The sequence below is a fragment of the Lithobates pipiens genome, unplaced genomic scaffold (assembly GCF_037356315.1).
Source record: "Lithobates pipiens isolate NorthernLeopardFrog02 unplaced genomic scaffold, aLitPip1_a1.2 Scaffold_13, whole genome shotgun sequence".
Taxonomy (NCBI): Eukaryota; Metazoa; Chordata; class Amphibia; order Anura; family Ranidae; genus Lithobates; species Lithobates pipiens.
Genome location: NW_027507718.1, coordinates 253,223,191 through 253,284,138, shown reverse-complemented (window position 1 = coordinate 253,284,138; position 60,948 = coordinate 253,223,191). Strand labels below are relative to the sequence as shown.

Sequence of the window (60,948 nt, the reverse complement as noted above, 5' to 3'; positions counted from 1 at the left end):
TTAGGAAAATAATATACACAAAAATATTCCAGAGTTTGGGATAGATGGCTGGAGGATGGTGAAACGTGCACCTGATGGGTTTTACTTCCTCCGTTTCCCTGCAAAGGTAAAGCATAATGGGCTACTATGCATGGCATAGTAGTCCATTATGTGTCACTTACCTGACACAGGAGCCAGCGATGTCACCGATGTCCCCTCTTCCACGAAGCGTCCATCTTCCTTCCGGGTATCGCGGCTCCGGCCAATCACTGACATCAATGACGTCACTCCCGCGCATGCGCGCCGCAGTCTATGGCGCAAGTCTTTTGTGCCTGTCTTTTGCAAATATCTCCTAAACCGTGTAGGTTTAGGAGATATTTCTTGCACCTAAAAGGTAAGCCTTAATCTAGGCTTACCTGTAGATCAAAGTGGTCTGTAAGGGCTTACAACCACTTTAATGTGCATAATCGGTAATGTAACATTAATATGTTGAATGTATGTGTGGTTAACTTGTTGGCATCTCAATAACCCTTTCATGACTAAGCCTATTTTTGGAATTTGGTGTTTACAAGTTAAAATCCATATTTTCTACTAGAAAATTACTTGGAACCCCCAAACATTATATATATTTTTTTAACAGAGACTCTAGAGAATAAAACGGCGATTGTTGCAATATTTTATGTCACACGGTATTTGCGCAGCGGTGTTTTAAATGCAACTTTTTGGGAAAAGGGACACTTTCATGAATTAAAAAAAAACAAAACAGTAAAATTATCCCATTTTTTTTGCATAATGTGAAAGATAATGTTACGCCGAGTAAATAGATACCAAACATGTCACACTTTATAATTGCGCGCACTTGTGGATTGACGACAAAGTACGGTACCTAAAAATCTCAATAGGCGACGCTTTAAACATTTTTTACGGTTACCAGTTTAGCGTTACAGAGGAGGTCTAGTGCTAGAATTATTGCTCTCGCTCTGACGATGGCGGCGATACCTCACATGTGTGATTTGAACACCGTTTACATACGCGGGCGCGACTTCCGTATGCGTTTTCTTTGCTTTGCGAGCTCGCGGGGACGGCGGGCGCTTTAAAAATTTTTTTTTTATTTTTTTATTTATTTTATTTATTTTAAAATGACTAAATTAAAAAAAAAAAAAAAAAAAATTTTGATCACTTTTATTGCTGTCACAAGGAATGTAAACATCCCTTGTGACAGTAATAGGCGGTGACAGGTACTCTTTATGGAGGGATCGGGGGTCTAAAAGACCCCCCACCCCTCCTTTACACTTCAGTGTATTCAGATCGCCGAAAACGGCGATTCTGAATACCGGATATTTTTTTAAAACCGGCGCCATTGGCAGCCGAGTAAACGGGAAGTGACGTCATGACGTCGCTTCCGTGTTTACTATGAGGAGACTGGAACGAAGCCGATTACGGCTTCGTTCCAGTTCCTCCCCAGCGGCCGGAGGCAGTGCAAGTTGAATCGGTGCTCCCGATCGAACGGGAGCACCGGTAACAGCGGCGGGAGGCGGCGGGAGGGGGGGACGTCCCCTCCCGCTCCTCCGGCATAACAGCCGAGCGGCTTTTAGCCGCATCGGTTGTTATGGCTGGAAAGCCAATCGCCTGCTGAAGAAAACGGTACCGGGATGATGCCTGCAGGTGCGGGCATCATCCCGGTATACCCCCCGGAAGCCGAGTACGCAGATCTGCGTACGCTCGGCGGGAAGGGGTTAAAGTTGATTTTTCTAATTAAAAAAAAAAAAGAAATAAGAAGCACTAGACCTGGACTCTCTCATGGGCCACACTACTTAAGCTGAAGATCAATTTTGGCTTTAAATGGGCCTCCTCTCCTATTGGATACTACTGCCCAATCGTTTGTTGAGACGTTTTCCCTTAACAAAGTCCCACTTATCTTCTCATTTCAACCTGGATAGTGAAGAATTTCTCCTGGGTGAGGAGATACGATGTTATTAAATAGAAAATCCTGCCCCTCATACTTTACTTTCTTCATATAATTTTGATTCACATTCCTGTATCCTATTTCAAATCCATCCTATCACTTTTGAACAAATTCATTAGGTCCCCTAAGCTGGTATGCCTATGAATCACACTATGCTTTAAAGATCAGGTATCTATTGAACAAAACACCCCCCCCCGCAATCCTCTAGACGTTGTCCCATGGTATCTAACACTACCCACTCCTGACTTGAATAAGCACCTTATTATTGCCATCTGGCAGATTTACTAATTAGTATCCAAGTCCTTTGGTCTTGTCCAGTTTCCTTCCCTTTTCCCCACCCTGCAAGAGCCTAATTTCCCAGCCTCCAAGTCAAATCAATCCTCCCACTTCATTATTGGAACAAATGTTCATGACATTTTCTCATTCATCCTGAGCTCAGGGTCAGTTATCACAATACCCCGAGTTCTCCTCTCTTGGACCTTTACAAATCTTGCAGGTTGTCCACTTTAACAATCTTTACTAATAGCAACATTGTTTTCACACACTCTGACCCAGCTTTAGAGCGAATGCCAGGTCAGTAGAGCATGCACTCTTTTTTTTTTTTTTCCAAGAAAGTTTATTGAGAGTCACACAATACAATCAAGGCATGTATGTATAGTACAGGATAACATTGACAAGGTAAAATAGCATAAGAAAAATGAAAATAGAACATAAAGCTCAAGGTACAGCAATTGATGAATCAAAAATTAATAAAGGAATTACATACTGAGAAGGAACAGTCAAAAATAAGTAATCCAGTATTTGGAACAAATGAGGTACACAACAAGATTTGAACTAGAATCATATAATAGTTTTGGATCCTGACGGATCACCTGTGCTGTCATCCACCCCAAATGGGATCACACTGTGGATGATAGAGAAGGGAAAACTTCTAGGTGCAATATGGGAGGAGATCCGCCAGGGGGCCAATAATGAAATCACAATACCCATGGTATAGGTAAAATATTGATACTCAGGTAAAGGTAAAGTAAGGGAAAGGGGGGGGTCGGTAATAGAATTCCCATAGGTGTGGTGGGGAGGAGGGTGGTGAGGCCTCATAAAAAAGGGGGTAGGAGGGGGATTGTAAATTGTAAGGTAACGTAAGGTGACAAGTGTATGGGAAAATGTAGTCGGCTATGATCTCCCCGGGGAGGAAGCGGAGTAGGGGCGTCAAAACAAAATTCGCAACTAATATCCCAGGAAAGATAGTGCATACGTTGTTTAAACCATTGATCAACCATGTCAAGTAGGAGTGATCGAGGTGGTATGGGGAGATGAGGCTCGGAAATGAATCCAGCACGCCCATTTATGTGAAAATTGTTCATGCCTGTCAGATGCTTGGTGAATCAATCTTTCCATTTCCTCAATTTTATCCATTTGTTGGAGCCATTCCTCAATAGAAGGGGGGTTCAGAGATCTCCAATGACGTGGAATGCATTGGGTGGCTGCATTAATCAGGTGTGAGACTATCGAAGATTTATATATTTTATGTGAAATTGATGTGTGGTGTAACAAATATTGTGCCGGGGAGAAATCAGGATGGTATGTAGTAATGTTAATTATTGTGTCATGAATCTCTTTCCAGAAAGGCTGCAGCGTGGGGCATTCCCACCATATGTGTAGGAAATCGCCCACTGGAGCATTACAACGCCAGCAGGAAGTGGGGACATCTGGGAAAAATTTGTGGACTTTGTCAGGGGTGCAGTACCACCTTGAGTAAATTTTATATAGATTTTCTTGGGCCGATGTGTTGATAGAACGTTTGTGTATGTGTTCAAAAATCAATGACCATTGTTGCGCGGTCAAGGTATACTTTAAATCTGATTCCCAGTGTTTTAAAATGGGTTTTTGTGGGGTGAGGTCTGAGCTTAACAGTTTTACAACCGTTGAGATCACATGTTTTTGTGGTTCTGAGCTGGAACATAAGGATTCAAATGGAGTAAGGACTGTGTACCACCGTGAGATTGGTTGTGTCGATGTAAGGAAATGTCGGATCTGAAGAAATTTGAAAAAAGGAAGATGTAGCTCAGGGAATTTTGCGGCCATAGCGGGGTATGACAACATTTTCCCCTTGTCAAAAAATTGGCAGGCTCTGTAGACATTTCTTTGAAGGATGTCCCCAGATCTAGGAACAGTAAGATCCGGGGGAAAGTCTGGGTTCGAGGAAAGCGGAGTTAGTGGGCCATGAGGTATAGTAATGTGAAGAGATTTATATGTTCGATGGAGAGCGCGAATGGTGGGACCTATTAAAGGGTGTTGTGTGCAAGCTAAAGGTATGGCTTGAGTGGAGATCCAAGGTAGATGGGATATAGGGAATGGGGCATAGACGTTTTCTAAAGGTATTCATGCTTTATCTTTTTGGTGTATATGCCAATCAATTATTCTGGCCAGGAGGGTCGCATTGTAGTAAGTATGAAGATCAGGTAGTCCCAGGCCTCCACTGAGCTTTGGGAGAATGAGTTTAGCCCAACTCAATCGGGAGGGCGGTAGGACCATAAAAATTTTCTACACATGGCTTTATACAAGTGAAAAAAAGACTTGGGTAGAGCTATAGGTATTGCCTGTAGCAGATACAGCAGTTTGGGGAGGACATTCATTTTCAGAATGGCTATTCTGCCAAACCAGGAGAAAGGACCTCCATGCCATTTTTGTAAATCGTGTTGTAATCGAAGAAGTGTAGGGGCAAAATTAAGTTCATATAGCCTGGACAGATCAGTAGGGATTTTAATGCCAAGATAAGTTAACGCCTCATTTTCCCAGCTAAATGGGAAATTGAGACGGCATTTTTTAACTGTACTTTCAGGTAAAGAGACATTCAAAGCCTTCGATTTGTCAAAGTTTATTTTCAAGTTTGAGATTGTGGAGAATGCATCGAGGTCTTTCAGCAGGTTTGGAAGAGTAGTAATTGGATCCGAAAGGTACAACATGATGTCGTCGGCGTAAGCGGCGATTTTATATTGATTGTTTTTGATGTTAATGCCTTGGACGGTCGGATTATCTCGGAGCATGCGAAGTAATGGTTCTAAGGTTAAGATAAAGATGATCGGTGAAAGTGGGCATCCCTGACGTGTACCATTAGTGATGGAGAAGGCGTTCGATAGGCGACCATTGACTCGTATGCACGTGGTAGGGGTGGAGTATAAGATTGATATCATCTGAATCAATCTCGATGGTAGCCCGATATGTTGGAGGACAGATAACATGTAGTCCCATGCCACCCTATCGAACGCCTTCTCCGCATCCAATGATAGAAAGAAGCCTTTGCTCTGGGATGTGGTCAACCAGTGATGTATATTCAGGGTCTTGGTGGTGTTGTCCCGGGCTTCTCTGCCGGGGACAAAACCGACCTGATCAGTTGAAATCATGTGGGGAAGTAAGGGTGTAAGGCGGTTTGCGAGAATTTTGGCATAGATCTTAATGTCCACATTGAGTAAAGAGATAGGTCGGTAATTCGGGATTAGCGTATCATCCTTGCCAGGTTTAGGGATCAATGTGATGTGTGCTTGTAGAAGGTCAGTAGTGGACTGAGTGTGGGAGGTGAGGTTATTAAAAGCATTTAAGAAGTGAGGAATTAACAGCTCTGAAAATGTTTTATAGTATGCCGCGGATAAGCCGTCTGGGCCTGGGCTTTTACCAGGTTTTAGTTGTTGGAGGGCGAGAAGCACTTCTTGGACAAGGGGGAATCCAACACCTGTTGATCTAAAGATTCAATATGGGGTGGGGAGAATTTAGACAAAAACGCCCGTATACATTCTGATCTATTTTCCACCGTCTCAGTCGGAGAGGGCGGTGGAAGATTATACAATGAGTGAAAGTATTTTGCAAATTGTTCTGCAATGGCCTCCGTCGCTATTATAGAGTCTCCTTTAGGCGTTACGATTCTATGTATGGTATGTCTCGCCTTTTTAGTCTGTAATGCTCTCGCTAGGAATTTACCCGCCTTGTTACCAAACTCATAGAAGATTTTGTTGGATAAAGCGAATTTACGACAAAGAGTTTTTTGGAGTTCTTCTAAGAGAAGTTCCCGGGTCGCAATAAGTTCATTCAGGTGAGTTTCAGCTAGAGTGCGTTTATGTAAGCGTTCAAGAGATTGGATGCGCATATACAACGAATCTAGAGTTGCTTTCTTGCATTTGTTTCGTTTGGCCGCGAGGGAGATAAGTACTCCACGTACGACGCATTTGTGTGCTGCCCAAACCGAAGCATGTGGCGTCTCGGGGTTGGAGTTCTCCTCAAAGTAATGTGAGAGACAGTCTCCAATTACTTTCTGATTTTCTGTGTCAAGAAGTAGAGAGTCGTCAAGTCGCCATATGACAGATCTGGGACTACCTTGTGCGAACGTAAGGGTAACCGTGATGGGATTGTGGTCAGAGAGCAATAAGGGCTCAATCGTGGCTTTAGTTACATAGTGAATGTCCGCTTGCGAAAGGAAGAAGTGGTCAATTCTGGAATATTTTGAATGTGGGGGAGAGAAGAAAGTGAAGTCTTTTGTGTTCGGATGAAGAGTGCGCCAGGTGTCGTGAAGGGTCAGGGTTTGTAGTTGTGTTTTGATATCCCTTAGTGCCTGATATTTTAGACAAGACGTATCAAGGGATGGCGTCAAGGGAACATTGAAATCTCCTCCTAACAAGAGGATGCCTGATTGAAATGTGGTAAGAAGGGCCATAGTTTCCCTGAAAAAGGTCACCTGTTTAGAATTGGGGGCATATATGTTGGCTATCGTAATTGGAAGGTTATGTGTCCGTCCTTTAATAAATAAATATCTTCCCTGAGGATCTTTTAGAACATCGGTAATAGTAATGGGGCAAGATTTCGAGATTAATATAGAGACTCCTTTAGATTTAGTGTGTTCATTTGTCGCATGGCATACTGTAGGAAAGTGTTTATTATAGAGTTTGGGGATAGCATCCGAACGAAAGTGGGTTTCTTGTAAAAGGGCTATGTGGGTTTTTGCTCTGTGCAGGGTATAAAGAAGCTTGGACCTTTTTTCGGGAATGTTCAAGCCTCTAATATTCAAAGAGTAAAAGTTAATGGAAGGTGGTGGGTGGACTTGTAGGGGGGGGATCTCCAGTAATGGGGGATGAATCCGACCCATTAAAGGGGGGTGGTGGAGAGGCCATGGTAGGGGGAGGGAAAATAGAAGCCTAGTGACCGGGTGGGGGGGAGGGGCCAGGTAAGCAGCTGGAGGGGGGCAACCTGATTATAAAACCAAATTAGATGAGAGGGGAAGGACGTGTGAGTCACTGGTTGAGTGACAGAGAAAAAATATTCAGATATAGTGTCGGGCGACCGGAGAGAGTACACACCTAAATAATGTATACCCACTCACAGCCACCACTACGTGGGGGTTGGCTGTTGCCAAGTCCAATGAAAGACTAGGTTGGAAGGGAGTCAAGTTATGGAACTCCGCCACTCAGGACTAGGAAGACATTGTAATCTGTCGAGGATAGATCATGTATTCTTATGGGAGATTGTTAACCTCTGGGCAGCAAATTACCATAAGCATAGGTAAAATATAAGTAATAATGAGTTAGAGAGAGGAGAGTCAAAGGCTGAGAATATATTATGCAATTATAGAATATAAATTCGACACGTACATAATATGCATGTGTATGGAAAAATTGGTTGAAAAACAGAGTAACTGCAAATCTTTGAACCTTAAAAAGAGCACATTCGTCAGTAAAGCATTTAATATACGAACCCTGTGTAGCAGACAAATCCATTAAGTGCAACCGTCAGTGCGACGTGCAGCACCATAGACCACACATCTCTGGGGAGCCGAAAGATCAAAAAGGAAAAACATTCGTAAGTAAAATAACATAAAAAACATAGCTTTTATCGTTAGAGACCGGTAGATATCAACAGTAAACTGTTTTGGTGCGAGAGAGCCAGGGGTAGATTCCCCGTAAGTCGAAGATCAAAAGACGGGCCATAGCTGTCGTAGGTCTCTCGTAGGACAGTATGACTGAGGTAAGGCAGTTCTACGCGTCATTATGGACACAGAGCTGTCCGTATTTGAGCATGGAGGAGAGTGGAGACAGTCATGAACAATGAAAGCAATTCGTAGCATACGGGTACTCACTGCTCCAGTACAAGTTATGTCCGTGTGCTTCATCCTTTGGAGCTAGAATCAGCAGGCAGCATGCAGATAGAACGAAACCATTCTGCACATAAATCCTGTCAATTGCCGGAGTCAGTCGCTGGATGTGATTGGAGACATCTGACCAAGGTTGAAACATCCAGGAGGTTACGCAGGAAGAGACACTTGACATCCTAGTGTACTATGCCCCAGGTGTGTGCTGGGTAATGTAGTTTCAGCACTGGTATTCGAATCTGATAGTGTAGAATGGACACCGGTAAATGAACAAATTGGGTCCAATGCGAAAATATGTATACAATGATTAAAGTAAACGTGAAGCATCTAACAGTAACATATTAGCTTCTGAACTTCGTCAAGTGTAATGAACATAACTCCCACAGTCATGGGACAAAGAGGGTAACGGAGCAGAAAAGAAGCAGTGACTCTGCAGTAAAGAGCATTGCAGCAGCTCACATTTAGGTAGTAGTTGACAGCTCCTTAATAATCTCTCCTCGCTCTATGCGATCTGGGGGAAGCAGAAGGGCTGTATGCTCTTTGAGGATTCTCAGAGTGTCTGTTCATCCTGGTATGCGATGGAGATCTGCGCCTCCGATAGCCCGCTTCCTGAGCTTCCATCATTTCAGGTTGGGACTTATCCGATCTGCTTAGTAGAGGACGAAAATTTGAATACCAGTTAGGGACTTCTATCAGTGGGATCCCCAAGGTCATGCAGTATGTGGGTAAGTCTTCCGGGACTCTAAGATGGGCCGTACATCCAAGATTTGAGGCTGTCAGGCAAAAAGGAAATTTCCATTTGTAAACTATGTTCCGTTCTCTCAGCACCTCCAGGAGTGGTTTAAGGTCCCTGCGGTGTTGCAGGGTATTGCCTGAGAGATCTTGAAAAATTTGTATGGGGGTATTGTCATGAAGTATGCGTTGCTTTGCACGAGCACCCCTCAATATATCTTCTTTCAGTTGGCAGTTTATGAGGCAGCATATAATGTCACGAGGGGGATCATTGTCCCTACCTTTAGGTCTCAAGGCTCTGTGGATTCTTTCCATTTCAATAGTTGATTGCGGGGGACGGTCTAGTACATTGTTAAAGATAGAGGTGACTGCAATGGGGATTTGATCTCCCTCAATGGCTTCAGGGGGACCTCTAATACGAAGGTTATGTCGCCTCCCCCTATTGTCCAAATCCTCCAAATGTCTCTGCATGTCTCTCATTTGTATGGTGTGTCCATCAATTTTCCTAGTGGATTTACGGAGGATCAGTTTGTGTTGATCAGAGCGGTTTTCCACATGAAGTACACAATCAGATAGAGCTCTAATATCTACCCGAAGTTCAGCAATGGCTGCTGATAGGGTGTCTTTTATGTCTGAAGCAATCAGTTTCAGGTCTTGCATACTAATGTGTGAGGATGGATTTATTTTGTTGGTTGTCAGGACCGGCAATATGAGAATCCCGGAGTCCAGTGTCCGTCAAGACAATAGCCTCGCGCTGAGGAGAATGTGTAGACACTGAATGTGAGGCGTTGTGGCGGGACGGCGCCATGTTTCCCCTCTGTGTTCGGAACATCTCCGGTATTTGTTGGCTCAATCCGCTCGAGTTCCTGTGCGGAGAACGGGACCGAGATGCGGAGGAGTGTCTAGAAGCTGTTCCCATTGTTTGTAGATGTATAGCGGGTGAGAGGTACCTCTGTAAGCTTAGGTATTCGTCCTGAGGTAGCGGAGCTAGTCAGTTAGACGTCGGCCATCGAGCTCAGCCAAGCCACGCCCCCTTCGAGCATGCACTCTTTTACAGAGATTTCACAAACCCCATTTTGCTTTCTGGAAGAATGAGAGAAGGACCTCCCATATTACCCTCTCACCCGCAAACCAAATGAAAAGATTTACACTGTCTTTAAAAGCTTCCAAAATTAACATATACTAGGAACCAGCCTACAAAACTGTTGCCGGCTGGTGCTGCACCCTGACAACTCTCCGCATCTATCCCACAATTCCCGAGCAATGCAGGCAAAGGCCGAGAGACAGGTTACATATTTTCTGGTCCTGTGCGGCCTTACAAGAGGCATAGTGGTAGGTTCAAGACATTTACAGACCTGAAGCTACTGAAAGCATCGGCGTTCTCTTTTATTAGAATTCAGTACCCATAACAGATTACACGAACTCTGCGATCAGACATTTAACAACTGTGCCAGCTCATGTATCCCAGCTTTGTGAAAATCCTCCTAATCTTCGACTTTACAGCAATGGATTTTGTGGGTAGAGGACATCGGGCTCACAGAAAGCCTGACTAGCTCATTGAAAAAGACACAAAATATTGTCATGCTTGTGTGACATGGAGATCCCCACCCCATCCCTGGCATATTCCCCATCCCTTACCCTGTTCTTCAATCATTTTCTTACCTTCTATTCAGATGTTATTCCTCTACCACTACCCTGTCTGGTTAGCTACTGGACACTTAACTCAAGCACACTTAAATATAAAGCATCAACCACTTGCATCTGAATATAGTGACGCACTTCAGACCTATTACTTTGGAAGGCATTGAGACCTCTGCTAGATAGGTGACCTCCAAAAATTTCCTGTTCTTGAGTTCTCTTATTTCCACCACTTTACCCATACAGTGACAATTTTCACTGCTTGAATGGACTAAATACTGGCTGTGATGATAAATGTGCCTTATACAGTTCTCTTGAATTTGTTGTTTTTTTTAATTTTTTTTATAATATGATAAAAACCTTATAAAATGCATAAAACAGTGGATTTACATTAAAAAAGGAAAAACTGTGTTAAGCTCCATGGCTAACCAAACATTGATACATAGTAGTATCAATCCCATGACTCGTGAGGACGATTCATCCAGACAATGGTAAAGACATACAGACATAACCAGAACACAGTAGCATTAAGAGCTATTCTTTTTATTTATTTCCAATAAGCATACTTATATATGCTATACATGGCTTGGCTTGTATTGGGGGCTCTTAGATATATTTCTGTACACTTTCATTGTAATGAAAAAAAAAAAAAAAACATGTAGGCATTCCTAAGTCTCCATGAGCTAAAAAGGCCATTAGAATAAAAAAACACAACAGGAAGAAGAAAATACGGAGATGCAACCACACATGTGCCTACCGCAAGTATTTCAGGGGCAAAACAAGATGGAGTGGACTGCAGTTTAGTATGGGAATAATTTTCAATAGCACAAAGCTATAAATCCCACGGCAAACTAAGCATGACTGGAACTAGAAATATATTTTAGTTGTGTTTTGTACAAGCACTACATCATATGTACACAGCAAAGTTCAAAGACGTGTGGAGAGTGCAATAAACTGTCCAAGAAAATTGAAGCATGAAGAAAGATTGTGTAACAGTAGCAAGCATGTTACTGAGCCATCTGTGCCTCCATGGCCTGTGCTGTCCATTCTGGTGCAGTCTGACTGATCTTCTCCAGGAGGTTGTTGACTTGGAAGCACAAAGACTGAATCTGTTTATCCCACGTAGGCAATGCTTCCCGAGCTAAAGAAAACAGTTTGAAAATGTCTTTTACAAAGTAGTCTCACTTTAACATAATATATAATTTACACTAAAACATACTCAAACCTTCTTCAATGGCCTCTTATTTGATCAAACACACAAGTACACTTGTCACTGTATATGTCATATGCCCCCTTCAGTTGCTAAAGCACCACTAGTTCATCCCTGCATTCTCAACAGAGTACAATGCACTGTTGGGAATACCGAAATTTGTAACAGTACAATGTTGGTGTTTTAAGACTGAAACTGCAATATGTGGACAATTTATTATAAGTGTAAAAAAACAACAAAAAAACTGTCATTTAACTTACAGTATATATGTTCTCAAAGCTTCCTTTAAAGTGTTACACAACCTAGGACCCTGCATTCACAATATCTGGTCTCCCCACTGTACACAGAACATGTAAATGCAATTATTTTAGCAATTATAAACTGCTAAATATCTTTTCTCATCAGCAGTATATAGCAGTCTTGTGACTTCTATTAGTGTCTGGTTAAAGCTTGTAGGAGTTTTCATTCTATTCTGTCGTTTGAGGCTGCATGACACCTGACCCCCTGTCTGGACAGTGCCGATTTTGCTCTGTGCTGATCACATACACCCTCCCCAAAAAAAAAAAAAAAAAAAAAAAAAAAACTTACTAGCAATACACAAACTGAGCATGTGCAAAGTGGGCGCCAAAGCTCTGTGCTATCAGGAGATGGATTGGGGACAGTGGAAGAAAAGGGAGGATCAGAAGACACAGGATCAAACAAGCCTTTTTACACAACGCAGATGATTATCCCCTTAAGTTCCACATTGAGCGTGACAGGCATGCTTTACTGTATATTCACACACACACACACACACACACACACAAATTAACACTTTAACAGCAGCCAGGAGGGCCTATAAATCTGAACACATCGATTGTGCTACAGATCGCAACGAGAACAATAATTCTAGGGCCATGATTCACAGTTGATGTTAAACTGATGACCTGTAGGGGTTTTTAAAGCACCATCTATGTAAGATTTTGGGTACCAAAGTTTGTCCGTTTAGTTCAGTTTATAGGTGCACACAGTTTTAATGCTTTAAATGTTGGGTATCCATTTACTTGGCACAGCCTAATTTTTTTTTTATATCTTAGCAACAAATTGGGTAATATATTGCATATTGTGTTCATTAAAATTTAAATTTTTACTGAAAACCTGATATCTAATAAACCTAATATTAACCTAATAACGATAATATTGTGTGACAAAAATTGGAGCTACCACCATTTTATTCTCCAGGATCTCTGCTTTCAGAAAATATGTTTAACTGTTAACTAACCTCAAGCCTAAAATGTTTTAAAGTTTGTAAGAAGCGCAGAAATGTATCTGTGGCTATAAACATTCAGTTATTTACATATTCCTAAGTATTAAATACACAAGTTCACAGCCGAAGCATTGAAGTCTTTTTAACAGCCCAACCCCCTTTCCAGAGCACCCACTCAGTGTTAACTTTAGAAATCGGCTGCCGGGTCAGTGCTGGGAGAGACTTCAGTGCTTCTACTGATATTTGAAGATGAACATCTCCATGATGCCTGCAGCTGTAGAGGTCCATGATATGAAAGAAATTTGTAGACTTAGAGTAATCTTTTTTTTCTTTTTTTTTTTTTGCAAAATTGGCAAGTATAACCCCGCAAAAACTCCTGGGGCAACAGTAGTGCTAAAAAGCTGATGTGAGACCGGGTGTCTGAAGAGGATCTTTTTTTGGGCTCCCCTATTGAAGCAACCATCACAAGTGCTTAAAGTGACCCTCCTAATAAAATTAGAACAGCAATAGCTGGTGAAAGAAGTGTTATACTTACCAGTCCAGTGGACAATGAGCTGAAACTTTGGTCTGTGTGCAGTTACTATATCACACTCTGGCCACACAAGTTATCCTGCTGCTGACCATCACTACTGCATTCTGCAGTGAGGTATAGGACAATGAGGGGAAACTCACAGGCCAGAAGAGGACATTAGACAAACCAGAGGTGTCATAGTACTGATGCTGGGCGATTTTCACATAGGCAAAGTTCATCCAGGTAAGTATAAACCATCTTTCGCAGGCCAATGCCGGTCTATCTTTTTTTCATCCTCTAACACAGTTACTCTAACAGCGGGTATCAGCATTGGAAAAAGCCCAAATGCTCAAAGCCATGTAGCATAGGATCCCAGACTAGGATGATGAAGATGGAATGGGATATATATTAACCAATGGCAAAACAGACATCAGCTGAAAGCATTTGCTGATCTCTCTCATTAGCAAAGATATACAAGCCCAAGCGCACCAAAGCCATACTAAAATCTGAACACTGGCAGACATGCCTCCCCCTTAATGCACTTAAGCCCGGCAACGGTTATAGAATAAAGAAATATGCACTTTTTTTTTAAACCGTAGTAAGGGACGGCCAATTATTTAACTCACTTTCAAAATGGACAATGCCATCAATCTGGTCGATGAAACCATTCATACGGCCCTCTGTAATCATCTGAGAAGCTATTTTCTCAGCCTGTACATGAAAGAAAAGAGAGAAATAGATTTACACATCATATCATGGACTGTTACATCCAGAAGAAAAAAAATCCTGACACAAAAGAAACAGCCAAAAGGAAGAATCGGTACCTTGGCAGCGGGGATTTCCAGCAAAGCTCCAAGTTCCTCAAAAGTGATATTGTTGTAAAGTTTGCTTGCTGACAGTAGGTTGTGCTCTATTACAGCTCTGTCCAAAATACTGGAACCTAAAAGGATATATTGCATTTATTTTAGAATAAAATTTATCTCATCAGTCCTTAGTTGTGGTGACTCCATTAGTTTCCTTCTTTCAGGCCTTATTTTTCCCCTCATATGTGCTGTCCTAGAGCAGCGTTTCTCAACTCCAGTCCTCAAGGCGCCCCCCCCCCAACAGATGATTTGATCAGTTCCACTGCCTTAGTAAATACCACAGCCGTGCAGGGGCCCCTGTAGGAATCACCTGGGATGCGTTTAAGGCCACCCTTAGGGGGTCAGTAGCCGGGGTTATTAAACAACTTAGATCGGATAGGCAGTGGAAACTCCTGGAGGCAGAAAGGAAGGTGACAGATGCAGAGGTGGAATACATAGCAAACCCCAATTCCGATACATATAGAGGTTGAAGGGAAGGGGTGCGCCACTTAGATCTTGTCTTAGTAGAAAAGACCCGGAAAAAACTTTTATATCAGGCGCAGCGCATATTTGAATTTGGTAAGAAGAATAGTAGCCTGTTCGCATACCTGGCCCACTCGCAGCAAACCCCCGCCTCTATCCCACGTATATATGACAAGTATGGGACCTTATGTACCACAAAAACAGAAGTAGCGCATGCGTTTGTGCAATTTTATTCTGAATTATATTCTTCTAGGGTGGACTATGGGGAGGAGGAAGTGCGTGACTACCTGGCCCCCATCCCGCTCTTAGAATTGGGGGCGGAGGCGGTACAGGACCTGGAGCTTCCCATTACTATCGAGGAGACACTCGCTGCAATTCGTGCCCTCAGCCCGAACAAGACGCCAGACGGCTTTCCGGCTGAGTGGTACGCAACGTATGCGGACAGCCTGGCCCCCAGATTGTTGCAAATGTTTATAGCTGCTTTGGAACAGGGGGAGCTTCCCGAATCCCTGAGGGAGGCGCTTATTGTACTGATACCAAAACCACACAAGGACCATGAGCTATGTGAGTCCTATAGACCCATATCATTGATTAATGTTGATGCCAAAATATTAGCAAAAATCTTGGCCCTGAGACTTAATAGGGTGATAGCGTCTGTTATTCATCCGGATCAAACGGGCTTTATACCCGGGAGATCGACGGCGATTAACCTTAGGCGTCTGTTTACCATTCTTCAGTCGGAGGGCCAGGATCCGGACACACGAGTAGTGGTGTCCTTAGACACGCATAAAGCTTTTGATTCCATAGAATGGTCCTATTTGCTAGCGGTCCTTGGGCGGTTGGGCTTTGGCCCGAGATTTGTGGCGTGGGTGAAATTGTTGTACACTAGACCGAGGGCGAGGCTCAAAGTGAATAATACTATTACAGACCCATTTGAGATTACAAGGGGCACTCGGCAGGGGTGTCTGTTGTCGCCCCTGTTGTTTGCCCTAGCTATTGAGCCACTGGCGGCGAGCTTGAGGCCGAACTCAGGAATCCAGGGTTGCACAATAAATGACAGAGAAGAAAAAACCTCCCTCTATGCTGACGATATGCTTCTCTATTTGGCAGACGCAGGGGACTCACTGAGGAATGCACTGGACCAGATTTCTAGGTTTGGTGCATACTCAGGATTTAGAGTAAACTGGAATAAGTCCGTGCTTCTCCCGTTATCCCCCGGATATGATCCTGCTTTGCCACCGGAGGTACCCTTGAAAAAGGTCTCCCAGTTCCGTTATTTGGGGGTTGAGTAGTTACACTAAAAACAATATCTCACCTCTGATCCTAAGACTGAAAGAAAATCTGCAGACATGGCGTACCCTGCCCCTTAACCTTCTGGGTAAAATAAATATATATAAGATGATATACCTTCCCCGTTTTTTGTATCTGTTGTGGCATGCACCGATCTACATCCCTAAAAAAGTGTTTCAAGGTATCAATAAAATCCTGGTATCCTTTTTGTGGGGAGCCAAACCGGCTAGAGTGTCCTTGGACACGTTGCATTTGCCGATTCGCTTGGGAGGCCTAGCTTTGCCAGATTTACAGGGTTATTATCTAGCCTCCCAATTGACACATGTGCACTGGTGGGGCTTCCCGGCACTGGATATTGCCTCAGTGGCCACCCAGGCGGCCCAGGTCCACTCTTATGAGGCACTAATTAATGTGATATATAGGAACGGTCCCTATCCTACACATGGAGCTGGTATCCTGAAGCTATCCCATAAAATATTCCATATCTGTAATGCTAAAATGAAGGGATCTAGCCTAGCTGATTCGCCCAATGCCCCCCTGTGGCATAACCCCCAGCTGGTGGAGATCTTTAAAATACTGGAATGGAAGGAGGCCTCCCCACCTTCCTTACAATATTGGATTGATATTGTCAATGGCTCACTGCCGATGTATAAACTAACGTATACAGCCAGGGGAAGCACTAAAGTTTGACAAAATTTGGGCAGGCTGGATTCAATGTGCTCCGTGTGATGGAATAACGGATTAGGGTAAGGAGGGAAGAGGGATAGACAGTTGGTAAAGTAAGGGGTCTAGGTACTGCTCAAGATCCTGCACAGGATGGTGATTCTCTTCTCTAAAAACATATTGGTGTAGAATTTGAAGGGAGTATGCTGGTGCCTACGTAGAGCAGTAGGATGGAAATGTTGTTATTATTTGAATATTGTAACTAAGCAACACTGGTCTCTGGAGGCCAGAGTCGATCTCTGAATGTACAATTTGAACATGTTGTATAAAGATGTGGAATGTTACTTTTGTTTATTTGTTATAAAGGAAAAAAAGAATAAAATGTAACCTTTAAAAAAAAAAAAAAAAATACCACAGCCGTTTCATCTGAGGGAAATCCTGAAAACATGACCTGTTGGGGCGCCTTGAGGACTGGAGTTGAGAAACACTGTCCTAGAGTAACAAAATTCTTGTTCAAATTCAAAGTTCATGAACACAGCCAAGAACTGCAAAGGCACCAGAATTGACATGACTGTGTCTTAGTCCATAAGATGTATTCTGTCCTTGGATGATGTCTGAACTATGAAGGTGCTGTTCTCAGAGAGAAAAGCAGATGCAGGCATTGTCATCTCCAAAGAAATAAATAACTGAATGCATGTTAAAGTTACAGGTAACATGAAAAAAAATATCTGGTGCAAGGCCCCCTTCAAGTAGATAAAGAAGATCACACTAATGAGGGGGGTACTTTTAAAAAAATATTTAAAAGACTAAGTTTCCCCTATAACACAACTTTGTTATATTGGCCTACCATCTCCAGTAGTTGCTTTCTGATGAGGCATGAGCATAGCAGCAAACTCCTGCAACTGATTTCCTCTGATGATTCTGTCTAGGTACATCTTTTCCAGAATACCATAGGCTGAAAGCTGCTGGCACCGTTCATCCTTAAATAATGTAGCCAACATACGGGAACGTTGTTGTCCTACATATAACAAACCAAAAGGACAGTAAGCTCAGTCCGCAAGTATTATACACTACAAATACTCATATTATACAATTCTAGTGAATATGTATACTTTAAAATGATAGATTTGAATGGTATTACATAGGGACCACATGTAGCATACCTGCAGAAGCCAGGATGGTGCAGTGAAGTGCATGTTTAAGTGCTTCCATTCTCTCAGATTCATGTACTATGGTTTTGTAAGAAAGCTCATTGTACCTCTGAGCAGCTTCAATGAACTTCCGTCTGTAGTCTAAAACACGCGCATAGCAAACCTGGAAAGGACAGATTCAATATTCATCTTTAGACTTACAGGGCAACTTTTGTGGGAAAAAAAATAATATAGCATATAAAACTGTAACAAAGTTCAGATTGTAATTGAATGTTATTAACCACTTGCCACCTGTATAACTTACTTATATGGCAGCAAAGTGGCAGTGCTGCGCTGGGTCACCTACCTAGTACGTGATCCGAAACTTCCGAGTCTGGGGGTGCGCATGTGTGCTGCTGGCAACCCGCTCCCACTGTGATTATACACAGTGGGAGCTGATCTGCGGGTACCATGGACTCATAGTCCGCTGGCACCTGCCGACCTAACACAGAGGCAGAACGGCGATCTATGTAAACAAGGCCGATGACCGTTCTGTCAGTAGGGACTGCATGGATTATACGTTCCTGCAAAGCAGGGACATGGATCCATGCCTTCTTTTAGTAAAAGCACCTCTCACAGTACACAAAACACACTAGCTAGGTACAGTTACTATATGATCACCCCTGATGTTTTTAGCACTGATCACTGTACTAGTGTCACTGGTCCCCAAAAAGTGTCAGTTAGTGTCCGACTGTCTGCCGTAATATCACAGCTCCTCTATAAGTTGTTGATCACCATCATTGCAAACTAATCAATATAAGTTTATTGGGATATTTTTTTTTTTTTTTTAACAAAAAATATGTAGCAGAATACATATTCGCCTAAATTGATGAAGAAATTAGATTTTTTTTCAATTTTTTTTATTGGATGCGTTTTATAGCAGAAAGTAAAAAATAGTTATTTGTTTTCAAAAATTGTCTATCTTTTTTGTTTACAGTGCAAAAAATAAAAACTGCAGAGGTGATCAAATACCACCAAAAGAAAGCTCTGTTTGGGTACAGCATCGCGCAATTGTCAGTTAACCACTTAAATACAGGACATTTTCACCCCCTTCCTGCCCAGAACAATTTTCAGCTTTCAGCGCTGTTACACTTTGAATCACAATTGCGCAGTCATGCAACACTGTACCCATATGAAATTTTAATAATTTTTTTCTCCACAAATAGAGCTTTTATTTTTGGTGGTATTTCATCACCTCTGCGGTTATTTTTTGTGCTATAAACAAAAGAAGAGCAACAATTTTTAAGTGAAAAAAAAAAACATAATTCTGTGACGTTTTCTGACGTTCGAGGCAATACCTCGCATGTGTGGTGCGATCGCGTTTACATATGCGTGAGGGACTGGCACACATGTTCACATTTTTGCACAAGCACGGGTGGACAAGGGCAACACTTTTTCTATTTTATTAATATTTTAATGAAAAAAAACATTTTCACACTGTCTTAATAATTTTGTTTTTTTAGCAACTTTACTGTTGTCACAGGGGATGAAAAACATTCTAGGTATTCTAGGGGCATCCATTACATACCTAATTTCCTGACTATCACATTTTGGAGGCCCTGGTGAACCAGGATAGTGCAAATCATTAGGGACACTGATGTCATGCACAGATATCTCTCACTCTCGTGAGAATTTGCTAGGAAGGGAGGGGGGGATGAGTCATAAGAGGGCAAATTAGATTTGTAGAGCTGCAGGTGCCTCTGTGTGTCTGCATAAATTCAGGAAGTGAACCGGCAGCAGCTTCAGCTGCCCACAGTTAAAATGGTTGCAGCCAGACTCAGTGGGGGGGATTTCTGCACCATATTTGGCAAGTACAGAATCACAGTATATATAAAACAACATGCAAAGTGGTTGGAGGGAATCTTCAGAAGGGCAAAGATGTTTTTATAACAAATTATGTGAGTAGACTGCAGTTCCTCTTTAAAGCAGAGGTCTGACAACATCTCATCAACCAACAGATCAGATATCGGTGGGCCTTCCCCTTTAGATTATCTTTCACTTATAATGGGAAATCCTACTCATTTTCCACGTTGCCGGAGGGAGAAGAATTGCTACTTAGTTTGGGCATCATCTCGAGAGACTCATCAGCCTCCTCTCCTCCGATTCCAGCACGCCGCTCACTCTCCCCACTTTGGACGGAGCGTAAGCGGAACCCACCTAGAGGAGCCCCCCGGAAGACCAGGAATCCCGAGAATGCACTTTTATGCCCTCCTTGAAATCCTGGACTTGCCACTTGCAGCTGAAGGGATACTACTATTTTTTGCCTGAGGGACACACCTGAGTCCGTCTGTGCCTGCGCGACTGCGTAGTCACCCTGTTAGCACAACCATAGTGCAGTTTCCTATTTTTTGGATTTATTCCACCCGAAACGGTTCTTCCAAGACTGACTTAAAGTTAATGTGCTTTTTTCTTTATTGTTTTTATTTTTATTATTACTCACTCTTTTTGGACATGTTTTACAGCGTCCTCATGGTTTGATGTTTGAACTCTGTCTGTTTCTGTATAGCATGGGGGCATGGGGTCTGTCCTATGGTGGGGCCCGTGGGGCCTCCCCCGGGGGGGGGGGTGCTGGGGCGGGGGGGTCATTGGGTGCCTGCTTGCCCTGGGGCCGTTACTCTCGGGGTGGGATGACTCGCGAAGCTAGTGCAACTTATTGTCCGACAGTATGCGAGACCTGAATCCGCACTGCTGGCATGCTATGGAGCAAGGGCCCTTTGGGCCGGATCGGGAATCCATGCTGCTCCTTTGCAAGATTACCTTCTCTCTTTGGAGAAGAGGTACCCTTGCCACTACCGGAAATGACACTCTATCCGGCAGGGATTATTTCCCACATTGTTCTACGGTTTACACAAGTCTACTGGTATAAGTTTCTGGGCCTACGGCCCTTGTCTTTTATGTTAACTAATTCTCTGTTTTTTCTCTTTTTTCTCTTTTTCCTCTCTCTTTCTACCTCCTATCTTCCCCGAGCTGTAGTCCTGACTCTAACCTACGTACGCTGGTACTGGAAGCCTGCGGAATGTGAATCCCATGTATTGAAGGCTATGCCCGACCTTCTGGTGCTACAAGGTAAGAGTGCTCTGCCCTACCACGATGGCTAAGTCGTATTCGTCCGCCTTTTCGGTGATCACACATAATGTCCATGGCTTTAATTCCCCAATTAAAAGGACTAAAGCCTTTCAATTTTATCACAAACAGAAAGTAGATATTTTACTACTACAAGAAATGCATTTTTCTAAGATGTCAGCTCCACGTTACCTTAATGTTAAATACCCGCAGTTTTACCTGGCTAATGGACCCGATAAAAAGGAGGGGGTAGCTATAGCTTTTTCTAGACGTACCCCTTTTACGCCCATAACCATAATTAAGGATAAGGGTGGCAGGTAAATCATGGCCGTGGGACGTATACATGACCAACTTGTATCCTTTGTTTCTTATTATGCTCCAAACTCAGGACAGGTGGACTTTTTTAGCAAGATGTTACGGACATTGATGCCCAAGGTCCAGGGACAGGTGATTTTGGGGGGAGATAGTAATATCCCGCTGGACAGAATTATGGATAAATCCAACCCCGATAGACCCACTCTCAAGAGACCGCCGACTGGGAGTAATAGGGTGGCTAGGCTCTTACATCTCTATGATTTAATTGACGCTTGGAGGGAGTCCAATCCCACGACTAGAGATTATACGCATTTTTCGCAGGTGCACCATACATATTCCAGGATAGACCATATCCTGGTCCGCACACCTCTGCTCCCGTATCTAACGTCGGTATCGATACTATCCACCCCCTGGTCGGATCATTCTCCGATCAAGATGTCATTGACTGGGTTGTGGTCCAAAGCTTCCCCGGCCCCGTGGCGTTTGAATTCTAGTCTGTTAAAAGACCCCGTTTTGTGCGCTGAAATAGACAAAGCATTGCAGCAGTTTTTTGCGGGTAATAAATCCTCAGATACGTCACCCGCGATTAATTGGGCAGCTCACAAGGCCACGATTAGGGGCATTTTGATACAAATAGGCTCTAGGCAAAAACGAGCACGTGACCATGCGATTTGGCAATTAGAAACCAAATTGGACCAGCTACTGCGGGAACAACATGCTCACCCGCTCTGCGACATTAGACATACGATTGACGATGTTAGACTGGAATTGAACTTAGCTCTGACGACCCAGGCTGAAAAACATATTGGCTGGACTAAAAACATAGGTACTTTACAATGGGTGACAAACCGAATACTATGTTGGCCAGGAAACTGGTTCCCCGACCACATACGCCTACGTTACCTAAACTGAGGCTTTCTACGGGTCGCTCCACACAAAACCCTGAACTTATTCTGCAGGAATTTTACAAGTTCTATTCCAAGCTTTATAGCTCACAGACTGCATACGATTCTAGTAAAGCTGATCTCTTTTTCCGTGATGTTCCGCTGCCTCAATTGACGCGAACTCACGCGGATCTGATGGAGGCGGAATTCACGGAATTAGAGATTAAAATGGCGATTAAGTCACTCCACCCCTCGAAGGCCCCGGGACCAGATGGCTTTCCAGGCCAATATTATAGGAAATTCCAGGATGTCCTGATTCCTCACCTGTGCTCTTATTTTAATGGGCTTCGGAGGGGAAGCAAGATACCCTTACATGAAAATGTGGCTTCTCTTAGTGTCATTCCTAAACCGGACAAGGATCACGGGGACTGTGCGAATTACCGACCGATCTCCCTGATCAATACTGATCTAAAGATTTTAACGAAAGTCTTAGCATTTAGACTTAACACTTTTCTGCCAAACTATATCCACCCTGACCAGGCCGGCTTTGTCCCGCTTAGGCAGGCATCGGATCAGACCCGCAGGCTAATTAATCTTATATCAGCAGTGCAGTCGGACTGGGATGGTGGAGGCTCTAGACGGGGAATGCTGCTATCGTTGGATATTCAGAAATCGTTTGATTCCCTTTCTTGGGAATATTTATTTGCGGTCCTACGCAGATATGGTTTTGGTGAGCGCTTTTTGACTCTCCTCGGAACGCTTTATGACACACCATCGGCATCGTTGATGCTGCAGGGATATTCCTCTGAGCCTCTACCGATTAGACGGGGTACGAGGCAGGGCTGCCCACTGTCCCCGCTCCTGTTTGTTCTTGCAATAGAGCCACTGGCCATTAGGATTAGGGAATGTCAGGATGTTCAGGGGATTAGGTGTGGAAACAGAGATCATAAATGCCTACTGTTTGCTGACGATCTCATGCTCACGCTGACGTCACCAATTACTTCTCTCCCTAACCTATATGCGATTCTTCAACCCTTCTCCGAAATCTCGGGGTTAAGAGTTAATCAGTCCAAATCTAAAACGCTCAACCTTTCCCTGTCGGAGGCCACACAGAAAGCTATAGAGAGCACATACCAATTTAAGTGGGAGTCGGAGGCACTGCCATATCTTGGTGTTAATCTGACCCCAACTATCCAGAAGTTATACAGGCAGACCTACCCCCCACTCTACAAGACACTGGCAGCGGACCTAGCTAAATGGCAGCTACACCCTCCATCGTGGTTCGGCAGACTGCACCTCTATTAAAATGAATGTGTTACCTAGAATACTGTATCTGTTCCGTACCCTACCGGTGGCTATTCTGCGTAGGGATCTACAAATGTTGCAAAATGACATTCTTAGGTTTATTTGGGGACACAAGAGGCCCAGGGTGAACAGGAGTACAATGTACACCCTAAGGAAGCAGGGGGGACTGGGCCTGCCGGATCTGCAGAAATATTATCATGCGGCTCAGCTGGCCCACCTTACCAGATACCACTCACGCCACACACATGCTATTTGGATGGATATGGAATCTTATTCCTGTCGTCCCTCACAGGTTTCACAGCTATTATGGCTTCCAATGAAGGATAGACCACTGATATTGTGTCCTACCCTGTCACTGGCTCTGGCTATATGGGACAGGCTGTCCAAAATATACAAATTCAGATCGCCCCACAACCCGCTGGCGCCATTACTTAATAACAAAGAGTTCACCCCGGGCCTCTCTCCTCAACTGTTTAGTTGGTGGACAAATAAAGGGCTATTGCGCATTGCTGACCTATGTGACCGTAGGGGTATACTTTCTGAACAAGCTCTAACTGACAAATTTGATATGCCGTCCTCGGAGAAGTTTCGATGTGCCCAATTAAGGCATTTCGTGCAGAGTATGGTCCGTAGGGGAGACCTGGGTTCCCTGACTCCCATGGAGCAGTCGAGTATGCAATATGACAAAATAAGAGGCCATTTATCTGCCATCTACGCATTACTTAGGGGTCCAGGGAAGAAGTTGAGTTATATGGTTCAGTGGGAGCGGGACATTCAGGAATCTTTTGACTTAGATGACTGGTGCACGCTCTCTGAGACGGCATATCGCTCTCTCGCCAACACATCGGTGATAGAGGCTAATTACAAGGTATTGTTGCGGTGGTACATGGTCCCAGCCAGATTGGCCGCTTTTGTTCCGGGAGCTCCGTCCCATTGTTTTAGAGGATGCGGCCAGGTGGGGACCACCTACCATATTTGGTGGTCATGCCCGAAGGTCAGAAGGTTTTGGATTAGAGTGTTTAACTTTGTCTATACTATCACAGGATTGAACCTGAGGAAATCACCTAAGCTAGCCCTCTTGGGGGGCAAGGCGGCAGAGGCTTCCAGGCCTCAGCAGCGGCTCCTTACCTTTATATTTATTTCAGCTAAGATCACCATAGCTCGTAACTGGAGATCAGCCGCACTACCGATAGCCCAGCTTAAACATAAAATGTCATGGCTAATGCTAAACGAACGGTTATCCGCACTGTCACAAGACAGGATGAAAATGTTTTATAGAATTTGGGATCCATGGATTGTCTATCTAACTAATGGTTCCGGGACACATGCTGTTTAACGTTGTCACGGTAACATGAGTTTGAGAATCCAGGACTACGGCTCCCCCCCCCCCCTCCTCCCACCCAGTTCTCCCCCTTTCCCTCTTTTTTCCACCTTTTTCTACTCGCTACTCTTTTCTCTTTCCCTGCTATAGGGTCTTTCCTCTTTTCTTTACTGTTCTCTGTTGAATTCTTTATATCTCTCATTTAGCGGTGCTAGCTAAATGATTGGATATTTATATCACTCAAGAGGTAAAAGCTCCGGCAGCTGGGATCCTATGTGGTCCGGGGTTATTGGATAAGGCACCTATTTCGCTGCCGCCAGCATGTTTATGGAACTGACCGGTGTGTTAGCCCATTATGCATTGTTCTTGATGTACCACGTTGCCGCATTAATGAGACTATTGTTTGTATTGTACTGAAAACCTTTAATAAAAATATTGAAACATAAAGCAGAGGTCTGCCCACCCCTGGAAAAATTAAAAGCCAGCAGCTACTCATACTGCAGCTGCTGACTTATTAGGACACTTACCTGTCTTGGAGTCCAGCTATGTCGGCATGTTTCCATCAGCTGTCAGGTGCTGCCGTCCTTGTCGGTAAGGGAAGTCGGTAGTGAAGCATCACGGCTTCACACTGGGTCCCTACTGTGCATGCGCAAGGCATCACTCCTACTAACCTGGCGGCAGGGGAAGGATCGGGGTAGCCGAGCTGCTGGCGGCCCGGTCTCCTGGAAGTAGGGACAGGATACCTGTCAAAGACAGGTATCTCTCCCACCTGAAAGTTGCAAAATGTGGTACCTAAATAGGGGAAGGTAATTAGACAAATGAGCGCAAGTTCCACTTTTGGGTGGAGCTCCACTTTAAGTGCTTAAAAACCGACATCATTTACAGACCGAAGTTCATCCATTTCATCTAAAAGAACGAAATGCTATGTTTCCTGTTATCTCCGCCTAAGGCTTAAGCGATGTTGTGATAAACTTGGCAGGCTGCCTGTTTTTTTTTTTTTTGACAGCTGTCAGCTGTAAGCAGAGAACAGCTCTGCACCAAATCCAAGAAATGCTGTTTTAAGATTAAGAGGGGGGATGAATCGCAATCTCGCATCTTTAACGGTTAATTGTGCAGCTCTAGCATACACACAGTGATTCCCCCAATACACTAAATTAAACATGAATGCTTCTATCCAGCCCACACTTAGGTGGGAGACCGACCAAGCCTTCCAGCTCTTAAAAGTTGCAAACCCTCAAAGTTTTTCACCTTAATTCATTCTATACATTAAGGTGAAAAAACTTCTGTAGTGCAGATGCCCCCCTTTTACTTACCTGAATCCGATCGTTCCATCAACGGGGACAAGCACAGTAGCTCCAGCTGCTGTCTTGGATCCTCATTGGATAGACTGATAGCAGCGCAGCCATTGGCTCCTTCTGCTATCAAATCCAGTGACATAGGAGCCAGGGGGTGGGGCCAAGTCCTGCCAGTGTCAATGGATGCAGCACCAGGACACATGAGCGTGTCCGCACGTGTGCCCCCTTGAAATGCGGGTCTCCATGGGGGCACTCAATGCGAGGAAGAGCCAGGAGCACCACAGGGGGATCCCAGAAAAGGAGAATCGGGCCACTCTGTGCAAAATCCTTGGAGGTTTTTTTTTTGTTTTTTTAATAACGATCCTTTGTAACTCCTTTAAAGAGGAAGTAAAGTTTTCCTTTATAATTGTATCTACAGGTAGGGCTGTAATAAGGCTTACCCTGTAGATACTGTAAATATCTCCTAAACTTGCACCATTTAGGAGAGATTTACTATATATTCTGCCTCCGCCCATGCCGTTTCTTTGGGCCCTGTGCCATGACCAGAGGCTCCCGCACGCATGCGCAGGAGTGAAGTCATTGTGGCTCTGGCCAATCACAGTGCCAGAGCCTGCGAACTCTGAAGAAACACCAGGGAAGATGTCAGCCATCTCAGCAGTACCTGCCAGGGCTTTGTTCTAAGGTATTTCATAATGAGCTAGTATGCGATGCATACTAGCTCATTATGCATTTACCTTAAAGGTTTTGTTTTTTTAAATAGGGTTTACAACATCTTTAATGTGCCAAGACCTAGAACATGGCTGCTCAACCTGTGGCCCTCCAGCTTTTGTGGAAGTACAAGTCCCATCATGCCTCTGCCTTTGGTAATTATGCTTGTAATGGTTAGCCTTGCAATGCCTTAAGGGACATGTAGCTCTGCAACAGCTGAAGGACCAAAGGTTGAGCACCCAGGACCGAGAGGTAAATTGATGCTGCTTATACCCATAGAAGAGGTGTTCAAAATATCAACCCAGAGTCCAACACCTACAGGCAGTAATGATAGTAATACAGCAATTCCCAGGCACCTTCTAGGAATGAAATGGTAAAAACCACAAAAAGGAGTTGCTGTGCCTGCAGGAAACACAAGAACTGAAGGGCTGGAGTGGGTGGGGAGCTTTTAACTTCTCTCTGTGCTCGCGTTTCCTGTTGGAGGAGTCGATCTCTCATGTGACCGGTCTGGAGGATGACTTGGGGAAAAAGTAAATAGCACATTACATTGTCCCCTCACCACCCAGCAAAATGAACACCAACCTTCAAGTCAAAACTGAGCATCTTAGCGAGCAGGTAGTGTGAATGGGCCCTAAAAAGTCATACTGTGAGTAAAGCTAATCTACCAGACAGGGTAAAAGGACAACTAATTGGTGTGAATAACACACAGGGGGTTATTTACGAAAGGCAAATCCACTTTGCACTGCAAGTGCACTTGGAAGTAAAGTCACTGTAAATCTAAGGGGTAGATCTGAAATGAGGGGAAGCTCTGCTGATTTTATCATCCAATCATGTGCAAGCTAAAATGCTGTTATCTATTTTCCTTGCATGTCCCCCTTGGATCTACAGCGACTTTACTTCTAAGTGTACTTTCAGTGCAAAGTGGATTTTCCTTTAGTAAATAACCCCCATAGTAATCTCTCCTCTCTGAGATGCCCAATTTTACATTACTCAAGACTATAAGCTATGTGGTAACAAACTTAAAACAAAAATGTATTACACTGCAGCTTACCAATTCTTACATGTGATATCCGCATTCGTTTTTTTTTTAGCTTCCTGCCCCCCACACGCTTTATTGTTACATGGTGATCCTGCCAGTACATTTTTAAAATTCCTATAACAGATCAAGCTGTCCAACAAAAGTGTCAATTAGAGGGTTAGGACAAACCATTTAACACTTAGAGGGGTGCTCACAAAGGTCAGCTTTTATTAATTTATGCAAAACCTTTACCTCAAAAAAAAAAAAAAAAAAAAAAAAAAGAAGAGGTATTTCCGTTGTGCCTCAATCCAGAGTGAAAACACCCTTATGCCTTGTACACACGGTCGGACATTCCGACCACAAAATCCGTCGGATTTTTTCTGACGGATTTTGTCCTAAACTGGTGTTGCATACACACGGTCGGACAAAATTGTCAGAAAATCCGACTGTTCGGAACGTGATGACGTTCGTTTGTTACAACGGGACTACGTTGAGGCTAGTAGCCAATAGCTTTGGTCTCGTAATTTGATCCGAGAATGCGTGGCACTTTGTCCGATCGGAATTCTCTACAAACGATCGGAAAAAGTCAGATTGGATTTTTTTGTCGGAAAATTTGAGATCCTGCTCTTAATTTTTTTCCAGCGGAATTTCCGTCAGAAAAAGCCTGATAGAGCCCACACATGATTGGATTTTTCGACAATATAATCCAATCTGACCTTTTCTGTCTGAATTTCCGACCGTGTGTACAGGGCATAAGATAGGAAGTGCGTTACTGGCCAGAACAGGTGAAAATAAAGGAAAAAAGAAAACACTGTCGCTAACACATCGGTAAGCCGGTAATATATTTATATATATTTAATTATATTTTTGGATTAGATACACTTTAAATATTGGGAAAAAACAAAACAAAAAAAGGAATTTGAAAGGAATGATCACCTTGTAGTGGATTTGTAGCTGCTCATTGGTGGATTCATTTTGCAATAGAGAGGCTCTGTTTATGTATGCTTCTGCCTGCACAGGATCATCATCTTCCAGGTAGAGCCGAGCAATTTTCAGATAGGTTTCCAGTTTATAGTCTACATTATACTGTCTGTTGGGCAGCAAGAAAACATATACACAGTCAATACCTCTTCATGTATCCTGAAACTAGGGAATACATTCAGCTGAAATTAAACAAATTCAGTTAAAATTTTAAAAAGAGGATAAACATGACCATGTGGAAAAAATTATCTGTACTCCGGTTGTTGCTCTTAAAATTTCTTCATTTTATGGAGTAGCCACAGTGAACAAATGCAGATTAAATCAGTTGACACGTTTCAGCCTATAAGGCCTTAGTCATAACCATAAACATGACCATAGTGACCAAGTGTTGTATGTTTCATCCTTATGTTGTCTGGGCAAACAAAACAATAACACTAATTGATCACCAATAAAAAGAAACAATTGTTTCTCTATTTTTTTTTTTTTTTGTAAAACAACCGTCCCCTATCCCCATTCAAATAGTCTTCAGTTCTTACTTTTGTCCTGTTTCCAAAGGTATGCCAACCAGTACCAGAGCTGCATTCCTCCAGTCTTCTTCTTTCTCATAAATGGTTGCCAAGTGCTGCCTAATTGATGCAACCTGCAGGCAAAGATGTAATGACCAATTAAAAAAAGATGCAGGATGCCAAAGCATTTTGTCCTGGACAGAGATTAAATTACTTTCATGGAGCATTGATAGGGAAGCAGGACCATCACTTGTATCACAAATAGGAAAGCATCATAAACCCTTGAACTATTTACCAATATACTTCCCATTACAGTTTTAAAGCATGAATGCAAAAAAAGTCCACTGGGTCAAAATAAATACTGAATAAAGCAGCTTTGTTTTATATAGTACCTCCATTTGTCTTTTCACCAGCCTCCTGTAATCGCTTGCATATTAGTATTCGGAATGGGTGAGAAAAGGTCAACACTGTGCACCAACCAGGCTTAGTGCAAACTTTGCACCCAAATAACATATTTAGCATGTATCCCACCATATTGTCTACCCATTGTGCCTAGGCAACAGCGACATCATCTTCTTCCAACAAGATTGCAGGGAATGCTGAATAACTCAAATCTCACGAGGATGTGGTCCAGGACTATGCTGCAGCATCTTCTTGAGAGATTTGCAGTACAAAGTGTTCCCCATGATCTAGTCAGCCCCAACAGAAGCCGGGGGAAAGGTAAGTATATTAAAATCTCCCCTCCAACAGATTTTTCTTGAAGACTTTTGCTGCTTTAACCACTTGCCTACAGGGCACTTTCACCCTCTTCCTGCCAAGGCCAATGGTCAGCTTTCAGCGGCATCACAATTTGAATGGCAATTGTGCGGTCATGCAACGCTGTACCCAAATACATTTTTTATTATTTTCTTCCCATAAACAGAGCTTTCTTTTGGTGGTATTTAACCACTTCCCGACCGCCGCACGACGATGTACGTCGACAGAATGGCACGGGCAGGCATATGGGCGTACCTGTACGTCCCTGCCTTCCCGCGGGTCGGGGGCCCGATCGGGCCCCCGCCCGGTGCCTGCGGCGGTCGATATTCGTTCGCGAGCGATCCGGGATGAGGGGGCGGCCATTCATTCATGGCCACCCCCTCGCGATCGCTCCCGACGAATAGAAATCCTTCGTGACATCACTTCCTCTCCTGTAATGTAAACACAGGAGAGGAAGTCATGTAATCTCTCCTTCGTGTCGGTATTTTTCGTTCTGACACCGAGGAGAGAGGATCGGTGAGTTGCACCAACACGACACTTCACAGTAGAACATGCCAGGCACACTCACACCCCCCCGATCACCCCCCCCAATTACCCCTGCCCCCCAGTCACAGTGACACCAATGTCATTTTTTTTTGCATTGGTGTCATTTGTGACTGTAATAACTGTTAGGGCAGTTAGGGTTAGCCCCCTTTAGTTCTAATGTACCCCCCTAACCCCCCCCAATAAAGGTTTAACCCCGTGATCACCCCCCGTCGCCAGTGTCACTAAGGCTGGGTTCACATTGCAGCGGTTTATGAGAACGAATGTGATTCGCACCGCACTGCAGTGCAAATCACATCCGATCTCTGTGCGATTCGAGTTCAGCCATACAGATAGTATGGCTGAATTCGCATCGCACCCGCCGCAAATTCGCACGGGACCCTTTTTTTGGCCCGCAGCAGAATCGGATCGCATGGGTGTTCACACCATGCGATCCGAGTTTGCAGATCGCACTGCGATATGCGAACTGATCTGGGGGTGTCATTAACATTTCACTGACACTCCCAGCAGTTCGCATAGGGCAGTGTCAACTGCCGCCAGGAGGCATGTGATGCGGGAACCCGCCGCGGATTCGTGGCGTTCCCGCATCGCTCCAGTGTGAACCCAGCCTAATAAGCGATCGTTTTTCTGATCGCTGTATTAGTGTCACAGGTGACGCTAGTTAGGCAGGTAGGTATTTAGGTTCGCCGCAGCTTTTTATAGCGCCAGGGACCCCCATATACTACCGCATAAAGCCCCCTGATTTCCCCCTAGTTAACCCTTTCACCAGTGATCACCATATAACTGTTACAGGTGACGCTGGTTGGTTAGTTATTTTTTTATAGTTTCAGGGCACCCGCCATTTATTACCTAGTCTCACTAGTGTACCCCTAAATTTAGGGGTGTCTACTTTCCAAAATGGGGTCATTTGGGGGGGGGTTTGTGCCATCTTGGCATTTTATGGCCTTCAAAACTGTAACGCCCTTAGAAAGCCTGAAGGCGGTGCTTGGTTTTCCGGGCCCCGTACGCGGCTAGGCTCCCAAAAAGTCCCACATATGTGGTATCCCCGTACTCAGGAGAAGCAGCAGAATTTATTTTGGGGTGTCATTTCACATATGCCCATGGCATGCGTGAGCAATATATCATTTAGTGACAACTTTGTGGAAAAAAAAAAAAAAAGTTTGTAATTTTCCCGCAACTTGTGGCAAAAGATAAAAAATTCCATGGACTCAACATGCCTCTCAGCAAATAGCTTGGGGTGTCTACTTTCTAAAATGGGGTCATTTGTGGGGGTTTTGTGCCATCTTGGCATTTTATGGCCTTCAAAACTGTAATAGGTAGTGAGGAGTGAAGTCAAATATTTACGCCCTTAGAAAACCTGAAGGCGGTTCTTGGTTTTCGGGGCCCCGTACGCGGCTAGGCTCCCAAAAAATCCCACACATGTGGTATCCCCGTACTCAGGAGAAGCAGCAGAATTTATTTTGGGGTGTCATTTCACATATGCCCATAGCATGTGTGAGCAATATATCATTTAGTGACAACTTTGTCATTATTCAATCGCTTGAGGCTAAAAAATAAAATATTCAATGGGCTCAACATGCCACTTATCAATTTCCTTAGGGGGTCTACTTTCCAAAATGGGGTCATTTGGGGGGGGTTTGTACTGCCCTGCCATTTTAGCACCTCAAGAAATGAGATAGGCAGTCGTAAACTAAAAGCTGCGTAAATTCCAGAAAACGTACCTTAGTTTGTAGATGTGACAACTTTTGCGCAAACCAATAAATATACAATTATTGACTTTTTTTTTTACCAAAGACATGTGGCTGAATACATTTTGGCCTAAATGTATGACGAAAATTGAGTTTATTGGATTTTTCTAATAACAAAAAGTAGAAAATATCATTTTTTTTTTCAAAATTTGCGGTCTTTTTACGTTTATATCGCAAAAAATAAAAATCGCAGAGGCAATCAAATACCATCAAAAGAAAGCTCTATTTGTGGGAAGAAAAGGACGCAAATTTTGTTTGGGTACAACATTGCATGACCGCGCAATTACCAGTTAAAGCAGCGCAGTGCCAAATTGTAAAAAGACCTCTGGTCATTTACCAGCAAAATGGTCCGGTCTGAAAGTGGTTACTCACAGCTGGGTGTTATTTTTTTTTGCAAAAAAAAAAGACTGAAAAAAAAAAAAAACAGAAAAAAAAGTTTCTTAGATTCTGTCAGAAAATTTTGTAAATAAGTAATTTTTCTCCTTCACTGACATGCGCTGAGGCTGCACTGATGAGGAAGCACTAAAATGCAGCACTGATGGGCATTGATAGGTGGCACACAGAGACAGCACTGAAAGGCAGCACTAATTGGCAAAGACTGCGGCACTGATGGGGCTGCATTGTAATCAGGACACTGATGATTGGTGCCCTAAATGTCTGTACAGGTCCCCCCTGTGAGGATATGCCACTGATCGGCTCTCCTCTTCTCACACTCTGTCAGTGTGAGGCGAGGAGAGCCGATAAGAGGCATCTCCTTGTTTACATATGATCAACTTTAAATAGACACAGCTGATCACATGGGTAAAGAGCCGTGGCTCTAGACCGAGATCGGGGTTGTGCTATGTCCCGGGGATACAGAATGCCCACGATCACGTTGAGACTGGGCGACATCATATGACATTGACCCAGAACAAGAGCGCATGCCGCGCACCATCATTTTTCTATACAGCGGGCAGGAGGCGGTTAAATTAAATTAAAATGCTATTTCTTCACTATCCAATCATAGTACTGACCAAACAGTATTGCTTCTATTGACATAAATAATTGGGACTTTGTGTAGAGAGTGTCAATTGCATCTAGAGAACAGACCAAACAAAATTGTGTGCACGTGGAAAAAAATAGGGCTGTATATAGCAATTGTTTTTTGTACCTGTTCTTCAAAAGAGATGACACGTGGCTGGATCTTTTCCAGGGTGAAGTGATAGATCTCCTTGGCAATACCATCGGGTAGACTTGGAAGATGTGTACAAAAGTCAGTGAGCAGTTGTCGGGAAATCACTAAGCTGACATTCTCATTCACCACTGGAGATGAAAAAAAAATGAACACATGCACATAAAATAACATAACAGGCAATTTTTCATGGTCTAAAAGTATTGAATGATCTAAAACTGCAATAAATAGATACATGGATAGGAAATAGGCAGATATGTAAGTAGACACTAGAAAACGTACTTGCTTCAACAAATGCTTTAAGTGCCTCGAGCTGTTCTGGTCCAGGAAGCTGAAGGGCCTTCTCCAATATCTGGCGGTACCTTAAATAAAAAAATAAATAAAGTTTAACCCCTATTACTAATATTAAAAATGAAAACATACTGCTGCTAAATTTAGATATTACATAACGTTTAATAGAATACATATTTCTAGATGCACATTACTGAAATGACATCTGGAATGTCTGGATGGTGTATGTGTCATCTAGTTCTTTCACCTATATAAGGGAGCTTCAGGATTGATGGCTGTAAAGCAGTATTAAACAGAAAACCCACAAAATGTATTATATTGCAGTTTACCAATCATTAGATGTGCATTTGTTTTCTTTTCTTAGGCTTTTCCCCCTCTGTTTTCTCCTGGTGATCTGGCCAGTAACAAGCCTACTACATTAGTGAGACACCATTCTGGATAAAGAAAAACAGACGGCACAGCATATAGCAGCATTGTCAGTCTGAGGGAAGGGGAGTGTTCGATGTACTATCAGATTTACATACACTAACAAATTGAAGCCAAACTCCAGCTAATACATTATAATCAGCCACAACAGTTTTTTCTTTTGGGATAAAGGTTTTCCAGCAAAGTTAATCATTGCAAGCACCCTTGCCAGTGCTAAATGGTGTGTCATCTCTGTAACTGATACATTCTGCTAGATAGGTGGATCACCAGTTAAAAATAGAAAAAAGCAAGCCTGAAAAATAAAGTGAATGCAGCCATCATATCTAGGAATTGGTAAGCTGCAATCAAATAAATGTTTGCTTTTGAGTTTACATCTAAGCCGCATGTGGCTCACAGCAGGGGTCCGGTGCGTCCCCGTTTGCCATTTCAGGTCCAATTTCAGCATGAATTTTTGGCTGAATTCGGACCTGAAATGGACCAAGAGACGCACAGGACCCACAGAGACCCAGTCACAATCTCCTGCTATTGCAAATTGGATGCAGTGAACTTGAATCCAATTCGCACTAGTGTGAACCCAGCCTAAAACCCCCTTAAGTACACAGTACGTTTACTGCAGGTGGCTAGCAGATGCAGGCTGGATGATGCACATATACGTCATCCAGCCTGCTCTGGGTTAGGGGTGCACAGTTCGTCCACTGGGCACAGTGGATCCCGGCACCCCTGCATGCATTCATTACATCTGTGTTTCTTATGTTGTGATTGTTTCACAGCTATTACATGGTACCTGAGGCTATCGAGGCACTCTGCACCATGCGATTAGCTGTAGCCAATCACAGACCACTAGTAATCACAGCTGTCATGAATGTAACCTATTCATGCTGATACAATGATCATCATTGATCAAAAATTCCTGATCACCCCCTCCCAGTAGTACATTGTTACTATCGTGACACTGAATTACTTTGATAAACATAAAAAAAAAAAAAAAGCATTTTAAAACCGCAAGAAATGAGATAGGCCATCCGTACATCAGAATTTATCAATGTGCAAATATACACTCACTGGACACTTTATTAGGTACACCTGTTCAATTGCTCGGTACCACCAATTTCTAATCAGCCAATTGCATGACAGCAAATCAACTCATTTAGGCATCTAGACACAGTAAAGACGACTTGCTAAAGTTCAAATTGAGCATCAGAATGGGGATTTAAGTGACTTTGAACATGGCATGGTTGTTGTTCCTGATGGGCTGGTCTGAGTATTTCAAAAACTACTGATCTCCTGGGATTTTCACCCACAACCATCTCTAGGGTTTACAGAGAATGGTCTGAAAAAGAGAAAATATCCAGTGAAGTGAATGGCAGACTGGTTCCAGATGATAGAAAGTCAACAGTAACTCAAACAACCACTCGTTACAACCAAGGTATGCAGAATACCATCTCTGAACTCACAACACAATGAACCTTGAAGAAGATGGGCTACAGCAGCAGAAGACCACACCAGTGCCACACCTGTCAGCTAAAAACTTGCCCGGTCTGATGAGTCTCAATATCAGCTGGAACATTCAGATGGTCGGGTCAGAATTTGGCATAAACAACATGAAAGCATGGATCCATCCTGCCTTGTATCAACGGTTCAGGGTGGTGGTGTAACGGTGTGAGATATATTTCCTTGGCACACTTTGGGCCCCTTAGTACCACTTGAGCATCGTTTAAGGCTTGGTTCACATTGGTGTGATGTCAGACATCAAATGTGATTCGCACCACACTGCTGTGAAAATCATATGCAAGGCCTGTGCGATGCACACAGCGAGATAGTATCGCTGAATTTGCATCGCATTCGGACCAAAGTCACGCAGAACTCTTTTTTTGGTTTGTACCAAGAATCAGATTACATGGCTGTACACACCCATATGATCTGATTCCAGTCCGAATTGACAGTTCGCACTGCGATATGCGAACCGATCTGGAGGTGTCATTAACTTTGTATTGACACTCCCAGCAGTTTGCATAAAGCAGTGTGTTAGCTGTCTGCGAGTCAGATGCGATGCGGGATTCACAGGGTTTCCTGCATCACACCAATGTGAACCGAGCTTTAATGGCACAGCCTGAGTATTGTTGCTGACCATGTCCATCCCTTTATGACTACAGTGCACACATCTTCTAATGGCTACTTCCAGCAGGATAATGTCACAAAGCTCAAATCATCTCACCACTGGTTTCTAGAAATGACAATGAGCTCACTGAACTCCAATGGCCTTCACAGTCACCAGATCTCAATCCAATACAGCCCCTTTGGGATGGGGTGGTACAGGAGATTCACATCATGGATATACAGCCGATAAATCTGAAGCAACTGCATGATGCTGTCATGTCACTATGGACCAAAATCTCAGAGGAATGTTTCCAACACCTTGTAGAATCTATGTCATGAAGAATTAAGGCAGTTCTGAAGGCAAAAAAGGGTCCAACCCGGTACTAGCAAGGTGTACCTAATAAAGTGTCCGGAGAGCATACATCCCATAGTTTGTGGACTCTATACCTTTCACACAAATCAAATATACACCGAGGCTGGATTCACACCTATGCATTTTTAGTGCTTTTTGCACTACAGAACGTGTTCCATAGGAAACCATGTTAAATGGACTGTAATGCAAATCTGCAAAATGCACTAAAAATGCCTAGGTGTGAATGCAGCCTTAGGGCCAGTTCACACCAGATGCAGTCCCGTGTGCTTTTTTTCTGCACAAAATGCATGCACAGTGTGTTCCATGTATTTCAATGGCTCTAGTTCACACCATGCAGTTTCCGGTCAGTTTATGCACCAGAAACTGACTGCATGGTGTGAACTAGAGCCATTGGAATACATGGAAAACACGGTGCATGCATTTTTTAGTGCAGAAAAAAAAAGCACACGGAACTGCGTCTGGTGTGAACTGGCACTTATGGGGATTTATTTTTTTAACAAAAGAAATGTAGCAAAACATATTCTGGTCTACATTTATGAAGGAATTGGATATGTTTTATAACAGAAAGTGGAAAATATTGTTTTTATTTTCAAAATTGACTTTTTTTTTTGTTTCCATCGCAAAAAAACAATAAAACCCAGTGGTGATCAAATACCATGAAGCTCTATTTGTGGGGGCAAAAAGACAATATAAATTGTATTTGGATGCAGTGTTACATGACCGCACACTTGCCAGTTAAAAAACAGCCTGGCCATGAAGGGGTAAAATCTCGGGGAGTGTATGGGGTTGAATAAAAGGTTTGTCCATATATCCACTTCCAATACCCCCCATCACTTAGTATGTGGATGTGCATGGCTCTACACAACCATGCGTATCGGAGACCCAGTGTAGGAAAGCCTGACCACCTCCCTGGAAGTGATCGGCCCTAATATTATATCTCTCCCATCTAGTTCCATATACATTCACACCCCGATCACCCATGCTGCCCACCCTCCCTGGTAACATAGACGGCACTCACTTCCCAGCCAGATCCTTGTGAGAGCCACTCGAGCTCATCAGCTGGGTGAGATCCAGCCTGATACACGCCGCCATGTTGCCCTGGAGCCACCCCTCTTCCCTCACACATAGAACGTCATAGGAAGGAGACACGGCGCCGTCCTCCCTACGTACACAGCACTCCAAGCAGAACGGGAGACTCCATCTGCGCATGCTTGGACTTCTGTCTACACTTCAGCGGCCCCTGCTGGACATCGTGTTTAGTGACAGGCAACGTGAATGATGACTTCTGCATAGCAGGCTAGGAACTGACACTTTGGTCAGGACTGTAGGAGTATCAGCATACCTCCTTACTTGATGAGATAGGAATAAGGGACACCTATTATCAAAAGTATGTAGGGCCCATTGGCAGCCCATCCATTAGGAGCCCCTAATCCATGTGCCCGGCCCTTAATCTACATGCACGGTGCCGGACGCATGGATTTCAATGTTTTTTTTTTTAACCTATTCTGGCACTCCTCTCCTACATGTAAAAATCATAATTTGTTTGCTATAAAAGTACTCAGAACCCCCAAGCATTATATATATATATTTTTTTATCAGACACCCCAGGGAATAAAATGGCGGCCATTGCAACTTTTTATCTCGCACAGTATTTTCGCAACAATTTTTCAAACACATTTTTTTGGGGGGGGGGAAAAACGTTTCATGATTTAAAAAATAACAAAACAGTAAAGTTAACCCAATTTTTTTGAATAAATGTGAAAGATGATGTTACGCCAAGTAAATAGATACCTAACATGTCACGCTTTAAAATTGCGTACACTCATGGAATGACGCCAAACTTCAGTACTTAAAAATCTCCATAGGTGACGCTTTAAAATTTTTTACAGGCTACATATTGAGAGTTACAGAGGAGGTCTAGAGCTAGAATTGTTGCTTGCGCTCTAACGCACGAGGCGATACCTCACATGAGTAGTTTGAATGGCGTTTACATATGTGGGCGGGACTAACTAACTTCGCTTCTGAGCGCGAGCCACTGGTGACAGGGGCGTTTAAAAAAAAAAATTATTTTATTTTTGATTTTACTTTATTTTTTTATTTTTACAACTTTTTTTTTTTGATCACTTTTATTCCTATTACAAGGAATGTAAACATCCCTTGTAATAGGAATCTATGTGACAGGTCCTCTTTATGGAGAGATGCGGGGTCAATAAGACCCCGCATCTCTTCTCCAGGCTGGAAAGCATGAGATTGGTGAAAAAAATGTCACAATCTCATGCTGACAGCCGCGATCGCAGCTTTGTTTACTTCCGGGAACCCGGGCGTGACATCATAACGTCGCGCCCGGGCCTCCGACGGTCATAGAGATGACTGGTGGCCATCTGGTCACCGGAAATCTCTATCGTCATCATCTGGCGCCGGACGATTCTTTCTCCGGGTCCCCGAAGGCACAGGAGAGCCCGGAGAAGCATCGGATGGCGGCAGGAGGGGAGGGGGGGTGTCCCCTCCTGTCGCCTGTAAGAATGATCAAGCGGCGGAACTGCCGCTATGATCATTCTTATGGTGCACAGAATCGCTGGCTGAAAACAAGGATATCTGAATGATGCCTGTGGCTGCTAGCATCATTCCGTTTTTCCCACTGAAAGTCCAGGACGTCATATGATGGCCGTGGGCGAGAAGTGGTTAAAACACACGATTAGAGCCTGAGGCTCTAATTGCATAGCTTCCAGCTGTCCCTGATTCATACCTCCCAACTTCTTGAGATGGGAATGAGGAACACCTATCAGCAAAAGTATGCAAGCATAGGACACACCTCTTGCCACGCCCCCTTAAAGAAGAATTGTACAAAAAAAATGATTGGTTAAACCCACAAGTGCTTTTTTATTACCATTACTATTTCTTTATATTGGCTTTTGGAATTTACAAATGCAGCAATTTAGAAATCAGATGAAAGGTTTAGCGCTGGGAAACACTTGTTGATAGATAAAAAGTGCATTTTATATACATTTATATAGATCAGAGCAAAATGATGGACAATTGAGGAGCAATGAGGGACAGAAGGACTTTATTCCAAATCAGGGACAGCCCCTTAAAATTAGGGACAGTTGGGAGCTATGTATCAGAGTGAATTCTCCATCCATGATAAATTCTAATGCGGGCAACAGATTCATGCTCCATGAATTTGGGGCATGTGCTGCATGCAGAGGTCAGAGTGTCCATATAGGCACTCCGTCCTCAGAATGCGGTGCAAGAAAAGAGCGTTCCATGCATGTTTCCTGCATTGCACTTAATGACAAAATTGGACCTGTGCCCTGCCCCAACCTAGCCACTTCTGTCTACAAGAGCTCACTGCCATCCTCCCTGGACACACTCGCACCTATCACTGCACACAGAAACAGGCCCCGACCTTACAACATTGGCAAACAAATGACACTAGAAGTCTCAAAAAATTTAGCTCTTGAGAGCCCGTGGCATAAGACTAAAGCTCCGTACACACAATCAGATTTTCCAACGGGAAATGTTGGATGTGAGGTTGTTTGCCCACAATCCAACCGTGTGTATGCTCCATCGGACAATTGTCAGAATTTCCGCCAACAAATGTTGGCTAGCATGTTCTCAAATTTTCCGCTAACCAATGTGTGTTGTTGGACTTTCCGATCGTGTGTACACAAGTCCGTCTGACAAAAGTCCAAAATACAAACATGCATGCTCGGAAGCCGAAGCGGTCGGTCTTGTAAACTAGCGTTCATAATGGAGAATTATTAAAATTGTGACGTGGTAAATTATGAAATCTCGAAATGTAGCGCATATTCTCTTCTTCTTTAAAGAGGAAGTAAACCCTTCCAAACAACTTGGACCTATAGGTAAGCCTAGATTAAGGCTTACCTGTATGTCCAAGCAATATCTCCTAAACCTATATGGTTTAGGAGATATTTGCCCGAAAATGGGCACCGCTGTCTACGGCGCATGCGCCGTAGACAGCGGCGCGCATGCGCACTAAATGCGGCAAATCCAAGAATGGATTTGCCAAATTTGTCGACTCCCGTGCGCATGCGCGGGAGTGACGTCATCGCGGCTTCGCCGAGTGGCAGCGGCGGAGCTGCGAGACGCGACTCCCGTGCGCATGCGCGGGAGTGACGTCATCGCGGCTTCGCCGCTGTCATTGGTCGGAGCTGCGAGACGCCACCAGCAAGATGGACGCGGCGGACTACAGGGATCAGCGGTGACTTCGCTGGCTCCTGTGTCAGGTAAGTGACACATAATGAGCTACTATGCGATGCATAGTAGTCCATTATGCTTTACCTTTGCAGGGAAAAAAAGAGGAAGTAAACCCATCAGGGTTTACTTCCTCTTTAATGGGATAATAATGAAGCTGCTTTGCTGGTGATACTGATGGAGATATTGCAATATTGCAAACAAATTTCCAAAGGCTTTTTTTTTCTAGTGATACCAAGAATAATATTATTATGTTCTTTGTTTTTTTTATTTGGGCAAGCCACCACAACACCATTATCCCGCAGTTTTTAAGAACAAATATACAACTATGTTGGTGTCCCTTGTTAATTTTACATTGTATTTTTTAAAATGTAACTGCCTACTTCCAAACTGTCATTTGAAGTAAAACACATAGCCAAGTATTATTCTACACAATTTTTTTATTGTGCATTAAAAAAAAAAAAAAATTACGCATGCTATCTGCCAATAGATCATAACCAAAAAGTGCATTCTATGCATGCAAAAATATAGAAAATGTACCAAATAAAATCATTATTCAACCCAAAAAATTATGTCAAAGCAATAACTCCAAGGCCAATAATAAATAACACGTTATCTCCTCTGATTCCGCAACATGTCTAGTTGATGAACAGCCGTTCAGAAACAAACTGAAAAGCGCAAAATGAAAAGCGATAAATGAAAAACACAAAAAGAAAAGCACGAATCAACACTTACCAAACTTATACTAGCATGAAATTAGCAGAAAGAGCCCAAAGGGTGGTGCTAAAGAGCTGAAAAACCACGTAATACGTCTAGTACATCACTACATTCGTAATTGTTGGGCAACATTTGTGTGACCGTGTGTATACAAGACAAATTTGAGCCAACACCCATCGGACAAAATTCCATGGTTTTGCTGACAGAAAGTCAGATCGTGTGTATGAGACTTTAGTCTCAGAAAGTTTTAACCAATATAAATTTACCATCCAAAAATACAATTTCTGTCTCCTCAATGCCAAGCAGACCTATTTTATCACTCTCATTAGCAACTTCACATCCAGTCCTCATCCCCAACACTTCGCTACCTTCAGCTCTCTACTTCTTCCTCCACTGCCTCCACCCACTAACTCACTCGTTGCCCAGAAGATCGCTTATCACTTCAGTCTAGATTTCACCCCCAGCACTCCATGGAAACTGCTCTTCTAAAACTCACAAACGATCTAGTAACTGCTAAAACCAATGGACACTATTCTGTACTCTTACTCCTGGACCTCTCTGCTGCCTTTCACACAGTGGATGACCTCCTCCTCAAAAGACTCCACTCCTTTGGTTTCCGTGACTGTACTCCTCCCTGGTTCTCATCCTACTTATCCCACTGCATCAGTGTCACTTACAATTTTACTTTACTCTCTCCTCTTATTTTCTCCGTTGGGATCCCTAAAGGTTCTGTTCTTGGAACTCTCCTATTTTCGATCTACACCAACTCCCTGGGTCAGTTGATAGCCTCCTATGGTTCCCAATATCATTTCTTCGCTGATGACACCCAAATCTCTCTACTCCTCAGCTCACTCCATCAGTGTCCACAGGCATCACTAATTTACTAACAGACATATCAGACTGGATGTCACACCACTTTCTCAAACTCAATCTATCCAAAACCAAGCTCATAATATTTACACCCCCATGTGCCCCTTCCCCTAACTTCTCTGTCAATCACACAGCTATGAACCTGTCCCCACATGCCAGGGTGCTAGGAGTTATCCTGGACTCTGAACTATCCCTTTGGCCCCACATCCAATCATTGTCCAAACATTGCTGCCTCAACCTACACAACATCTCCAAAATACACCCCTTCATGACCAGTAAAACTACACTAAACTTCCAATTCACTCTCAGGTCATCTGCCTCCTTGACTACTGCAACTCCTTCCTCATTGGCTTACCTAAGGGAGTGCTTTAAAACACACAAAGAAAAGATGGTAACTAGTTTTCTATTGATGAAAAAAAATAATAATGATAAAAAACATGCTCAAGCCCTGCAAAAACTCAAGGAAAAAAAGTCTAAAAAAGGCTACTTGACAGGTACTAAGCCTTGGCAAAGATGACATCAGTTTGAGCTTCCCCCCACTTGCAGCCTCCTTGGACACATGACATGTACCATAAGCCTGCAGGACCAGTCTTAGCCCTTGTACACACTATCGGAGAATCCGTCGGAATGTGTCCTAGCGGACCGTGTTGTCGGATAATCCGACTGTGTGTGGTATGCATCGGACTGTTTCCGTCGGAATATCCGTCGGACCAAATTTTCCAACTTGCTGGAAATATTTTCCGACAAACTGGTCCGATAGGACATACTCCGATCATGTGTAGAGAATTCCGATTGGACAAAGTGCCACGCATGCTCAGATCAAATTCCTACATCAAAGCTATTGGCTACTAGCCTGAACGTAGTCCCATCGTAACGAAATTACGTCATCACATTCTGAAAGATCGGATTTTTCGACAACTTTGTCCGACCGTGTGTATGCAACAGTTTCGGACAAGATCCGACGGACAAAATCCGACAGGTTTGGTTGTCGGAATCTCCGACCATGTGTACAAGGGCTTACAGTGCCAAGTGATCTCACACATACGCAGTGGGGAACTGGCTGGGAGACATCAGGAATTCACAGCTGGCTCCCACATCCAGAATGGTGGTGTTGAGGATCCAAAGCTCAGCGAGAAATCAGCTGCAGAAAGACAGCACTGAACTCCATGTCCAATATTTGTAGCTGCTGACTATTATTTTTTAGAATCCCTGGGTGAAGTTCCTTTATAATAACCAGGTGGGAAGTAGAGGGGAGGGGTAAGTGGTGGCCAAAATGCTGTCTGCTACGCTGTGCACTCTGACGGTCTTAGTATGCCATGTTGGACAGGGGGATTTAATAAAGCTTTAAAGGGTTAGTTCAGCTTAAAGTGTTAGTTCATCTTTATGGAAAAAGTTAAATGGTGAACTAACATTGTACACCCTTCCCACCCTCCTGGTCCCCACTGTACTTATCTCTGGGGATGCTGAGCTGTCAGTGCCCACGCAGCCAGTCCAGCAGTCCAGGGTTTAGAAATCTTTGCATTTCTTCCTCTTGTCTGTGCAGATCATCCAGGACAGACCAGAGCGATTCACTGTGCAGACACCAACCAATCATAATTGCTCTGCTTGTCTTAAAGCAGAACTAAACTCATCAATTTAAGAGTTTTAAAAAAAACAGTTACATTCAGGGTGGATATAAATCAATTACTTTTTTTGATTTAAATCCAATTTGTTAAATTTTTATCACATTTATTTTAATAAAATGCTTTTTTGAGTAAAAATCTATCCAAACATAGTTTCCTATTTAAGATACGTTAATAATTTAGTTTTTTCCGCATGAAATGGAGCTTAGTTATGTAACATGAGGCTGTATATTCTGCAAAATTTTAATTTTTGTTAAACTCATTAACTCATTCAATGAATCCAAGCTCTGCAAGCTGAGATAACATGCACTGCACTGATGCATTCACACAATTTCACAGCAACCATGAGATAAAACAAAGTTCAGGAATATTCCTTTATTCCATTGTTTTGCACATCTATGTACACTACAAACTGTATGATTGAATTGGTTTTAAAGCCCCATACATGCTATCAGATTTTTGTCTTCGGATTTACCAAAACCATGTAGTGCAAGGTCCTGCCTGATTGCATACAGATTGAAACACCTAAGGTTTGACCTCATATTATATGGTTTTGGTAAATCTGAAGACAAAAATCAGCAGAAAATCTGATAGTGTGTATGGGGCTAAATATAGCTGTTTTACTAAACTGACAGCTTATTATCCTAAATAGGAATCCTTCTTTTTGTTTGTAAATATTAAAGTTTCTAACTACCAGCAAGAATGAGTCCTTACATTTAAAGAGCCCCTGTCATTTCAGATCCATCATGGCAGCACCTGTTAGCGGGCATCCATTCACTTGCTGCCGCCATGAATGGGACTGTTGGTGAGTCAACAGCGGGTCAGAGGAGGAGCCGCTGCAGGAAAGAGATGACAGTTGCTCTTTAAAAATTTGGATTTAAATTGAGTTGATTTAAAGTGGTGTTCTGGCCATGATTTTTTTTTTAAGTCAGCAGCTACAAATACTGTAGCTGCTGACTTTTAATAAGGACACTTACATGTCCAGCGAGCCTGCAATGTTGGTCACCCGAGGCTGATCCATCCATAGGATCGGCTGCCAAAGCCTCCATCTTATGATGGGAAACAGGCAGTGGAGCCTTGCGTCTTCACTGCCCATTTCCTACTGTGCATGCGCGAGTGGCGCGGCGCTTTGAAAATGGCCCCATTGTTTTCTGGGACACACACATGTCCCAAAAGGCCACTCGCTGAAGAGGAGGAAGCGCCTCAGAATAGGAAGAGGCAGATTAGGAAGACTGCCTAGCAACAGCTGTTTCAGGTAAGTTAAACATTTTTTTCTCATTTTTTTAAGAATATTAATGCTAATGATATTTTTTATTTTAGGGTGTCCCTCCACTTTCAATCAAGCCTTTTTACTAGTGATTTAAATCATGATTTTTAAATAACAAACATGTCATACTTACCTCCTCTGTGCAAGGATTTTGCACAGAGCGGCCACGATCCTCCTCTTTTGAGATCCCCCAGTAGCGTTCATGGCTCCTCCTCCCCATCGACTGCCCCCACAGAAAGCCGCATTCCAGGGGGCACTCATGCGGGCATGCTCCTGAGTCCTGCTGCTGCGTCCCTTGACACAGACAGCAGGACTTGGCCCCGCCCCTGAGAGCTGTTGGGCTCATGCTCCTCACTGGAAAGATCGGGTTCAGCTAAGTAAAAGGGGAACTCTGGCGGGCAGCTGCACCACAGAAGGTTTTTCACCCTAATGCATAGAATGCATTAAGGTGAAAAACCTCAAGACTTTACAACCCCGTTAAACTAAACTGAAGCTACCTCATGGTTCCCAGCTGTGAGAGCTAAACTGTGCTACCTTTACTTTTAGACTTCCGATGCCTCCCCGTGTCATATAGTGGCAGATTGGGAACAGAGAGTCCCCGGTGGCAGCTCAGAGTTGGTGGTAGAGTAAAGGTAGAACCCAACAGTCTTCAGTACAAAGCAATTGTGGGTTTATAAGTTGCCACCAGAACTAAAAAAAAGACAAAATCTTCTAATGAGCATACTTGTTCTCATGACAACTGTATAAGAGGGGATTTCACTGACATTGGAAAGATAACTTCTCACTCCCGGTTGAGTCTATAAGACAGGAAAAGGCAGGGGTGAGGAGGAGGATTGTGGAACTTTTGCTGCCAATTTTACTCCAAAGCTAATCCCCCCATCGCATTGCAAACTGGCATTGAGGGGTTGACCGAATTATTTCACTAGTAACTATCTGCAGGAGGTTGTGAAGGAATTTATTGCACCAGACATCTATCAGTCATTTTGGTACCACATGCATGAATATACATATGAATGTTCACCTCAAAAGTGAGTGGGAGAAGCTCATGAATCATAATAGTCAGCAGCAAAATGCCAGCAATCCTCCTGCTTCTCATTCCTTCCTCTCCACTACCACCATCTCTACCCACACTCTGCAAAAATCTCCATCTATAGCCAATTCAAAATTGAATGGAAGTCTGACAAGGGTCTTAAAAGGCATAACTTGCAATAGCTCTCCAATTTTCATCTCGCTTACTTGCAATTTGTGAGAGGAAAATTAGGGCTGTCAAGCATGGGCTGCCTCGGAGGGGAGGGGGGGTCGAGCACCGCTGGCAGGCGGAGTTGAATTGGAGCCCTTCTCCCACTGATCACCCGGGGAAGAGAGAGGAGAGAAGGCGGCCAGATCATAAGAGCGCAGAGGAACATTGCTGTAACAGCTTTCATTAGAATTGCAGAGTGTTCCCTGCACTTGCTATTACACACAGCCCCGCCTTCTGGCCCGGGTACTTCGATAGACATATCACCCATCCATGCTGCGATGTGTGACGCTTATCAAAGTACTGGGGCAAGGAGGCAGGGGCTGTGGAAAACAGCGGGAACACACGGCAATACAAATAAAAGCTGTTACAGCCATGTTCTTTGGCTCTCTGATGATCCGGCATGCAATCTTCTTCCTCTCCTCTCTTCCCCTGAAGAAGTAGGCTGCATTGTTGGACACAGTTAGGCTGCATTGATGGACACAGTTAGGTTGCATTGATGGACACAGGCAAGCTGCATCGATGGACAGAGGTAGGCTGTGTTTTTGGACACAGGTAGGCTGCATTGATGGACACAGGCAGGCTGCATTGATGGACAGATGTAGGCTGTGTTTTTGGACACAGGTAGGCTGCATTGTTGGACACAGGTAGGCTGCATTGATGGACACAGGTAGGCTGCATTGATGAGCACAGGTGAGGCTGCACTAATAAAGATGTTAATATTTATTTCTGTAACTTAATTCTGCAGAAAACATTGTGTCATTTCATGAGATAATTTATGGGGGCAGGGTAGGGGTTGAGTGGGGCAATTGGTGGCAAGTAACCCTTAAAGGAGAAGTCCAGCCTGAGCTTTTTAGGCTGGGCTTCTCCTATTGGTTTACAGGAGTGCAATTCATTTTGTACTCCTGTGACCCGTTTTCAGTGGAGAGTGGTCTGAAGTCCGCTCTCCTCTGACGTCACCAGGATCAGAAGAGGCAGAAGCAGCGTGTCATCCCGACTTAGGAAGTCTGGATCCGCCAGCTGCCTGGACTGATAGCAGTCTCAGAGAGCCGCTGAGATGGCCGCTCCCCGCCCCTCCACAGCTCAGCGCTCCAATGAACGTGGAGGAGCAGAGCAGGAGAGATGCTGACTGACAGTTAGCAGCTCTCCACTCAGGGAGGTGAGAGAACCGAGCCATCGTTAGTGTACGGTGGCTCGGTTCTCAGTGCAGAGATGGCGGGGGACAGATGCAGCATCAGTCTGATGCTGCATCCACCTAGGTAAGTGTGAATATGTCAAAGCAGTAGTAAAGTCTGCTTTTTCACTTGTAACTACAGGTAAGATACTCTGAGTTCTTGGTGGGCCACATCAATAGTTGGATCTATCTAAATTCTGAGAGTCACTGACACAGTGACTCTCTGAGAGATATAAAGACAATATTGGTGCAACCCTATCTATTTTTATAAATAATAACAGAAATACACTGTATGTCTGTAAAGATGAAAAACATGACTGAAGAGTCTTAGAAGAGGATACCTCCGCCATTGGCGGTAAGGGAACCCAGTAGTGAAGCATTACGACTTCATGGTAGGTCCCTGCTGTGCATATGTGAGGCACCACTGTGCTCTCCTACTGGCCCAGGAGGGGAAGCAGAGCTGCTGGCTTAATGCGCCGCGACCCAATCTCCGATCACCCCCGAAAGGTGCAGGAGACAAATGGGCGGAAGTTCCACTTTTGGGTGGAACTCCGATTTAAGGACATTTCCTTCATCAACAGCCAGGCTGAGCGGCAAAGAGGACATTGGGGGAGAGCGCAGCAGGTAAATGGGCTCAGGTCAGTAAAACGGGGAGGGGGGGCTTTGTTGGATGGTTTTTCAAATTAAATGCATAGGATGCAAGGTGAAAAAACGCCTACTTTTACAACCCCTTTAAGCACTTATAGACCCTTTTCTAATCAAAAGGTCCTTAATTTTTGGCAAGTCATTCTAGCCTATAGGGGAATGAGCGCTTGCCACTTTATCATGTGGAGCACTTAAATATTGGTGAAGAGGAGTGCAATTAGTATATTGATTGTCTGAAGAACTTTTATTTGAAGAAATCTTTGGCACTTTTAATGATATATTTGCACAATATTTATTTGAACAACACAAGGCACAGACTTAATTTCTTGCACATTTGTACTTTATTTATAGGACATTAAGCACTCATTTTTTGCACGTTGTATTTTATTTCAAGAAATTGTTCAGCTTTATTGACAATTTGCTCATGTTGATTGACTAAAGAGATTGCATAGGTAAAATAATAATAAAAAAATACAAACATGTCTATACTTGCAACATACAATGGAATTGCACAGAGCAGCCGCAAACCTCCTATTCTTGGGGGTCCCGCCAACACTCCTGGGTCCTCTTCTCTATCGAGTGCACTTGTGTCCACTTATGTGTGCTTGGTCCTGAGCCCCACTTCTACGTCCATTGATAAGACAGCGGGACTCAGCCCTGCCTCTGGTTTTGATTGACAGCAGTGGGAGCCATTGACATGCACAGAGCTGGATTAAATGAGGGTTTAGGTAAGTAAAAGGCTTTAGAACCACTTTAATGTATTTTGGAGCACAGAATAATAATAGATAATAAACTAATGTAATTGAGGGGGTAGGACATCTTTGGTGAGAGGCAGGGCCATGTGCTAGCAGCTGATGAGCAACAGGATTGAGGGTGTGGGTGGGGTGGGGTCACACCCTTGGACCTTTTCGGCGGTGGGAGATGTCAATGCTAGAGCACTGTGTAAACAGGCATATAGTTACATAGTTAGTCAGTTTGAAAAAAGACAATTCAATCTAGTTCAACCACAAAAAAAATAAATAATAATAATAATAATAATATCATACAATCCCATATACCCAATTCTATATCCACAGTTAATCCAGAGGAAGGCAAAAAAAAAACAGCAGAGCATGGTCCAATTTGCTGAAGCAGGGGAAAAAATTCCTTCCTGATCCCCTGAGAGGCAAATCGGATTTTGCCCGGATCAACTTTACCTATAAATGTTAGCACCCAGTTATATTATGTACACTTAAGAAATAATACAGGCCCTTCTTAAAGCAATCTACTGAGCTGGCCAGAACCACCTCTGCAGGGAATCTATTCCACAGCTCTTACTGTGCAGAAACCTTTCCATATTTGGAGATGAAATCTCTTTTCCTCTAGACGTAAAGAGTGCCCCCTTGTCCTCTTTGTTGACTGTAAAGTGAATAACTCGACACCAAGTTCCCTATATGGACCCCTTATATATTTGTATATGTTGATCATATCCCCCCTTAATCTCCTTTTATCAAAAGTGAATAAATTCAGTTCCTCTAATCTGTCCTCATAGGTGAGCTCCTCCATGCCTCTTATCAGTTTGGTTACCCTTCTCTGCACTTTCTCCAGTTCCCCGATATGCTTTTTAAGAACTGGTGCCCAAAACTGAACTGCATATTCCAGATGAGGTCTTACTAATGATTTGAACAGGGGCAAAATGATATCTCTCTCTCTGGAGTACATACCTCTCTTAATACAGGAAAGAACTTTGCTCGCTTTGGAAACCGCAGCTTGGCATTGCATGCTATTATTGAGCTTATGATTTACCAAAACCCCCAGATCATTCTCCACTATAGATGCCCCCAGTTGTACTCCCCCTAAAATATATGATGCATGCAAATTCTTAGCCCACCAAGTGCATAACTTAACATTTCTCAACATTAAACCTCATCTGCCACATAGTCGCCCAGTTAGAGCATTGAGGTTGGCTTGTCAATTGGAGACATCCTGTAAGGACGTTATTCCACTGCATAGCTTGTTGTCATCTGAAAAGATGGAAATGTTACTTTTGATCCCAGACCCTATATCATGGTGCTGAGGGAGCCTCAGTTGTCAGCTGACCAACCAGAGGTGCGGCACGAATTTGGCTATTCTGCTTACAGGGAACTGGAATCTCCACCCTTCTGTACACAACTTCATTCTGGTATCAGAGAAACAGTAAAAGGTTAAGCCAACACATTCCAGGGCCAAAAAAATCATCTAAATTCATTAGGGCCTGAGGAGAAGGTGAAGTGTTCCCTCACCTTCTTGTATTCTGTATGTATGGGCACAGAAATACTTCTCTTGTTTTGTAGGCTTGGTGTGATTCTCATTATCTGTCGTCATTTAAAAAAAAAAAAATTATGTATGGACCCTGCAGTGTATTTCTTATCTTCTGTATGCTAGGTTGAACTCGCAGTATATAATTTTACTTTTTTTTTAATACAATACACAAGTAAATGCGCAAAAACAGGGTCAAAGATTTTTCCCAATGTCCACCAGTCTCTCACCAATTGAAACCAAAAATCCAATTATATGAATGAGAGTGACTGAATGCTCATAGACCACATCCAAAATGTGAGTTGCCTGTATTAAATACGTTTTTATAATTAAAGTGTATGTTATCTCTACACCCAGAGGCGCCTCTTCCTTTACTTTTTTTTAACTCTGCCAGCAACCCAGCCTCATATATAAAACAAAAAAAAAAACCACAAAGAAACTTTACTGCTATGGACTGTGCAAGTATTAACGTAAGGTAAACAAACACTGTTTTTTTTCATTATTATTACTGGTATTCATTTAGCCCCTGCAACATAAGCAATGTTGATGTAGGGATTTCACCCTCTGTTCTATTGTATTCTGACAAGGGGACTTCATCCTGCCTGAAAACACAGATCAGCATTTGCAGCCATTGGCTCGGTAAAGATGTACAGTATTTCTTGGCTTTGGGGGTAACCAATGAGGATGAAGTCTTTTCCTTCCCAACAGGGGTGTACAGAATAGGTCATGAACACCAAGACCCTGTTAGCCCAGGCACAGGAAATCTTTAGTGACATATCTGAAGATCATTCATCATATAAGGATACTAGCTATAAACAGACACTTAAAGTGCAACCCCAAGAAAAAATAAAAATAAAGGAAGGAAGGAAGAGGGTCCTATTCCTTTAAAGCATGTTATACAGCACAGTGCTTGTGTTGTGTAATGTGGCCCCCTGTATCACCTGAAATACCTGGCTGGTTCTGACCCCCCGTAAATTGAAGATATTTATTTTTAAAGAATGTTGAAAACCATTTATCATTTTCCTTCCACTTCACAATTATCTGCCACTTTGTGTTGGTCTATCACATAAAATCCCAATAAAATACATTTACATTTTTTTGCTGTAACATGACAAAATGTGGAAAATTTCAAGGGGGTATGAAAAGTTTTTCAAGGCACTGTATTTTATTAATTATGTCTGCCAACAGGTCCACTAGCTTTCAAGTTATTCTAGAGAAGGGGGGGACTGTGCCCCACTATCATTGGTGTTCCTGGGAGGGGGAATAGTGCCCCATCATTGGTGTTCCGGGGGGGGGGGGGATAGTGCCCCATAATTGGTGTTCCTGGGGGAATAGTGCCCCATCATTGGTGTTCCGGGGGGGGGAATAGTGCCCCATCATTGGTGTTCCTGGAGGAATAGTGCCCCACCATTGGTGTTCCTGGGGGGAATAGTGCCCCACTATTGGTGTTCCTGGGGGGAATAGTGCCCCACCATTGGTGTTCCTGGGGGGAATAGTGCCCGACCATTGGTGTTCCTGGGGGGGAATAGTGCCTCACCATTGGTGCTCCTGTGGGGGGAATATTGCCCCATCATTGGTGTTCTTGGGGGGGTATAGTGCCCCATCATTGGTGCTCCGGGGGGGGGGGATAGTGCCCCATAATTGGTGTTCATGGGGGGATAGTGCCCCATAATTGGTGTTACTGGGAGGGGGGATAGTGGCTCATCATTGGTGTTCCTGGGGGGGGGGGGAATAGTGCCTCATCATTGGTGTTCCAGGGGAGGGGGAATAGTACCCAACCATTGGAGTTCCTGGGGGGGGAATAGTGGCTCATCATTGGTGTTCCTGGGGGGTGGGGAATAGTGGCTCATCATTGGAGTTCCTGGGGGGGTATAGTGCCCCATCATTGCTGTTCCTGGGGGGGGGAATAGTGCCCCACCATTGGTGTTCCTGGGGGGAATAGTGCCCCACCATTGGTGTTCCTGGGGGGAATAGTGCCCCACCATTGGTGCTCCTGTGGGGGGAATAGTGCCCCATCATTGGTGTTCTTGGGGGGGTATAGTGCCCCATCATTGGTGCTCCGGGGGGGGAATAGTGCCCCATAATTGGTGTTCATGGGGGGGATAGTGCCCCATAATTGGTGTTCCTGGGAGGGGGGATAGTGGCTCATCATTGGTGTTCTGGGGGGGGGGGGGAATAGTGCCTCATCATTGGTGTTCCAGGGGGGAATAGTACCCAATCATTGGAGTTCCTGGGGGGGGAATAGTGGCTCATCATTGGTGTTCCTGGGGGGTGGGGAATAGTGGCTCATCATTGGAGTTCCTGGGGGGATATAGTGCCCCATCATTGGTGTTCCTGGGGGGGGTTAGTGCCCTATCATTGGTGTTCCTAGGGGGAATAGTGCCCCATAATTGGTGTTCTGGGGGGGGGGGATAGTGCCCCATCATTGGTGTTCCTGGGGGAATAGTGCTCCATCATTGGTGTTATGAGGGTGAATAGTGCCCAATCATTGGTGTTCCTGGGGGGTATAGTGCTCCATCATTGGTGTTCCTGGGGGTAAATAGTGCCCCACCATTGGTGTTCCGGGGGCGAATAGTGCCCCACCATTGGTATTCCGGGGGGGGGGGGGAATAGTGCCCCACCATTGGTATTCCGGGGGATTAGTGCTCCCCCATTGGTTTTCCTGGGGGGGAATAGTGCCCCACCCTTGGTGTTCCAGGGAGGAATTTTGCCCCACCATTGGTGTTTTTTCATTATTATTTTAAATAAAATAAAAAAATTGCATAGTATGTTTTTTTTAATGATTTTATCCAATTAATCAAAATAATAATCGGCCAACTAATCGATTATGAAAATAATTGTTAGTTGCAGCCCTATTAGAGACCTTGTGCTCATCCATCTTCCGTTTGAGGATGCCCCACAGATGCGCAACAGGGTTTAGTTCTAGAGCAGCCCTTCTCAACCTTTTGAACACAGAGGAACCCTTGAAATAGATCTTCGGTCTCAGGGAACCCCTGCTAAAAATTAGAAATCTACAACTCATGATACATTAGTGTGATGGTCAGTGGGAAGAATGGTCCTTACACTTGTGGTCATTAGAAAGAATTACCTCCTTACAGATAGTTAAAAAGATCAAAGGTGTCAGTGGGAACTTATCTGAGAGGCAGAAATTGCTCAATGCGGAAGGAACCCCTAGCTAGCTCTGGAGGAACCCTAGAGTTCCACGGAACCCTGGTTGAGAATCACTGGTCTAGAGACATGCTTGGCCAGTCCATCCCCTTATCTTAAGCTTCTTTAGCCATTGAGTGGTCATCTTGGAGGTGTGTTTGGGGTCGTTATGTTGGAATACTGCCATGCGGCTGAGTCGAAGGGCGGGCATCATGATCTGCTTCAGTAAGTCATTTTGGCATTCATGGTTCCCTAGATGAACTGTAGCTCCCCAGTGCTGGCAGCAGTCTTGCAGCACCAGACCATGACCAAACACACTCGTTTAATTTTTTTTTCCACATTTTCCAAAAACTTATGGGAAAAAAAATGACATGTTCAAAAGACTCATTATGCCTCCAGGAATATACATTGCGGTGTTTACTTTCCAAAATTGGGTTATTTTGTGGGCGTTTCTAGGGTCTGGGCCTTCAAAAATGTGATAGGTAGTCAGGATACTAAATGTGTAATTTATGTCCCTAGAACGCCTGATGGTGCTCTCTGCATGCTGGCCAGGCTGTGAAAAAGTCTCACACAAGGGCTATCGCTCGGGTGTAAATGCAGCCAGAAAGGAACTGGGGAATCTTTGTCCTCAGTCCCTTTCCCCATCTAAAAAGGCAAAACAGCAAGGTCTGTTTAGATAGTTTTGGTTTATAATATAAATAAATATTGTAAAAAATTATTAAAAAACATTTGTAAAATATAATATAAAAATAAAAAACTACTGACACCATCCGCTGCTCTACTGACACTGTCCATGTTTTTTTATACATTTTTTAATTTATTTATAAGAGCGTATGTTATGAGGGACTCTGATGCAAGGAGGGTAGCATTGTAAGGGGGGTCTCCGATGTAAGAAGAGCATTGATGTAATATGATAATATTGTAAAAAAAATAATAATACAATAGTAAAATATAATTACAGAATGGAAATGAAATAATAAAAATAAAAAACTACCGACACTGTCCTCTTTCGGGGAAGGAGGGGTGCCAATCTGAGTCTTTGCCTCGGGTAAAAGAATGTCTTGCTTTGCCACTGAGCATAGGTGTTATAAGAGGGGTGCAGTTTTAATCTTAGTTAGTAATACCCCGGAATTCTACTTTAATTAGAAGTTAAAGAAAAATTACATTTTGGATTACATGCAAAAGAAAGCCTGTTTTCTTCTCTCACAGGACATCCCTCAGTAATGGCAGAGGCTCACTGCAGGTCCTTTCTACAGACAAAGCAATAGTGGAGAGCTTATTGTTCCAATGAAGCTGCAGATAAACAAGACAATACTTTAAGAACCTTTAATGTGACTATAGGGGACACTTTGCTTCTGCGAGATCTTTTTAGAAGTGGCAAGACCCTCTCACCAGAATATGTAGGTAAAAGCATATTGTAAATGCTTACTTGCGGTGTTTTTCCTTTTCATTAATAACGTTCATTGACTTGCAATGTGCCTGTGAACATGCTAGAAATTTTGATGAATGCAGAAAGAGTCAATGCCCTACCACAGCCCCTCTTTCCTTGCATACCATACTCTTCTCTTCCTTTGAAAGTGTCTTAGATGCCTGTGCTGGCACAGCTCCTCTACCCATCACATAACCCTTTATGTAGCAGCCAGCAGAAGAGTGAATACTATAGATTTTTGGTGCCCAACCTGCAGCTATTTGGCATTTTATGTGCAGCCCTCAGGGCCCCTGCTGACACGGATTTGTGTCTTCCTATTTACCTGTTATAGCAGTGATTTCTAGCAGTCTCATGGAATATATTTCCAGTCTATGATGGTCTCCTGAAGCATGTCCACAGTCTCCAATGGCTCCTGTAGCATGTTTACCGTCTATGACAGACTAATGCAGCCTATTCATAGTCCCTAATCATCTCTTGTATCCTGTTCAGTCTCTGGCCATCCCCTGTGCCATATCTGCAGTCTCTGACCATCTCCTGTGCCATATCTGCAGTCTCTGACCATCTCCTGTGCCATATCTGCAGTCTCTGACCATCTCCTGTGCCATGTCGGCAGTCTCTGACCATCTCCTGTGCCATGTCGGCAGTCTCTGACCATCTCCTGTGCCATGTCAGCAGTCTCTGACCATCTCCTGTGCCATGTCGGCAGTCCCTGACTATATCTTGTTGTGTCTGTTGTCTCTGACACTGAATATTCATTGAATTGCATGTGCACCCTTTGGTAATGTTGAAGGCTGCATTTCAGACCCCTTCATATCAAGAATGTTGACCTCCACTGCTATAGAAGGTCACTGGAATGACAGCGCTGAGCCAGCTGGGGCTGCTGACACCAATTCCAACATGGCGGCACTCAGCGGCAGTCTCAGGGCTTTTGGACATCTACACAAGGTAGGATTTTACAGGTAAATAATATGAAAAAAATATAATAAGTGCTAGTTCACACCAGATGCAGTTCCGTGTGCTTTTTTTCTGCACTAAAAATGCATGCAGTGTTTTCCATGTATTCCAAAGGCTCTAGTTCACACCAGTGCAGTCAGTTCCTGGTGCAGAAACTGACTGCACTGGTGTGAACTAGAGCCATTGGAATACTTGTAAAAAACACTGTGCATGCATTTTTAGTGCAGAATTAAAGCGCACGAAACTGCATCTGATGTGAGTTGGCTCTAAATGTACATATAATCTTTTGGCAAAAATTGTTACTGAAATAAACAGTCTGGTGACAGAGCCTCTTTAAAAGCGGAGGTTCACACAAAAATTGAAGCTCTGCTTTTCGGAACCCCCCTCCCGGTGTCACATTTGGCACCTTTCTGGGGGGAGAGGAGTGCAGATACCTATATAAGACAGGTATTTGCACCCACTTCTGGGCATAGACTCCCATGGGAGTCTACGCCTCTTCCCGCCCCGTCTGCTGGGACATACATGGGTCCCAGAGACAGCAGGGACCATTCGGACAGGGGCGGATCCAGAGTCTAATCTCGGGAGGGGCACTGCTATAAAATATGTTTTTGGGGGGCAATTTATATGGGAAATGGCTGGTATTGGCGCTTCAATCATTATGGCACCATGGTTGTTATGGTGTCAGGATGATTGAAGCGCATTATTTCTATTAATACATTGTAATATAAAATTAAATGGTTCAACTCACCATATTGCAGAATCAGTGGGAGCCCTGAGGATGTCACTTGCCATGTCGCCTGCCACCAAATGTGGATTGTCACTTGTCACCAAATGCGGATTGTTACTTGCCACGTCACCTGCCACACATTGCGGATTGTCACTTGCCACGTAGCCTGCCACACATTGCAGATTGCCACTTGCCACGTCACCTGCCACACATTGCGGATTGTGACTTGCCACGTCACCTGCCACACATTGCGGATTGTCACTTGCCACGTCGCCTGCCACCAGATGCGGATTGCCACGTAGCCTGCCACACATTGCGGATTGCCACTTGCCACGTCACCTGCCACACATTGGGGATTGTCACTTGCCACGTCACCTGCCACACATTGCGGATTGTCACTTGCCACGTTGCCTGCCACACATTGCGGATTGTCACTTGCCACGTTGCCTGCCACACATTGCGGATTGTCACTTGCCACGTAGCCTGCCACACATTGCGGATTGTCACTTGCCACGTCACCTGCCACACATTGCGGATTGTCACTTGCCACGTTGCCTGCCACACATTGCGGATTGCCACTTGCCACGTCACCTGCCACACATTGCGGATTGTCACTTGCCACGTAGCCTGCCACACATTGCGGATTGTCACATGCCACGTCACCTGCCACACATTGCGGATTGTCACTTGCCACGTCACCTGCCACACATTGTGGATTTCCACTTGCCACGTAGTCTGCCACACATTGTGGATTGCCACTTGCCACGTAGTCTGCCACACATTGTGGATTGTTACTTGCCACGTCACCTGCCACACATTGCGGATTGTCACTTGCCACGTCACCTGCCACACATTGCGGATTGCCACTTGCCACGTAGCCTGCCACACATTGCGGATTGTCACTTGCCACGTCACCTGCCACACATTGCGGATTGTCACTTGCCACGTCACCTGCTACACATTGCGGATTGTCACTTGCCACGTCACCTGCCACACATTGTGGATTGCCACTTGCCACGTAGTCTGCCACACATTGCGGATTGCCACTTGCCACGTAGCCTGCCACACATTGCGGATTGTCACTTGCCACGTCACCTGCTACACATTGCGGATTGTCACTTGCCACGTCACCTGCCACACATTGTGGATTGCCACTTGCCACGTAGTCTGCCACACATTACGGATTGCCACTTGCCACGTAGCCTGCCACACATTGCGGATTGTCACCTACTGGTGGTCTTTTGTTGGGTCCCAGAGTGAAGATAGGCAGCAGAGAGATGATGCAATCTCTCTGCTGCACACAGCTTCCTACACAGTGAAGGCGGAACTGGAGGGATGCAGGGCAGTGAGAGATGATGTCATCTCCCTGCTCCCCTGCCTGCTGGCTTCCTGATTGGCCAGCAGCCCTCCTAAGCCGACCAGCTGCCCCCCCCCCTCACCCGTCCACTCAGCGCGGGTACCCGCGGAACCGACCGCGATTGGACCCGCGGAACCGGCCGCGATTGGACCCGCGGAACCGGCCCGCGGGTACCCGCGGAACCGGCCGCGATTGGACCCGCGGAACCGGCCGCGATTGGACCCGCGGAACCGGCCGCGGGGACCCGCGGAACCGGCCGCGGGTACCCGCGGAACCAGCCGCGATTGGACTCACGGAACCGGCCCGCGGGTACCCGCGGAACCGGCCGCGATTGGACCCGCGGAACCGGCCGTGCTGTCATCAGCTGGCGGTATTCTCGGAGGGGGCAATTGACCCGTTGCCCCCCCCCTGGATCCGCCCCTGTCCCCTGCCTGCTGGCTTCCTGATTGGCCAGCAGCCCTCCTAAGCCGACCAGCTGCCCCCCCCCCCTCACCCGTCCACTCAGCGCGGGTACCCGCGGAACCGACCGCGATTGGACCCGCGGAACCGGCCGCGGGTACCCGCGGAACCGGCCGCGATTGGACCCGCGGAACCGGCCCGCGGGTACCCGCGGAACCGGCCGCGATTGGACCCGCGGAACCGGCCGCGGGTACCCGCGGAACCGGCCGCGGGTACCCGCGGAACCAGCCGCGATTGGACTCACGGAACCGGCCCGCGGGTACCCGCGGAACCGGCCGCGATTGGACCCGCGGAACCGGCCGTGCTGTCATCAGCTGGCGGTATTCTCGGAGGGGGCAATTGACCCGTTGCCCCCCCCCTGGATCCGCCCCTGCATTCGGATAGCGCAGAGAGACTCGCACATGCGCAGTAGGGAACCAGGAAGTGAAGCTGCAAGGGAATTTCCTAATTCCCTTACCGAAGATGGCGGCAGCATCCGAGGATCGAGGGATGGTCCGGCCTCGGGTACCGACATCGCTGGACCCTGGGACTAATCAGTAGCTGCAGTATTTGTAGTTGCTGACTAAAAAAAAAAATTTTTTGTGGGACTTCCGCTTTAAGGTATCATAGGATTACTGCAGTAAAAACCTGATAGGAGTTCTAATCCTTCCCCACTCCATCCAAAAAAAGCAAAAAGAAAAAAACATTTTGATTGGACACATACTGTATATTAAACAGAACAGGGAGCTCTGAGCTGACTGCTTCCTACTTGAACATTGTTAAGTAAAAGCTAGAGGCCGGGAGACCCATCTATGACACCAGAGAGAATTTCTTCCGTCACAAAAAGTCTGCACATATAAAAAAAATACTTCACGCCTGCTTCATAGAGGTTGTAAACCCTGGGGAAACAAACTAAAAAAACCTGTAAGACAAAGCCATAATGAGCTACTTACCTTAGAACAAAGCCCTCCAGCAACGACCACACACTGCTGAGATGACTGACATCTTCCCTGGTGTTTCTTCCACCAGTCACGGCGCAGGGCTCTGAAGAAACGGCACTGTTCCTTCAGAGCGCATGTGTCGATGATGTCATTGGCAGCGTATACACTAAATGTCTCCTAAACTGTGCAAGTTTAGGAGATATTTATAGTACCTACAGGTAAGCTTTTACTATAGGCTTACCTGTAGGTACAAACAAACCAACTTCCTCTTTATACTTTTTGGAAAGCAGTGAATGTCCAGCCTGAATATTTTTTCCTTTTTTAGTTGGATGAAGTAGGGATAAGAATTTCGGCTTGGTTTTTACTACTATCCAGTCTGAAGGTTTATCATAACCACCCCCCCCCCCAATACTGAGGAGTACTATCAGGGGACCCACTTTCTCAGGATTAAGCCCCTCCTCCTCCTTAGCCCTGCAGAGTGAGGGCCTCTTACCCCCCTCAGGTATACAGGGTGAAAAGTACACTGCCAGGGCCAGGGCTATAACTACTACAAGGTAAGGGCCCCTCCACCTCAGGCCTCCGCTTTTACCATACACTTTGATGGCTCCCTTTACTATATCCTGCCAGGGCCCTTACTGCTTAAAGTGGAGCTCCACCAAAAAGGGGAAGTGCCACTTGTCTGGCCCCTCCCCCCTCTGCTGCCATCTTTTGGGGAGGGGTGGGTGGGTACCTGGTTTTGACAGGTACCCAACCCCACTTCCAACTGATTTTTTGCCTCCCTCCTCCTCCCCCCGCAGCTGGCCCATTCACAGAGCGCAGTAGGCTCAGGTGAAGACACCATTGGATGCCTGGGCAGGTAAGTTCCCTAATAGTAAATGTCAGGAGCTACTACTCATTAAGCCCAATAGGTACAAGGTAAGGGCCCCAAACGATAACCAGCTTGTGCTGTCCTTCACAATTATGATGCCTTATGTAGTGCAATGTGTTAAACAATATTATACATGAAATTAGTCCCAAAGTCACTTAATTGTGCAATCAAATAGCACTCTCACCAGAGGTGAGTGTGAGCTACGTGCCGAGGGCAGAGGCGGGGGGTGAGCTTCGTGCCGAGGTGAGCTACATGCCGAGGGCAAGGGTGAGCTACGTGCCATGGCCAGGGTGAGCTATGTGCCGAATGTAGAAATGAGGGGTGAGCTACATGCAGTGTAGAAGTGAGGGGTGGGCTACGTGCTAAGGGCAGGGTGGTG

The 60,948-nt window shown here is 44.4% G+C and overlaps 1 protein-coding gene across 1 annotated transcript; it reads right to left on the bottom strand.

Annotated features, from left to right (window-relative positions):
• Positions 1–10,975: 10,975 nt before the first annotated feature.
• COPS4 (COP9 signalosome subunit 4) lies at positions 10,976–37,845 on the bottom strand. Its single transcript, XM_077476548.1, has 10 exons — positions 37,703–37,845; positions 33,780–33,859; positions 33,477–33,628; positions 29,310–29,413; positions 28,729–28,882; positions 17,857–18,007; positions 17,541–17,711; positions 14,240–14,355; positions 14,042–14,126; positions 10,976–11,589 (listed from the first exon to the last, which is right to left on the bottom strand). Exons 1-10 carry the CDS (start codon positions 37,774–37,776, stop codon positions 11,456–11,458), a joined length of 1,221 nt encoding a protein of 406 aa, XP_077332674.1. The 5' UTR covers positions 37,777–37,845; the 3' UTR covers positions 10,976–11,455.
• Positions 37,846–60,948: the final 23,103 nt, after the last annotated feature.

What these genes read in the sequence shown, in the direction of transcription:
- COPS4 (XM_077476548.1), bottom strand. Translation starts at nt 37,776, where the DNA reads ATGGCGGCGTGTATCAGGCTGGATCTCACCCAGCTGATGAGCTCGAGT. An exon ending in CACAAGGATCTGGCTGGGAA is followed by an intron (nt 33,860 to 37,702) that starts GTGAGTGCCGTC and finishes TTTTTATTTAAG; the next exon opens with GTACCGCCAGATATTGGAGA. An exon ending in GAAAGCAACTACTGGAGATG is followed by an intron (nt 14,356 to 17,540) that starts GTAGGCCAATAT and finishes ATATCCTTTTAG; the next exon opens with GTTCCAGTATTTTGGACAGA.